The 57180-nt window shown below is 31.9% G+C and overlaps 6 protein-coding genes and 2 pseudogenes across 7 annotated transcripts; 1 reads left to right on the top strand and 7 right to left on the bottom strand.

Annotated features, from left to right (window-relative positions):
- Positions 1–1064: 1064 nt before the first annotated feature.
- LOC100803221 (endo-1,3;1,4-beta-D-glucanase) lies at positions 1065–7514 on the bottom strand. The gene is made up of 7 exons (XM_003550023.3): positions 7169–7514; positions 7017–7038; positions 6254–6380; positions 5802–5892; positions 5526–5615; positions 1951–2051; positions 1065–1440 (listed from the first exon to the last, which is right to left on the bottom strand). Exons 1-7 carry the CDS (start codon positions 7311–7313, stop codon positions 1297–1299), a joined length of 720 nt encoding a protein of 239 aa, XP_003550071.1. The 5' UTR covers positions 7314–7514; the 3' UTR covers positions 1065–1296.
- Positions 7515–9764: 2250 nt separating this feature from the next.
- LOC100801095 (abhydrolase superfamily-like) lies at positions 9765–13799 on the bottom strand. Its single transcript, NM_001255235.2, has 7 exons — positions 13477–13799; positions 12503–12524; positions 11685–11811; positions 11177–11267; positions 10930–11019; positions 10362–10462; positions 9765–10132 (listed from the first exon to the last, which is right to left on the bottom strand). The coding sequence occupies exons 1-7, from the start codon at positions 13622–13624 to the stop codon at positions 9992–9994; spliced, it is 720 nt and encodes a 239-aa protein (NP_001242164.2). The 5' UTR covers positions 13625–13799; the 3' UTR covers positions 9765–9991.
- A 1220-nt stretch (positions 13800–15019) lies between these two features.
- Positions 15020–18825, bottom strand: LOC100799128 (endo-1,3;1,4-beta-D-glucanase). The gene is made up of 8 exons (XM_026126476.2): positions 18678–18825; positions 18181–18202; positions 17574–17695; positions 17229–17260; positions 17053–17143; positions 16804–16893; positions 15645–15751; positions 15020–15326 (listed from the first exon to the last, which is right to left on the bottom strand). Exons 1-8 carry the CDS (start codon positions 18823–18825, stop codon positions 15192–15194), a joined length of 747 nt encoding a protein of 248 aa, XP_025982261.1. The 3' UTR covers positions 15020–15191.
- A 1510-nt stretch (positions 18826–20335) lies between these two features.
- On the top strand, positions 20336–21325 carry LOC100780034 (uncharacterized; annotated as a pseudogene).
- Positions 21326–29090: 7765 nt separating this feature from the next.
- LOC100779491 (DUF21 domain-containing protein At4g14240) lies at positions 29091–34803 on the bottom strand. 2 transcript variants are annotated; one of them, XM_026126536.2, is made up of 13 exons: positions 34383–34803; positions 34179–34293; positions 33770–33882; positions 33534–33647; positions 33029–33112; positions 32841–32912; positions 32246–32313; positions 31787–31874; positions 31627–31700; positions 31159–31531; positions 31018–31064; positions 30845–30926; positions 29091–29373 (listed from the first exon to the last, which is right to left on the bottom strand). In XM_026126536.2, exons 1-13 carry the CDS (start codon positions 34515–34517, stop codon positions 29299–29301), a joined length of 1440 nt encoding a protein of 479 aa, XP_025982321.1. In that variant the 5' UTR covers positions 34518–34803; the 3' UTR covers positions 29091–29298. The 2 variants fall into 2 exon arrangements, with proteins under 2 accessions (XP_025982321.1, XP_003550510.1); XM_003550462.5 differs by having other exon boundaries at positions 33770–33853; positions 34217–34293; positions 34383–34802.
- Positions 34804–44825: 10022 nt separating this feature from the next.
- Positions 44826–46283, bottom strand: LOC100796474 (F-box/kelch-repeat protein At3g23880). The gene has a single exon (XM_003550011.5). The coding sequence runs from the start codon at positions 46154–46156 to the stop codon at positions 44972–44974; it is 1185 nt and encodes a 394-aa protein (XP_003550059.1). The 5' UTR covers positions 46157–46283; the 3' UTR covers positions 44826–44971.
- Positions 46284–48483: 2200 nt separating this feature from the next.
- On the bottom strand, positions 48484–51363 carry LOC100791917 (RNA recognition motif-containing protein). The gene is made up of 4 exons (NM_001370779.1): positions 51049–51363; positions 49634–49702; positions 49347–49453; positions 48484–49261 (listed from the first exon to the last, which is right to left on the bottom strand). The coding sequence occupies exons 1-4, from the start codon at positions 51266–51268 to the stop codon at positions 49175–49177; spliced, it is 483 nt and encodes a 160-aa protein (NP_001357708.1). The 5' UTR covers positions 51269–51363; the 3' UTR covers positions 48484–49174.
- LOC112999963 (uncharacterized) lies at positions 48507–49170 on the bottom strand (annotated as a pseudogene).
- Positions 51364–57180: the final 5817 nt, after the last annotated feature.

Raw genomic sequence — 57180 nt, 5'->3', positions numbered from 1 at the left:
GGGTGAACCGTTTTGAATTATAAAGGTATTTTAGAAAAATTATTGAAAAAATAGCAAAATGTGTATATTTATTAATTAGGCGGGGTATGTTATTTAACAATTACCCTAAATTTAATTGAGTTAGATTGAAAATTAGACGAGATTTAACCAATAACTATTTACGCTCCTAGTAAATACTAGTAATATAGTGCGGTTCACCTTTACTTAAAGAGAAGAAAATTTAAATTAAATCGTCTAAAATTGAGAGTGAATAGAGTCAAGATTTCAAGAGTTAGTTACTCTAATCTATAGATATAGATGATAGAGGAATAAATTTTAATAATATTTCAAAATAAATTTTCAATAACTTTATATCATAATATAAATTCAAAGTATGATTTATATATTTAAAATATTTACTATAAATTTTAATTACAATATAATTTATATATTTAAAATTAATTAGTATAAATTTTAGTTATATAAACATAAACACTTATCCTATATATTACACAAGCTAAATTACTAGTTATATACTACTCAAATAGAGTGATTTCCACTCATAAATCTAAGAATTCCCTGTAATTAAATAATTTATAATCTCACAACAATTTCTATATGAAATTAGTTTATTTGTCTATATTTTGAAATAGAGAAGTTATACGTAAACTTTTAAAATTCAGTTCATTGCTAACCCTAAGTGGTCCGTCATTAGTAAACATTTTTAATATTTCAGTAAACTGTCAATTAATATTGTTGAAATTGGAGGTTCGTCGATATAATAATAGCTTCTATCCACCCTAAATTTTCAATGCAATTATAAATCAATATGAGCAATAATATATAATTATTAATAATTTAGCATATAAAAGCTAATTTGCAAGTGGGGTGGAAATGGCTTGGCATACGTAAGGCTAAGTTAGATTAGACTTTTTTTCAAAAATAAATTAACGTAAAGCTTTTACTAAAACCTATATAATAATAATAATAATAATAATAATAATAATAATAGCTGTTCATGTAAAAATAAAATTAATAAGTGATTCTCTTAAATAAGCCTTGGAGTTAGAATATTGAGAATAAAAGAAAAGAAATAATATTATATTGTTCAATAATGCCCTTTCTGCAATATAAACGGAGGTATAGCAGTACAATAAAACTTTCAGTAATGTGATGTATTCCCAATAAGCAAAAATACAGCACTTATTTTCTTGTAAACTACAACTACACTGAATGATTAGATGTTTTACATCCTCCACCGCAGAAAATGACAATAATCCACGTAGAAGTCCTATGTTCTTAGCATAACAAAATTTCTCACTTAAGATGTTTAGCAAACCAGTTTAGCATGTCCTGATGGGCTTCCTCTGCTGCAGCCTTCACAGTTTCTGCGTCTTTAGGGTTGAATCTCACAGTCCAACCGTGTGAAACTTTAGGAAATATTTTAACAAAACAATCAACCTGCCACACATAAATATCCACCCATTAGTGTTACATTAAACACATCCAACTTTCAATTTCGAGTGCATGAATGTTAAGCAAGCTCATTACAAAGTACACAAAACTTTCTCCTCAATTCAAAAACCATATTCATTATTCCAAACATGAATGAATGGTTGGTTGTGGGTCAAGTGTACACCTCTCAGGAAATAAAATACAAACTAGTTGAAAATGGGATGCTAAAAAAGAAATTTGAACCACCTACAAAATACAAACGAGTTAAAAATGGAATGCCAAAATGAAATTTGAACAAAGCTAAACTACAGGTAGATGAATCAATTCCAACTTGTCCGCACCTATCAAAAGCAAAAAAAAAAAAAAAAAAGAAAAAGGAAAAAGAAAGAAGACAACATCCTGTAAATGTAAAAGAAGAATGAATCAACATAGTCACCACAAAATAATATCATCAGCAAAACATAAAGGTAATATAAAATGATGGTAGTAGTAACCACAAAAGAAAGAAAATACAACCCCAGGTTTAGCAGTTAGGACTTGTTCAAACTGTTTCACAAGCTCTGGAGGAGACATTTTGTCAATCTCAGCTCCAAGCACGGCAGTTGGAGTATCAACACCTGAAGCAAGACCAATAATTAAAAGTTAGATTAGAATATGGAAATCCTTTTCACTATGTTTAGACGAGTGGAAAGAAAATGAGGAAGGAGAGAAAAAATTTAAATTTGAATTGGGGGAGACATTTAACTTTTTTGTTTCTTCAAGTCAACTTCTCTCACATATTTCTCTTCATTTTCTCTTCCACTAAACATGAGAAATTTTCAAATTTCAAAGGTTTCTTTCCTCCCAATTTTGTTTCTCTTCATCTAAACATAGGATAAGGACCTATTTACAACAACAACAACAACAACAACGCCTTATCCCACTAGGTGGGGTCGGCTACATGGATCAACTTCCGCCATAATGTTCTATCAAGTACCATACTTCTATCCAAACCATTAATTTCGAGATCCTTTTTTATAACCTCTCTTATAGTCTTTTTGGGTCTTCCTCTGCCTCGAATTGTTTGTCTTCTCTCCATCTGGTCTACTCTCCTCACTACAGAGTCTACCGGTCTTCTCTCTACATGCCCAAACCACCTAAGTCTATTTTCCACCATCTTCTCTACAATAGGCGCTACTCCAACCCTCTCTCTAATAGCTTCGTTTCTAATTTTATCCTGTCGAGTCTTACCACACATCCACCGCAACATCCTCATCTCCGCTACACCGACTTTATTCTCATGTTGGCTCTTGACCGCCCAACATTTTGTTCCGTACAAAATCGCCGGTCTTACCGCAGTCCGATAAAACTTTCCCTTTAGCTTGATCGGTACCTTTGCATCACATAACACCCCCGATGCTTTTCTCCATTTCATCCATCCTGCTTGAGTGCGATGATTCACATCCCCTTCAATTTCCCCATCATCCTGTATTACAGACCCAAGATATTTAAACCGTGTGACTTGAGGGATAATATGGTCTCCTATTTTCACCTCTGAGTTAGAAACCCTCCTTCTTTTGTTGAACTTACATTCCATATACTCCGATTTGCTTCTGCTTAGGCGAAAGCCATGTGTTTCTAGAGTTCGTCTCCAAGTTTCCAACCTCTCATTCAACTCCTCCCTCGACTCTCCAAGGAGGACTATGTCATCTGCAAAAAGCATGCATCTCAGCGCTATCTCTTGGATTTGTTCCGTGAGGACATCTAGAATTAAGGTAAAAAGGTAGGGGCTAAGGGTTGACCCTTGATGTAAACCAATTGTGATGGGAAAATCGTCTGACTCTCCACCCTGTGTCCTAACACTAGTCGATACCCTATCATACATATCTTGGATAGCTCGAATATATGCAACCCTAACCCCTTTCTTCTCTAGAGCTTTCCACAAAATCTCTCTAGGCACTCTATCATACGCTTTCTCCAAGTCAATAAAAATCAAGTGCAAGTCTTGTTGGGCCATGCGATATTGCTCCATCACCCGCCGTAATAAATAAATCGCTTCCATGGTCGACCTTCCCGGCATGAAACCAAATTGATTCTCAGTAACTTGAGTCTCCTTTCTTAATCTCCGTTCGATCACTCTTTCCCATAATTTCATGGTATGACTCATGAGCTTGATTCCCCTATAATTTGCACAATTTTGTATATCCCCCTTGTTCTTATAGATTGGCACTAACGTGCTTCTCCTCCATTCCTCCGGCATGCGTTTTGACCTCATAATTTCGTTAAAGAGTTCGGTGAGCCACTCAAGACCTCTATCTCCAAGAGTTTTCCACACTTCAATAGGTATGTTGTCTGGCCCCACTGCCTTACCATTACTCATTCTTTTCAACGCTTCCTTTACTTCCTGTTTCTGAATCCGACGATAGTACTTATAGTTCCGGTCCTCTTCTCTTGTGTCTAGACTGCTAGAGTCATATCCATATCCATCATTAAATAAGTTGTGGAAATACGCCTTCCACCTTTCCTTGATATCTTTTTCATGCACTAAGACTTTGCCTTCTTCATCCTTAACACACTTTACTTGATCCAAATCTCTAATCTTCCTCTCTCTACCCTTAGCAAGCCTATATATAGATCTTTCTCCGTCCCTGGTTCCTAGAGCTTGGTATAGTCCGTCAAAAGCTTGGGCTCTTGCCTCACTCACCGCCTTCTTGGTTTCATTTCTAGCTATCTTATACTTATCCCAAGTTTCAGAATTTCTACACCTAGACCACTCCTTGAAACACTCCTTTTTTACTCTAACTTTGCTCTGGACATTTTCATTCCACCACCACGATTCTTTACCCCTAGGTCCAAAACCTCTAGATTCACCCAACGTCTCTTTAGCCACTTTAATAATCTCTTGGGACATCTTGTTCCACATATCATTTGCACTTCCTTGTGATTGTCCACACCAACCCTCCCATATCTTTTGTTGGAAGATTCCTTGTTTCTCACCCTTCAAGTGCCACCATTTGATCCTTGGTGCTACCAGAGGACTTCTTCTCTTTGCCCTATCTCTAATTCTTACATCCATAACCAAAACTCTATGTTGGGTAGTCAAGCTCTCTCCCGGGATAACTTTACAGTTCAAGCAATACTTCCTATCAGACTTCCTGATAAGGAAGAAATCTATTTGAGAACATGTCCCTCCACTTTTGTAAGTGATAAGATGTTCCTCTCTTTTCTTAAACCATGTATTGGCTATAGAAAGATCCAAAGCCTCCGAAAACTCCAAGATGGATTTACCCTCCCCATTCATCTCCCCTAGGCCAAAACCCCCATGCACCCCCTCAAAACCTCTAGCCACGCTACCTACATGTCCATTGAGATCCCCTCCTAGGAAAACTTTCTCTCCTTGGGGTATATCCTGAAGTACCCCTTCTAGATCCTCCCAAAATTTTACCTTAAAGTGTTCTGCTAACCCAACCTGAGGTGCGTACCCACTAATAACATTAAAGGTGTCCTGTCCCACTACCAATTTTAAGACTATGATACGATCTCCTACTCTTCTTACATCCACGACATCCTTCTTCCACTCCTTGTCCACAATAATCCCTACCCCATTTCTTGATCTGATAAGGACCTATTTAAAATGTCCAAAATAATTCAGGGACAAACGAATTGATTTAACCTATAAAATATTCACCAATCCATTTCTATCCTAAAATTAAATATTAAATGTAATGATTATGATGCTTTCATAAAAGTAGATGCAAATATAATGGTACCAAAAAAGAAAAAGAATGAGAAAGAAAGCCAACTAGTCCTATAACAGTTGATGCACAGTTTCACTAATCAAGAATATATTACTCATAACTTTGTCTTGAAAATATTTTTTTATCACATCAGCAATATGCAAAATGCACTGCAAGTCAACGTGAAGACAAATATGATTATTCTGAAAGTGAGGCAAGACTACAGTCACACAAACATGCTTAAATTAATGGTATGACAAGATTCTGCAACAGAATTTTGATTTTCATTCTTCCTTATAAGTTATAAGATGCAAAGTAATATTCTGTGAACAAATATGAAAATTAGGAAATAACCTAAATATTGAAAATTCATACCCTTGATATCATCCACAGAGACAAACGATGGATGTAATAGCACGGCAGCTTGGATTAGTCTGGATTTTGCAAGTTCAACCACGACTTTAGCTGTGGGAATGAAGAAAAGGGCACATTCTATGAGTTTGATTAATAACTTAATAATGTTTAAAACTTTAAATCAAACCGATAAATATGCCTAAGAGGAGCTGAAGTGCTATATAGTATATTATAGTATATACACAAAAGGTGAGTGAAACAATAAGCACTCCAAATTAGTGGAACAGAAGTACTTACCCCCCCAACAAAATCCAGCAGCCCCAATAGCCATCACACCTTTACTTTTCAAAGCTTCAATTATGGATTTTGCAGCTTCAGATCCTTTGTCCTATTAATATAATATGAAAGCATCAGAGAATGAATATGATGAATTACAATTTAGCAATGTCACAAATTTCGATACATTTGATCTGAGATAATATATAACAATTGATCTACAAATCCAAACATATACAGGTTGCAGACTAACATTCAATACATAGGACTGGTCAAGTACTACAGTGTTAAAAATATCACAACAAATGACATCTGAATCCAGCTGTAATCTTCTACAATCAGAAATATGGTTTTATCAAAGTTTCAATACTGCTGAAAATTGAGGTTCAATAAAAACAAAAAACAAATATACTTTAAGATAATTAAAAATATATATATATATAAGAACCAGTTATCATAAAATGAGAACTAACCGTGCCATGATCTTTTAACCAAACAGGGATAGACCTGCTAGCATTCTCAGGATTATATGGATCACCATGGAAGAAGTCAGGAACAACCACATAATAACCAGCAGCTGCAACCTTGTCTGCAATATTCCTTAACATCACATAGAACAAACAGTATTACTTCCCAGTGGTATACTACATTTGGCATCACAGAAATGGAGAAAAGAGAGAAATGGCAAAGAGCAAAGAGAGCAGAAAGAAACGTCCAAATTCTACTGGCGGCATAATTTATCAAAATCTTAAAAATAATAAATTAAAAAGGTAGACATCACAATAAAAAAAAAAAAAAATAATCAGGTACATCACTTATGAAGATAGCATTGCTTTCATGAATCAATCATAACTCTTTAATTTACAGTAACATGTTGAAATAGATATTCTTTGATTATTTCTCTACCAAAATAAAAAACCTATCAACATTCAATACAACCCAAAGGTTGTGAGCTAGTGGCTAAAAGGGCAAAATATAAAATATATTTTTCAAAATCTCTGTAAATTTTAATTAATCTATATAGTAATTGCATCCAAGGAAACACAGATTTGGTCCCAAGAAATACACATTGATCTTATCATCAGAAGGCACAAGGCCTGAATCATCCAAAAATAAAGAGGAGTTAGAATCAAATATCATGAGAGGCAAACTACTATGTATCCATTACTTGTAACTTAGAAGACTACTAAAATATAAACTAAAAAACAGACATGAGATTTGAGAATTAGCCCATACCTCAAATTTGGTGCTTCATAGCCTGCAAAACACATTGAGCATGTTAAGTTAACCAGTTTTTGTTTTTTTCTTGGGAAAATGAAACAGGACCTATAGTCCCTTAATCACAAGAATAAAAGAAAAGATGGGATTTGTGAGGATAGATAGCGTACCATAAATGTCGGAGATGAGAAGAATGGCAATGGAATTAGGGGAACCGGAGAGATAGGAATTGAGACCAGCGAGTTTTTCAACATGGCCAGCTCCTGCATTGGGGTTCAGAACTGGTGGGTTTGAGCAACACTCAGGTCCTGACATTGTTGCTTTCCGCAGACGTTTAATTTCTCAACAACACTACTCTCCTTCACTCACAAGACCTTTAAAGAAAGAAAGAAAGGGAAGATACCATCCAACAACGATGCTTGTGTTGCCACTCAGCATAAATATCTGGCTATTATTGTTGACACGCTACACTACACTCACCAAGGTTTTCCTTTCCATTTTATTTTTTATTTTTAATTCTTTACATTGTTTTTACATCTTCTTCCTTTTTTTGTTTGTCACGCACCCTTTTTAAATTAGATTATTTATTATTTTTAGTTTTTTTACATCATCAAGTGATATCATTCCTGTGATGTCACCCTTGTACTTAAACTTAATGCTTTATTATTGTCACTTTAACCCTTAAAAATATGTGAATATTATTATTTTTTAATTTTAGACTAAAATCAGTAAAAAGTATATTTTTAAATATTTTTTAGATAGACTTATATGTTGGGTAAAACTAGTTAAAAACGTAATTGGAAGTTGAAAAATTACTTAATAATTGAAAACTACAAAATTAGTTTATTAAATTAAAAATATTTGATAGAACTAACGGTTAAATTAACTGAAAAAATAAAAAAATAAATATATTTATATTCTATTATTTTATTTATATTTTTTCATGCTAAGTATTTTACTGTTAATCTTATATTATTTTTTAAAATAATTTTAGTCAAATTTAAAATAATATAAGAAAATAACTTAAGTAAACATTATATTTTTATTCTGTTAATCAATGTAATAATTAAAAAAAATAATCTAATATAAAATTATTCAAAAATAATAGACAAAATACAGTACTAAAATAATATATTAAATATTATAAGTGATACAATGATTAAAGTAATATTGCAACATAAGAATATAAAATATAATAATAAAAAAAAATCTATCATCTATTATTATCAATGTCTTGATTTATAATGTGGAGATAAAATGTTAGTGTGCATGTTGTGAAACAAATGAGGGGTCCGTGCATTAAAAGAAATAAGGAGATGATAAATATATGAATGAGTAAAAATAAAAAAAATAAACCCCTAATTTATTAAAAAATGGTAAGCAAAATATTTGATAAATACATTAAAGATAAAAAAAGAAAAAAAATATAAAAAGTTAAAAGCTAACATTTTAAAAGATATTATTTTAAATAGTATTTTAAATAACACTAAAAATTACTGAAAAATTATTTAAAAAATTATTTATCAAATAACTAAATGAACTTTTAAGTTAATAATAAAATTAAAAATTAATTAAAATATCTCGTGAGAATCAATTTTTTTTTAAGGGGAGTCAATTTTATGTACCGGAAAAAATATCTTTAAAAACATGTTGATATCATTAAAAGTATGCTAATACCAAATTAACTATACGAGTTGTTTTAAGCTTAGCAGTGTTGTTTAACAAAATTTATGTGATATTATAAGAGTTACAAAATTAAATAAGCAACAACCATGTACTGTCGATGCTATAACGTTGTGGTTTGAATAATCATAGAATGAAACAATTTCATCCCCTTAACTATTATAATTAATAATAAAATAAAATACACGCACCAATCACGTTGTTATGGTTACTCACGGGAAAAAAAAATGATGAATATGTATATAAAAACAGCGTGAATCAGGCATAATCTCCCGCAATTTTTTATTTATTTTAATTAGTAAATAGATTATTAAATAATATTTGCCTAATAAATTGTTTATGCTTTTCCTCATTGATGGCTTAATACTTCAACGCTTGATAAACGCCAAAAGAGACTGATAAAAAAAGGTAAACGCCAAAAGATAGCAGCTAGATCATCCCTAACCGTTCAACAATCTCTCCTTCATTTGAAACTGTACATCTAGTTGCATTTTCTATAAAAATCTGAACTAATTAAACAATTATATGTTGTCAATTTACTTTACTCTGCTAACCATAAGCAGCAATACAGGTACCAATCAAAGTGTAGGATATATTTCAAAGGAAGATTTACATTTAAATCATGTTTTTCACTTAAATTCTTAGCAAACCAATCCAGCAAGTATTAATCGACCACCTCAGCAGCCTTCACAGCTATTCTATCGTATGGGTTTAGGAAATACCCTCACATAAGTGACATAACAATCAACTTGAAGAGAACAAAGTTACTTATCAGCCATACCTCAGGTGCAGAAAGTAAAAAACAGAATGTGAAAAGTTAATCAAGGTTTTAAGGGGCAGTGTCATGATTATGAAATCTGCTTCAAACTATTTTTTGGAAGAATGGTGTTATATTGGAGGATTTTACTAACATATCATCATCAGGGGATTATTATAAAAAACATACACAAATTATTCAATTTGATGGAGTTAGTCTCAACAACAATTCTTAACAAAATCCTCCTCTGTATGGAAAGGGATAAAATTCCTTTGGCAAATTATTCAGCGTAAAATAGACAAAGAACATGCACAAGACATTTTACATAAAGGTCTTAAGATATGATTTATTAAGATTTTAGATCTCAAATGACAACTGTCCAACAAACTCAAATCACCGAAAGCAACATTATTACCATGATTTAGCAATAAGATTCATGTCCAATAATAATGCAACATTTATTTTCTTGCAAACTACAGCTACGTGGATTGAGTAGCATTTTATATTATCCACTCTAGCACTCCATTGTACAATCTTAACAGAGCAAGATTTCTCACTTGTGATGTTTAGCAAGCCAGTCCAACATGTCCCGGTGAGCCTCCTCTGCAACCTTCACAGCTTCTGCATCTTCAGCGTTGTATCTCACAGCCCAACCGTGTGAAATTTTGGGAAATATTTTAACAAAACTAGCAACCTGCACAAAAAAAAGGTTTATGAGTGATATTAAATATATCACAGATTTTTGTATATGTGCAAATTAAATAATATGCACGCACTGCTTTGAGTAACACTGCTTAACGTGAATAGGTTGCTTATCTTAATGTTGTGTATTAGAGAGTGTTCTTAGTATTTCTCCTCAAGGTAAACATAGAAGGATGGCACATAACCACAAAAGAAAGAAAGAAAGAAAGAAATCATCTGACCCCAGCTTTAGCAGCTAGGACTTGTTCAAATTGTTTCACAAGCTCGGGAGGAGAATATTGGTCAATCTCAGCTCCGAGTATAGCAATTGGAATATCAACAGCTGAATGTCAGACCAATAGTTAATTGTTAGAATATGAACATCTCAGTAGATGCTTTAAGAACTATCTTTTTTAAAAAAGCAAAAGAAAACAAGATAAAAGAAAGAAAGAAAAGAGAAAGAGAACAATAAAACTTGTCCCTTAATAGTTGATAATTGCAGTAACTGGAAAAGAATATATTAATAATATAAAAATATATTTGTTCAAATTAGGAGTGTATATATGTACCTCTCATTATCATGAAGACAAATAGGATCCTTTATCTAGATACATTAAATCTCTTACTCAAAAAACATGTTTAAATTCATGGTAATAACAATCTACATGCTTTTGTTTTCTTTTTTTTTGAACAAGAATCTGCAACATAAATTTAGTAGCCTTATTCCTTAGAAGATGCAAAGAGACAAACTCTAAACAAAGAGTATGCAAATTAAGGGGAAAAAATAATTTAAATATTGAAAATCCATACCCTTGATGTCGTCCAGAGAGACAAACGATGGATGCATTAGCACAGCAGTTTGTATAAGTTTGGACTTTACAAGTTCAACCACAACCTTTGCTGAGAGAAAGAAAGAACATATAGCATATTCTGAGTTCAGTTATTAACTTAGTTGCATTTAAAACTTTAAATCCAACCGATAAATACACCTAAGAGGATCTAAATCTGTTTTCAACCTAAAAGGAAGAGGGGAATGCACAGATAAGTGGGAACTCACCACCCCAACAAAAACCAACAGCGGCAATAACAGAAACACCTTTACTTTTCAAGGCCTCAATTATGGGTTTTGTAGCTTCAGAACCTTTGTCCTATCAATACAATAGTTAAGTATCAGAGAATGTCACCATCTTTTACATCTGATTTGGGACAACACGCAATGATCAATCTTCAAATCAAAACTGCCTACAGAGGTTGTGGCTAAAGTGATAATAACATTACATAAACTAGACATCTAAATTCAGCCATACATTTTCCAAAATCAGATTGCTCAAAGTTTCAATAAGGATACAAGAATTAGATTTCGGTGAAAACACAAAACTTTGTTTTTTATTTATAAAAGAGAAAAAAAAATAAAAAAACCAAATATCATTATGAACCTATTTTATTTTAGATTCTCAAGAACTTCAAATGGATATTTGCAAGCAGGAGAAAATTTCTTCATTCTCATTTCCTGCCTTGGGCCTTGTGAAAAATTTAATCTGAAGAGACTCAATGTAAGAACTAACCGGTCCATGATCTTTTAGCCACACAGGTAAGGGTCTGTTAGAATTCTGATAATTAAAGGGTTCACCATCCAAGAGGTCGGGAACAACCACATAATACCCAGCAGCTGCAACTTTGTCAGCAAGCTTCCTTCACAACAGAGAACAGTATTATTTGTTGGAGAAACACATTGCACTGAGAATGGGAGAGATGGAGATGGGGAATGGGAGCAAAATGAACCAGCCATTTGTATTGGTAGTAAAAACTTTAGGAAATTTTTAAGTGAAAAGATATCATAAAGAACCAAATAATTATATCACAAAGGCATCGTCTATGCAGATTAGAACTCTTGTTAATCTAACACATTATATACAGCATACATAATTATATTCTCACAAATCACTACTCTCTAAATTGCACTCACATTTCCCAGATAGTTTTTAATATTATAAAAGAATAGATGACCAATTGATCATACCCCACCCCACAGAAGTTGAAATCTATCACTATCCCCGGAAGAACATGAGGAAGTAGTTTAGAAGAGGACAAGTAGGTTCAATTAGAGTATGATGTAGAATATCTTTTTCACAAACTTTCTAATTCTCATTAATCTATATATGAGCAATTGGATAAAAGAAAACATGAATTTGCACTCCCCCTGGACAGGATATGCATACCAGTGTCCAGTGTTCACGTAAGCTGTCACTGGATTTCACTCACTCAAAAAGTAAAGGAGAAAGAATCAAATGTGATGAAAGCTACACTACATAGAGTTCGGACAGAATGAAGCAAAAATAATATGTTCCTATAAAAATTAGACAGAAATGAAAATTGGCCATACCTTAAATTTGGTGCTTCATAACCTGAAAAAAAAAAAAAAAAGAGCATAAGAAGTTAAAAGAAGATTTTCGTTAAAGACAATAATAACTGTTAGAAGCTTGTCTGAATAAAATGAGTTCACTACATAAACCACATCCCATCAAAATACTGATTTTTTTTAGTTTCCAGATGAATTATATGCATATAAATGGATCTGCATGTTAATTAGCGGATAGCACTTATGTGAATACTTACAATTTAAAATTACTTAAATATTTAATACTTAATTATATATAAAGTAAGTTGTTTTAATTAATTTATTTTTAATATAAATATACTAGTATTTATTTGAAAATTATTTTTCGGTATAAATATGTTTTAAAATTATTTATTTTAGTATAAACATATATTCAAAAACTATTTTTTAAAAAAAATACCTTTTATTTAAAATTTATATTTTAATAAATATCTACAGACCGCGGATTTGGAGTTACTTAAATTTTATATTCATCAAATTTGTCAATTCAAGAGTGAACTCATTTTTCACACTCTCTAATAATCATTTTTAACATAATCTTTCTTTTCGTCTTTAGTGTATTTCACATACTATTCTTATAATTAATTTAAAAAAATATTATTTCTCTACAATCTTAAACTGTTCTTCTTTTATCTTTATTCTAATACTTATTTTCTTAATTAATTATTACTTTCAATTTTTTATCTTTATCTTTAAATTTAATATGTTCACAAAACTCGAAACTTATTTAAGAAATCCAAATCTAGTTCTGCTTCATCAATGATATGTTGGTAAATTATAATTATAATATAATTTTATATTTAAAAATAATTATTTATTATCAATTATAACTATATTATATGAAAGAAAAAAAAAACATGTACGTTTTAGAAAGAAAAAGAATTTAAAAAGAATGAAGGCAAAGAGAAAGTGAGAAAGAAATGGCAAAGAAGAAGAAGAAGAAGAAGGAGAAGAAATACCAAAGACATCGGAGAGCATAAGAAGGGCGAGTTTAGAGTGAGAAGAGCCACTGAAATAGGAATCGACACCACCCACTTTATTGACATGCCCACCTCCTCCACTGGGGTTCAGGCTGGGTGGATTTGAACAGCACTGAGGCCCTGACATCTTTTTTTGATTTGTTTTCTTAACACCTCTTTGAAGTTTGAGCTGCTACTCTATGCTATTTATAAGAGAGAAGAAGTGAAGAACCATAACAATAAACTATTTTTTTGCTACGTATATCTTTGATCAAGATTAATCTCTTTCTATAGGTCAAACCTTTGATTACTTTCTTAAAAAACCCGAACATAAAAACTTTTGGACCAACCATTTATTCGTAAAAATAAACTATTTTACTTAATATTTTTAGATTTGATCTCATTGGTCTAAATTCTTTATCATTTAACAAAATATTTCTTTATAAAAAACATTAGGTAGCGTTGTCTTGTCACATAAGCAAAGCATTAGACTCTAGAGGAAGAAAAGGTTTAAAATAAATTCCGACATGCGTTAGCCCAGCCCTGACGTTTAAACTGATTGCCGCGCAAGGAAAGCGGAAGCCAAAGAAAAATTGATTAATCTGAAAATACTATGATGTTATATTTATCATGTAAGCAATTAAGATAGTTCATCATAATATATAAGCAACGAATGACACAATCTTCTTGATAGTATAAATTAAGTGTTTAATCACCATTGTATTTATAGTGTAAAATAATTAAGTATAAGCCCAGTTTTTTTTTAATTTTTTTTTAAAAATATGTGTTATGAATTAATTTAAAATTAATGTTTCGAGAAGAAATTGAATCTGAAATTTTTATATTATTAACACAAGTAAATAAGACAATTATGTCTTAAAATAAATAATGTTATTATATATAATACTAAAATTTTTAATGTATATTTAATACGCATGTAAATTTAAATAATAAATTTTGTGATAATTAATTTTGATATAACTTATACAAATTATTTAATTTATATATTTTTTATAAATAAAAAATATTTATTATTAAAAAATTAACTTATTAATAAATTAAAAAAACATATTTTTAAAATTAAAAAAAAAACTTATCCTGCCCGAGTGTTTTTGGGATGCCCCCAATAAGCAACAAACATATAATGGATTGGATTTGTTTCTGTTTTTTGGTTGAATCTTCTTCATAGCTAGATAGATAATATAAGCCAATGATTTTTTTTCGTACTTCAGAAGACTATTAACCAACATGTTAACTAATTGATTACAGTAAATTGAATCAGATTTTACAATTTTTTCTTCTGTAGTATTTCGTTGTGACATGAGCATGAATGGAGGAATTAATTTTTTTATAACTTTTATAAAGGCTAAAATTATTTATTTTGGCTTTTTGGCCCATGTTGTAGGATGGTCCGTATGGCAGATCGTAGTGAAACAAGATCACCTTGTGAAGGGAAAAAAATTCCCTTCGCAAATTACTCAGCGTAAAATAACACAAAGATACACAGTAACACCAAGACATTATTAAGATCTCAAATCACAACTGTCCACCAAACTCAAATCAACATTATTAGGATCATCCAGAAATAAGATTCACTTCCAACAGGTAATAATACAACATTTATTTTCTTGCAAACTACAGGCACGTTGATTGAGTAGCATTTTACATCCTTCCCTCAAGTACTCCATTGTACAGTTTTGACAGAACAATAGGTCTCACTTGTGATGTTTAGCAAGCCAGTCCAGCAAGTCCTGGTGGGCCTCTTCTGCCACCTTCACAGCTTCTGCATCCTCAGTGTTATATCTCACAGCCCAACCGTGTGAAACTTTCGGAAATATTTTAACAAAACTGGCAACCAACACAAAAAAAATGCTCATGAATGATATCTAAATACATGATAGATTTTTGTATATGTCCAAATTAAAGAACTGAATAAAAATGGACAATTTCTTTGACAAATACTGCTGTCCTGTGCAACTTGTACCCCATTGTGTAATTTTTTATTCCAAAACACATATTGCGTAAAATGTGAAAAAGCTAATCAAGCTTATTTGACTGCATACAGAATCTTGTAATTGACAAGAGAGAGAGAGAGAACACAAGAAATAACATTGTGAAATTATCTAGTTAAAAATAAAATGATGGCACACAAAAGAAAGAACAAATCATCTGACCCCAGATTTAGCAGCTAGGACTTGTTCAAATTGTTTCACAAGCTCTGGAGGAGAAACTTGGTCAATCTCGGCTCCAAGTATAGCAATTGGAGTATCAACACCTGAATGTTAGACAAATAGTTAATTGTTAGAATAGGAACATCAAAGTCACTGCTTTAAGAAATCCACTTCTGATTTTTCTTTTTCTTCGTCTTTATTCAGTCATTGAAATATGAGTAATATGACAAGTAAATGAGTTTGTGTGGAAAAGGCCCTGAATCATTATACTGTTGCAAAAGAAGAATACACGACAGGAAAAGCAGAAAAAACATATATCAGTGTAAATTACCCCTATGGCCTCTAGAGCATGGATTGAATGCATAGTCCAGAAAAAAAACGTGTCTTATATCTTATATTCTTATATATAGTCTACAAGCAATTGAATTCCTAATTTTTTGTACCAATTTATAATCATTTGTATATAATACAAGTGCATATTACATAAATATAATTAGTCGTGAGCTTGTTGAGTCTAAATATAAAGCAGGCGTTTAAAACACACTCCATTTACGTTGCAAGTGTTGCTCATCTTCCAGACAAGATTTTTAATGATCCAATTACAACTACAATTAAATAAACACATTTTTGTATTACTAAAATTTTATACAGAAATATCTTTCGGCCAAATTTTCTTTCTGCAGATTTTTAACAAGTTTTCATGAAAACAATCCCAAACATGCACTGAATGTAATAATTATCATTATGATTATGATAATTATATCAGTATATGCAATATAATTTTAGTATTTTTAAAAAATTAAAGAAAACAAAATAATGGAAAGAAAAGAGAAATAGAATAACAAAGGCAACTCTTGCCTTAATAGTTAATTATACAATTACAGTTATTACTAGAAAGAATATATACAAAAGCATATCTCTCATCTGCATGAAGATAAATAAGATCCTTTAGCAAGTGACATTAGACCTTTTACTCAAAAACACGCATAAATTGATGATATTTGTTTTGTTTTGTTTTGTTTTGTTTTTCTTTTGAGCAAGAAGCTGCAACATAATTTTAGTAGCCTTTTTCCCTTAGTAGATGCCAAGAGACATTCCCTAAACAAAGATTGTGCAAATTAAGGGGCAAAAAGAATTTAAAATTGAAAATCCATACCCTTGATGTCATCCAGGGAGATAAATGATGGATGCAATAGCACAGCAGTTTGAATAAGTTTGGATTTCGCAAGTTCAATAACAACCTTAGCTGAGAGAAAGAAGAAAATATAGTACATTCTGTGAGTTCTGTTATTAACTTAGTTGTCCTTAAAACTTCAAATCCAACCAATAAGTACACCTAAGTATCTGAATCTGCTTTCAACATAAAAGAAAGGGGGGGATGCACAGAAAATAAGTAGGCACTCACCACCCCAACAAAAACCAACAGCTGCAATAGCTGAAACACCTTTACTTTTTAAGGCTTCAATTATGGGTTTTGTAGGTTCAGCACCTTTCTCCTATCAACATAATAGGTAAGCATCAGAGAATGTCACCATTTTGTATAATCTGATTTGAGACCATTCATAATGTTCAATCACAAACAGAAACTGCCAACAAATGTGGCAGGCCAGTGGCTAAAGTGATAATAACATTACATAAACTAGACATCTAAATCCGGTCAGAGTGTTCAAAGTTTCAATAAGGATACACAAATTGGATTTCGGTAAAAATACAGAATTGTATTTTATTTATAAAAGAAAAAAAATAACATAAACAACCAAGCATCATTATGAATCTATATATATGTTTTTTTTAGATTCTCAGTGCATTCAAATGGATATTTGCAGGAGAAAGTTTTGTGAATTGGGCCTTGTACTAGGCAGTAGGCAAAGTCACAGACTCACAGTGAAACATTTTAATCCAAACAGGCTCAATATAAGAACTAACCACAATCTTTTATCCAAGCAGGAAAGGGCCTGTCCGAATTCTGAGGATTAAAGGGTTCACCATCCAAGAGGTCAGGAACAACTACATAATACCCAGCAGCTCCAACTTTGTCAGCAAGCTTCCTTCATAACAGAAAACAGTATTATTTACTGGAGAAACGCATTACATTCATCATCTCTTAGAATGTGAGTTTAGGCCTAGCTCAACCCTAAAAACTAACTCAAGGAATGAAGGTTGCTCATCATTTATATATTCTAACTTGACTTTATCTTGGATTTGGGTTTTTCCCAATATCATCATGAAACTGAGAGAGATGGAGACTGGGAAAAGATAGAAAACAAAACAGCCAGATTCTCATTAATCTATATATGAGCAATTGGATCAAAGAAAACATAACTTTGCATTCCTAGATATACATACAAGTTTTCACATACAGATATTGGAATATCAATCACCCAAAAAATAAAGAGAAAGAATCAAATGCGATGAAACGTATACTACTTTGAACTCGGGCAGAATGAGGCCAAAATAACTTGCTTGAACAGATAACCAGACTATAAAACATAGCAAATTAGACATAGAAAACTGACATGAAAATTAACCATACCTTAAATTTGGCGCTTCATATCCTGCCAAAAAAGAAAAAGACATTTAAAGTTAAAAGAAGATTTTGGTTAAAGGTGATAACTGTAAAAAGATTATCTGACATCTGTATATAAATTCAGTATATAAACCACAGGCTGCCAAAATGCTGACATTTGTAGTTTTTACTTGGGCAAGAAAACATATGCATTAATTTCAATTAAAATAATTTTTTTCCTACTTATTTTTTATGGGGATTTGATATAAGAATAAGATAGAGTTATTGAAACTAACACCTCCATTAAATAAAATTAGTTGGAATTTTCTTATATTTGAGACCAAAAAATTCTTTTTTGTTATATTTGAGACAAGATTTAGTAAATATATTTAACAAGTCATGCAAGAAATTCATAGCCACACAAATCATAAGAAATCCAGAATATCAAAACAGTATGATACACTGTCAAGTATCAAAAAAGAGTTCAATTAAAAAGAAAGAAGGCAAAGAGATGAAATGAATACCAAAAACATCGGAGAGCATAAGAACGGCGAGTTTAGAGTGAGGAGATCCAGTGAAATAGGAATCAATACCACCTACTTTGTCAACATGGCCACCTCCTCCAGTGGGGTTCAAGCTTGGTGGATTTGAACAGCATTGAGGTCCTGACATATTTGAAACTAAATTCTTTATCATTTAACAAAATAAAATTAATTAGAATGTATTTACAATATAATTAATTTACAATATTAAAAAATTATAAATAATTGTGTATACTAATATTATTAATTTTTATTAGGATTATTTTAAAAAATTATCTATAGAATATTTTTTAATTAAATAATAGATTGTGTATTTTTATATTAATAATGCATAAAAAAACTAAAAGAGTATATAAATGGTTTAAACTCGAAATTCATATTTCATTTAGTAGAATTTAGGTGCAATTCATCCCAGTATAATGTTTTCGTTGTATTGCTTTTTCTTCTTGAAACTTTTTCCTTTCATTGCTCATTTGCTCTTTTTCTCTATTTACCAGAAGTACAGACCGAGACAAAAAAAATACCTTAAAAAAAAAAACGAGACAAAAACGAAAACGACGTGACTTTTGGAATCTTTCTACCGAATGCGAGAAAGTTCAGAAAAAAATAGCAGATTCGGTCCGACACTCCTACTCCAAGGAAAGATAATATTACTTCTTGAAGTTTAAAATAACTCATAGAAAACAAGTGTATTTTGATCAAATTAACTTATAAACTAGACAAACCAACTTATATTCCACTAGAGTAACTTGTTATTTTCGAATGAGCATCGACAAAAATAATTTTGAATTAAATTAGTTCTGTAAAAATAATTTTGATTTTCATTAAAATTAATTTCAAAATAATGAGTATGTTTGAATATTTTTATTATAAAAACAAACCGATAATAAAGTTTAATGTAAAATTTTTAATCCAACACAAAAAAGTCTAAAAAATTATTTTAACTCATAATCAATTCTTAATTCAGAATTAATTCCTAGCCATGAAATTAAATATGTAAAAAATTACTTAAAAATAACAGATATTTTAACATGACTAGTCCAACGAAAAATCAGATACACACTCAGAAACATCACATTCTGATCTCTCAATTTCTCACACGGTTTGTTAACTTACTTAATTAAACTCCAAGGTTATCTACATCATGATCAAGGAGTAAGATAATAAAAAAAGGATTGACATTTGATTTTACCTTCGAGACACATCGAGATTTAGATAACAACGCAATGCACGGGTGATGTTATATATTACGTAGCTGATGATGGATATGTTACTCAAAAACAAATTGGTCAGCCAAATCGGGGCACTCTGTTAAATCATTCTGCATATATTTGTGTGTGTTCAACGTAGGAATTCAAATTGCATATAGTTATAAGAAAATTAAGCAAATACACAAACAAAAAGTCAGAATATAACATAAGTAACCTTCGAATGAAAAGACTAAATTAGAAGAAAGAAGAAATTAATATATACAAAGGAAACCAAAAGTACCTCGAATTTTCTTCGCAGTTTCTAATTGTTAAGTAGACAGCACTCCTTCGGAAATCAGCATCTCGCAGTTTCGTGAAAAAATCCAAACAAAATATTCAGTTTTTATTTCTTCGATCGTCAACTACGCCACAATCTTTTAATGTCATTAACATGGGCACTCTAGTGGGACATGTAGCTCCAGGTTTTGGGTTCTTGTCAACCCCAAGTCCTACAAGGGCCCATCATGGTTCCCAAGTGCCAAGTTCAGATACATAGAGCTTGTGCTCGTCATGGTTGGCTCCACAGCCTCCGTAGCCGTGGAACTCTTCATATATAGGCCCCAAGCTCACCAACCTCTGGACCCAGATGGAACCATTCCCTCCACTCTTTAATCTCCATCACCTTCTTCCTCTACGCAGCATGTGCCATAATCTTGGACCGGGCCCAAGTCCAGGCCCAATTTGCCCAACAACTGCTTCTCTTGCATCTTCATTCCGCGGACCACATGGGCCCAGAAGGCCGATACCACCTTTTGCTACAGATTTTGGTCTTTGTTTCACTCTTCACCACTCTCATTGGAATTGGGCACCCCCATAGCTTGTTGGTCAACTTTGTTCGCTCCGTCAGCATATTCTTCCAGGGTTTGTGGCTTATTGTGATGGGCTTCATGCTTTGGACACCTTCACTCATACCCAAAGGTTGTTACATGGTTGTTAGATGCTCTTCTCCCGAGGCACCTAACCGTGCTGTTTCACTTGTCAAGATCGAATTCAATTGGTTCGTTATCGGTGTGACCGTTTTTGCCGTTTCTTTGTACTTGGTTTTGGTCAAACTTTATGGGGAGAAGAAGGTGCAGTATTTTTCGTTGGGGAGTGAGGATAAGGAAAGGAGTAAGTACGAGTTAATTTGTGATTATATAGTGGTTGAGTGTGTAGATGTATAGGTGTCTTGTAATTATGAATTAAATTAATTAAGTAAGAAACAATGGGGTTGGCTAATGGAATATTGTGAATGTGGGTAGTTTTCATAGGGATATATTAATTGGATTTGATTTAATTTGTTTGTGTTTGCTATTAGGGAGCAAGAGTACGTGTTTGCTGTTCTTGAACCCAAGGGAGCAAAACAGGCTCCCATCCGACAATTATTCTGATTTGGGATGAGAAAAATGTAATTATTTTTATAAATATTTTTGTTGTTGTTCTGATTTGGTGACAGATGTAACAATCCTTAATTATATGCCATCCGCATCTACTTCTACGTTCCATGCAAATCTCCATTAATTTGTTCTCTATGAACGACCACGTGAAATTGTATATACGATATTTTTTTTTATCCGTAGAATTGAATATATTAGAGTATAAAATTCATCTTTTATGTTAAATATATACACGCAAGGTTATTATGTTTGTCATGTACTAGACACCAAGATAAATATTATTTCTTTGTTTGATTGCACTAGATTTTTTAGAGATTTCATTTGTATATAATAATTAAATTAAACTCATATTTAATTAACTTATATCAAGATTTATTTTAAGAAATGACTTATTATATGTATAATTAAGTTAAATACATAACAATTAATTATTAAGAATACAAAAAACACACGTATCTATAGATGCCATTCGAGGAAACAACAAAGTCAATTAGCGATGATCCTCTCTTCCATTAAGAGTAGTATTGCGTAAGGACCTACTAATATCATTTTAAAATTTTGTTAATCCAGTACAAAACATTATTTTGCTGGACTATGCATGCGGAGTTTTGGGCTATGTTTGGCCAAAGGTAGGGGCATTATCGCGTTGTGTTGTGGTGGGATCAAATTTTCTGATTGCTATCGCGTTCATCACCGAAGGGCTCTTTATCCTTGTGGAGGAGGCTTGCAGCTTTATGACCCGAGAAGGGATGCCATTTATCTTCAGAGAAGGAAAAGCAGTGGCGTATTTGGTCTTTGCTTAGAGTTGGGAGTAGGATTTGTTGACTATCCCAAGAATGGACTACATTGGAACTAGATCTTTGAATAGTTATTGGGCATTAATTGGGCCAAAATCCCAATTGTTAACTCGTTGACATAAGTAGTAAAGTTTAAAACGAAAATTTGAGTGTCGAATTCATAAGGACTTTGTCTCTACTTGCGTTAATGAATATTCAATTTGTAAGCAAGAGATAAAGAATTACAATAAATTATAAGAAATAAAAAATTTGAAATTAAGAAGGCAAGAACAATAAAATAAACAAGATTTAATGCAAAAGATAACTTTGGAATTTAAATATGTTGGGGTTTAGCATGCATGACTATCCTTAATGCAATATTAATATTTTCCAAATTTCCACCCGCATCTACTAAGACATTCAACCTTAATCCCTCCCGATGAAGAGTCTAATTTATTTATTCTCTCTCTCAAATTCATTTGCAAAGATTGAATAGTAAATCACATTAAGCATAAAGATGTACGCAGAGACAAAACAAAGTAATTCTATCTCTAACAATGAATTGTTTAGATGTCATTTCCAGTTCGTTAGAAATTATCATTTTCTAATGTATAATTCCTAAAATTAATGCATGGATGATCAGATCATACAATAAAGATGAAGAGTAGAAAAGAAGTAATAGAAATAGAATTTACATTCAATAGATAATAAAAACAGTTACATTACAATGGTGTTGGCCTATCGGGCTCCCAATAATTGGGTTTAGCCTATAAAGCTTTACACTTCAGGAGCTAATGTGGATGAAAGAAGGGGTTGGATGACTAAAAAGAAAGGGAGGAATGACTAAAGAAGGAGGGTTTTCCCCTAAGGGATATGCTCAGACTTTGGATAGTTCTGAGACTCGATGTGTCTTTTTCTTTCTACTCCTTTTTTAGGGCTAAAGTAGTTTACTTTTCATACTGACTTCACACTGAGTGTGCTTTTGAGCTTCATCGTGGGTCTTCTTTACGCTAAATTTGAGGTTGTTCGCTAAGCATAAGTGCGTGCTAAGCCTAGATTGCGTGCTAAGCGAGCTATCCAATTCTTCCAACTTTTCTTCAAGACTTTTTCTTTCTGTTTTCATCAATTTTTCTCTAAAGCACTTGAAATCTTCTTCTTTTGACTTCTGTTTATAAAAAATTGTAAAGATGTTAAATTTTTTTTTTATTTCATTAAAAACAATAGTAACGTGAAGAAATTGCAATCATTATTAATCAAAATTGATTATTAAATTAACTCAGATTTCACAGTTATCACCAATCTAAAAGAAATAAAAAAAATATAGACATGATCATGTGTGTGTGATATATATATATATATATATATATATATATATATATATATATATATATATATATATATATATATATATATATATATATGAATGAATGATTAGGTGTTAATGAGATTTTTTGTGTTTGTAGGAGAGGAAAATAAATAAGAGAAACATAGATATAATAAGATGTGTATAAATAATCAATACTTAGTGAGAGAGGAAAAATAAGAAGAATATAAATATGATAAGGTGTCAATAACTGTCTGTGTGTGTGCATGTGTAGGAGAAGAAAAAATATAAATATGATAAGATGTTAATTCAAAGTTTGTGTATGTAAGAGAAAAAAATTAAATAATAAATATAAAATGATCCTAAAATTTATAAATATTCAATTAATACTTTTTATTTTTTTTTATCTTTCTCCTTGTCTTATCATATCATTAATCTTATAAATAATATTTTTTCTTCTCTTTTTTTTTCTCTCTCTTAAGGTGTCTACACCCTTGAAGTGTCCAAATAGATTTTTCCAAATATAAATCTAGATATGATAATTGATACCGGGTGTAGGAGATGAAAAAAATAAGAAATAAAAAATATAGATATTATGATAAGGGCCAAGGGGTGTGTGTGTGAGCGAGACTAGTGACAGAGTGGGAAAAAACGAAAAAATATAGATATGATAAAATGTTAATAAAGTGTTTAAAAAATAAGGTGTCTACAAACCAATACTCTGTGTGCGCTAATGTGATTACAAAATCATTTTTAAATAGTAGCCGATTTTTGAAATTGTCTAAACAAGAATTTCGTTTTGATTTATTTCACTTGCCATTCAGGGCTCTTAGAAAAAATCTTTGGATCCTGTACAAGATTTTTCAACAAAACACATATTATAAAAAGAGAAAGTAACTAGTCATAATTTAGCACACCTACACTGCAACTGCTGTGAGACACAAGAAGCTTCCCTTCAATTGCTTTTACACTTCAATTATTATTAAAAAAAATCATTAAAAAAGAATGTGTGCATGTGGCTACATGGATGGAAAGTAATCAAATACTAAAGTTTCAAACTTGTGTCCCCCAAAATTTCTAACCTTCAAAAAGTTGTGTTGAAAATTAAATCATTCCAAGCTCATCGCGTTAGCCTTAATGGCAATAAATCTGGCCTCTCTCACAAAATACATTGCATGATTTTCATGTGCTGGCCTGACTCCCTAATTCATGCATTGCCCCCCTTACATACACACATGATGAGATGGCAGAGCTGTCTAATTTGGCCCACTAAGCCCGTTTTTACAGTTTGTGGAATTTCTCAAATTTCAATGATATAATATAATTCCTGATTTTTTTTCCAATTTGATTGGGAGAAAAATAAAAGAAAAAACAAGAAAATCTCAAAATCCAGTTGCTTAATCACATGAGCTACATACAATACAAATACAATTAATATCCAATTTTTTCCCCTCTTTAGCAATATTCCCAGAGAAATAGGAATTGTTCACCCTTAGGGTGGAGTTTAAAAGCTATTGTTGCTTTGTCTCGAGCCCTAACCAATACAACACAAGTTATAGATAGGTCTCCTATTTATTCATGCTGAATTATTCAGTTCTGATTTGTCATCTTCTAGTTGTTCCAATTTCAAATGGACGTCATATTTCTTAGTAGCAATCAGCAAAGTAATATATCTTCCACTCACATAATTTGAACACAAATTCATAAGTGTTTCCCTAAAGGGAATGTTGCCACACTGGTCCTGTGTAGTCTCAGTTAGTCACATCCTGAACTACACAGATCACCTAACTTTTTCCACCACTGTTCTTTAAAAGACACAACAGATAGTAAGTCAAAGTAGGTCTCCCCACCAGCCTGGAACTTTCTTTCCTCACATTTCTGACCAAAAACAGAACAAAACCCCAACACTTGAAATAACATGTCCCAAGTTTGATCACAAGTGGCCTCCATCTCATTGGTGTAGCTATAAGCCTCTTTGTGACTCAAATTTCATCTTGCCAATTTTACTAGGACCCATTATAGCTGGACATCTTTAGGACTTATCCCAAAGGTCCACAAAGATCAGTTATACATGCTAAGGATCTTATCTTTGACACTTTTATGCTTAAAAGATAAGATGTAAGACTGTGGAAGCGTTTGAGTGCCAATCATTTTTTTATAAACAGTGAGACATTATTTGACAAGCTTGTAAGTCACATGCTGAACCCATTTTTAAGTAGTAGAACAAATCAAGGTCTTGGAAGTAGGAGTGGACCAAAGAGAGGGAGTGATGTTGAAGTTCGGGTTTATCTTTGTTGGGTTCATCTTCAAGGCTCAAGTGAAAATCATTATTTCATGCCTTTCATTTGAACTGCTTGATGATCAAGAAAGTTAAAGAGGATAAGGTGTTAGCTTTAGTTTAGCCACACTACTATTGAAGATAAGGCTGGTGTTTTTGTACTTGCTAATCGCTTTCAGGGGAAGCGACATTCACTAATGGCCGGCATGATTTAACTAAAAAACTTAGCGTTTCAGTTGAATTTGGAAAGAGAAGGCACGTGACTCTGATGTGAAATTCAAGTACAAGTGGAGCCTTAACATGAGCGCGTGCAAATCCAACACGTGGATCCAATCACTACATTGCAGTCTCCTGCCATGCCACGTCGGATTTTATATCTTCAATAAATTGTGCCCAAATTGGAGCTACATGCAGCACAACTTCAAAATGGGAAACATGGGTAGGAGATTTTCCAAGTTGAGGAGAATGGTGAGGCAACAAAGGGGGAAGTTTTACATTATGAGGGTGTGTATCTCTATGCTTCTAAATTGGCATAAGCACTCTTAGCCCACAAACACATTTTTTTTTTGTGTTTTCACCTGCTTTGAGGTGTCATCATCTACCTCAATGGCTTTGACCGTTATACATTAGCATTTAATAAAATTGTTTAGTTAACATTCTATGAAGTGTAACTTGGGGCTGAAATTTTTTGGAGCTATGTAAAATCTCTCTCCCCCAAGACAAACTTTGTTTTTTATGTCTGTTGCTAATTACTTTAGAAAGTATATACATATTGTATCGTCGAAAGCACCTGGTTAATTAGTGTAATTCTTTTTTCATGCGTTTGAAGACAAACTCATTCCAGTAGAAGTTAATGTTATGATCCTAACTGGATTGGATTGTTGGCAGTAAATAAATAGAAATCAATGTCCTTCTTAAAGCTTATACATTTGTGCGATTGGAATCTCGTACATGAATTACTTAATTTGGTTATGTTGTACGTAAATACAAAAAAAAATTATCTTCAATTTTCACCCGTACACGCTATGTTACGTGATCTGTTAAAAAGCTGATAATCAATCACAACATTCTGTTGAGTGAAAGGCATCATGTTACTTTCCACCAGTTACGTGCAACATATGAGGTGCTAAATTAAAACAAGCTAAAGATCTCTTGTCAATCACAAGGTGAAAATCCTAGCTGGACTACGTGATTGGGTTAACTTTAAGATAAAGTAAAATATTTCGGTTCATTATTTTTTATAGTATCAAGGAGAATCCATACAACACAACCTAAACTTCAGGCACAAATGCGGTTGCTTTGGGGATATAGTATGTGTACAGATAGAAAGGTATATAGGGTTGTAGAGACAGGGTTGGCCACTACTATTAGGATGAGACGATGAGTTGTATTAGGGAGACAGTGTGATGGAGACTGCTTTGTCATCTTCAATTCTTTTCAGGGACCACCCATGTCACCTGCTACGCGCTCTCACACATTCTACACAACCTTCTATCATTCACACAGATATATAAATAACAACAAGGAGTTCTAGTTTTATAAGGGCTACGAAATTAAAGTACTACATTTACTTCCAAAAGAAGTGAACCTCTTTCTTCTCTGTGTGTGTGTGTTCTCTAGGCCTTTTGCTTTGTAACATGGCAAGACAATCGTTATCGATGGGAATTCCAAAGTCCGGGTTAATGCAACGGTGTTCAAGGCACTTCCGGGAGCAGAAAACTAGATTTTACATCATATGGAGGTGCACGGTGTTTCTTATGCGGTGTGAGGATAATAGAATTTGATCGGTGTCTTGAAATTAGGGGTAAAAACATAGTTTTGAGAACATAGTGAGTTTTTTTTTATTACGCTTTGAGTACACGCAGAGTGGCTGCAAGGCTCCAATTACACAGTCTCTGCCACAATATCTGCTCCACAAAGTGGTTCTGGAGTGTTACTTACTTTGCCTGTAACTGTAAAAGCCATGTGTCAGCTCAGCAGCGGAGGTACCAAAGTGCTTCAGTTGTTGATAAACATGTGTAGTTAGTTACTGGATTTTGTTTGTCTTCTTTCACTCTCTTGGCCTACTATTCTTAGTTTTCTTTTCGTTTGGAGAAAAACTTATGCAAGATCAGTAATAGATCATTGTCAACAAAACTTGTGTAACAAAATCTCTTGGATGATTTCATTACCTCGTAATTAGTTTCAAAATCCAAGTGAAGAAAGGACAACTTCTTACCAGATCAATATGAAATTCAGATATAAAATGCCAAATTTTAGAGGGAAAATTGGAGGCTTGTTGAAAGGAATTAACAGTGGGCACACTAGTTTTACTGCTCTCCCAAGGAGCGCAAAATTTAACACAGATGTTGACATCAACACAAGACACAACACGAACAGGAAGACAAAATATAAGATGTTCCATTGAGATATAAATTATCATGTCTTGTATCATATCTATCACAGATAGGCACCCTTCATAACTACTCTTCCCAAGTTCTCTTAGAAACAAAGAAAAAGATACGCTAGGATGTGTTTCTTTTACCTATTTTGAAAGTTAGTTATTTAACGGTCTAAACTAAAAATAAGTAGTTATGTAAGTTTTTGCTCTTTGTGAAATCTTAAATTTCGAATTTTAGCCCTTTAAACCTTCTTGCCTATTTTTAATCTCGTCTATTTTTATTATTGCTCATAATTGTTTCACATTGTTTCTCATATTTTGTGATAATTTTTTTCTTTCACTAAACAAAAACAATCTAATAACAATGTTTAGCTGAAATAAAATAAAATAATAAAGAAAAAAATGACAAATTTATTTTTTAATTTGATTAGAGAATAATTTAAAGGAAACGTAAGAGAAATGTTTTAAAAAAATTCAAAATTTTCCTTTATTAAAAAACTTTCTTTTCAATTTAAATTTCAATTTTCCCCTCTCATATTTTCTTTCCACCATATCAAACGCACCTTAGATATTTTTGTATTCGTCATCCTAAGACAAATTTTCCCAGCCAAATATTTTGTCCTGCATTCAACCAGAATTTCTAATGCGTCTTCTACCCAAACAATGCATTTATCCAATTCAAAATGTATTTGACGGTGAAAATGTTCTAATGAGATCATTAATTCATAGGGGGTATTGAATAGTTAAGGAGGATAACCGATGTACGTGAGATAAGGTAATCATGAAACTTTGACCAATGTACCTTGCAGCTCAGACTTTGTTAACTATAATTTATAAATCCAGTTGTCATAAGAAACATACCGTGAATATCTCCAAATGTTTTTTCTTTCTTTCTCTTGCTTGAAACACGTTATTAATATATACCGTTCACATTTTTTTGTTACAGTAAAAACAATTGAGATGAAGTTGTTAATAATAGATGATGGAAATAAATGGGTAAAAGAAACTAACAAACACTTATCTAACATAAAATTGCAGCATGCATGAAGCACCGGCTTCATGACCTATATAAATAGCAATACATCCGTTTATGCCCTTCCAAAAAGGAAAGTTATTAATTTGATACATCATAAGATCAAATTACTAAAGAACTCTCCTTGGCTTCTTTTTCATCACATTGCTTAAAGGTTCATTATCCTGCAGGCTAACACGAATTTCCTCATTGCTTTGTAGAATTCAATCCATTTTCCTCTGCAGATTTCTTCTGAGCTTGCCCTGGCTTACTTTGGATTCCCTGGATGGTTAAAATACATAGACCAGAAAGCAAAAAAGGATGAACACCCATTCTGGATATACAGTAAAAGGCTAACAGCCTTTAAGCAACAAAAGTAAAATGATTCTTTAACCCAAAAACCCTTCTAGTTATGAAAATTTGAAACTTGCCGTGAGATATCCATAACTCTCCCATATCCTTTGATGAAAAAGAAACTAACATTAAACTCTGAAATTACAAAGGGGTTGGGAGGTAGATCTGCAACTTAATGCTACTCACATAGCTATAACCAAGTGACACAAAATACGACACACACCTCTACAAGAGCCATTAGATCTCTCTAAGAGGCAAACCAATTACTTGTTCATGTCATTCAATGGCCTAAATGTTGATTTGGATAAAATATATTTTTAGTCCTTGTGTGACTAAATATAGTTTTAGTCCTCCAGAAATTTATTTTTTGGCCTTCATAATTTTTTTTCTAAAAAAATAGCTTCTATCATCATTTTCTGATGTCATGTCATACATTTAAACATGTCATGTCACCTCAAAATAGTTAATAAAATTGTATGCAAGCATATTTATAGGGACTAAAAATATATTTAAACCTCTTCATTTTTAAACACTTTTTGTGTCTGCATACTCTTTCAACTAAGTTATCAAAAAAGAAAACGTATTGTATTACTCAACTTCAGACTTGTATAAACACTGAAAATGGGTATGATACTATGATGCAGACAAGACTTGATGGAATCTAGTTTCATGACAAGGACCATTTCCTTTTTCATACTCCCATTATTAGAGTACAATTTTTCACTTACTTCAATAGTGCTTGTTTCAATTTTCAATAGTATATATAAATAATAAAAAAATGTTCATTTTCATAACCAGGAGGCACTCATCAACCAAACAAGAATGGAACTATGGCATAAATATCCAATTAACCTTACTCTTTAGAGAGGAGGAGGAACCATACTAGGAGTTACATTGAATAAAGGTGGTTAATAATTAAATTCAAAGTGAAAAAAAAACTTTAGAAACAATAAGAAATACAAAAACAGAATATTACCTAATTCAAAGTGATAAAGGAATAAAACTTATGATTAATGTCTTTCTGGAATATAATGTTGGACTCATACCAACAGTTTTGAATTCCTATCATCTCATCCTTGAATCACATATAGTTACAAATTCTCAAAATATGTTATGTCCTAATTTAAACTTGATGCTTTAGGTGGATGGAGAGATATTACTTAGACTAAGATATATCCCTTCAGTCCACGTCCTTAAAGTCATACAATACCATGCAAATAATCTAGTATTGCAGGATAATAACCATACAGAGAAACATGAAAATTCAGGACCAAACCCCTAAAAGGAACCATTTTCTAGTTTCAAGTGGTAAGAAAAATATTGATTTCATTTAGCAACTGTGGCAGACAAGAAAAAAAATATCAAAAGCACGAAAAATGTGTATTAATAAATCACTTACTGCTCCCTTCTGGTTAGTCAACCTTCGTGATGATGGAGCTCGGGCCACTGAGGAAGCAGCTGCAGCTGCAGCAACACGTATTCTGCAAAATAAAATTTTTGTACCATCACAATTCAGATTTGCAGTTCCATGCTTCTCTGCTACCTAATTTTTGAAAGCATGTACGCTATTACCTCTTATGAACATCCACATATTCATCTGTCTCATCAACAATTTCTTCCTGTATTGAAGAAGTGCGATAATCAGTTTTAAGGGTTAGAAAAAGATAAACATGGGACAGACAAGGGGTAATGTCTCAGAAGACAGAAACTTACTTGCAGAAGTTCTTCAAATACATCTTCCAAAGTGATAATGCCAATCACTTCACCATCTTCAATATTTTCTGAAGAGGGACCATTTGTTGTGCCATCACTACGTTGCAAACCAGACAGCTTATTAATGCTGGAAGGCTTTGAAGGCTTGGCTATGTCAACAACAACACTTCCTGATTTTGCATCCTGCTTCTGTAGCAATGGAGTGGTCAACTGTGAATCCCCACCAATGCTTTCGTTTTCTTCATTTTTCTCTTCATCAATGATTTGTGGAGTTTCTTTGCCTTTTCCCCTAGCCTTAACAACAGCAGCCATATGACTACTTCCCTTTTGGAACTCATTTAGTATATCATAGAGAGGCATATCTGATGGAACCCTGTACATATAAACCCCGTACACAAACTTTGGATACTTGACAATTAGTTTGAAAAAAAAAAAAACATGAGAATAAATTAATAAAGACAAGCACACCGTGGAATTCTCCGGATGGATACAGCACTGACAGGTGTCTCTGTTTCTGGTCGTACAGTAAGAAGACTTTTGACCTAATTTAAATAGAAATAATGAGAACAAAAAACCTAAAAATAATAAAATGGGAAAATATAAAGTCAAATGTGGAAAACACACACACCAGTAGAAGCCCAATAATATTCCTTGGATTTCCAGAATAGACAGGAACTCGGCTGTGCCCGCGAGCAAGAACTTTTCCCATTGCTTCCCTGTTTTAAGATTGGCAGCATTTAAAAAATATTAAGTAAAAATAAAAGAGGGGAAAAAACAAGAATATTCTACTCTTTACATATGCTTTATATCTTCTAATCAAGTATTCTACTCCCAACATGCAACCAAAGTTAGGTTCCACTAGTTTTGTGCGAAATAACTAGAGAAATGTTTTCTGCAGGTTCTAGCAATTGGTACAGTGGTAAAGAAATATTCAGCAATAAAAAGTGAAACCACTTTCGAAACAAAAAGGTCAAAAAGTGAAAACAAATGAATTCATTATAAACAAGAGAAGTCGTTTTCAAAACAAATTCAATCACCTATTTCTGACCTGCTAAAGAATAATGACCAAGAAATTAAGAAAACTTACCAATCCAACTTTGAATTAACATCCAAAGAAAATGTTGATTCAATAGGAGTCATAGCCTCCTCTGCAGTCTGTTCAAAGAGACAAATTAAAACACATTAACAAACAGAAAAGCAATTTGTAAAGCAAGCAGGAAAACAATGTGTTCAATGTGCCTCATATAAGTGAACAGCATAAAGAATGATAGTTAAGTTAATAACGAATTAAAACACAAAGAAAACTCAAGTATGCAGATAATGCATTATTTATAGAACAAGATTACTGGAAGTGGATGACCAAATTGGCATCAACATAGAGTGGTATGGTGATAATATTTAATCAAACACAGTTTCCCATTCCAGGTCTAACACCATTGAGTATTGACATTTCCGGGCATCCCTAAGTAGAGGACAAGTCACCAGGTACATGAAGTAAACTTCTCATGTCTCAACTTTCTACCATCATCAACATCAACATCAGCATATATTAGAACTCAAGAATAGGTAAGAAACTTCATATTATTGAAGATCATAAACTGAAAATTGTATTTGATTGGCATGAAATGGAACACTAACAAATAGGCTGACATTCAATGTGGCAGGTGAATTGCAGCACCTACCTTCTCAGTTAAATCGAGTGCTCCACTGATAATTGTTGTTTCATCATGTGTAAGCTCACCACCTTTCCCAGCCTATAAACAAGCAAATTCGACTTATATGAATCAAACACCAAGACAGGACAATGAGTAGCTTCACCAATGTTGACCTGACTTATTCTGTTTATTGAAAAATAATGACTAATTTATACCTCCTGGCTGTGAATGGAGACAAGGGCTTTTAACTGAGCTCGCCTAAATAAAGCCTCATTATGCCCCAATAGGTGATCCAGAACCTGGAACAAAAATTAGTGAGAAAAAGAAACACTTAAGGGCATCATGATTAAAATAAAATCCATCATCAATAAACAAGAAAAACTGGTGCTCTATGTTTTCTGGTGTGAAGAGCTAGTGAGATTGACCAGAGTTGCATCCCTAAACACATGCCAGTAAATAGTAATATTTCTCACTTTCTGTTGCTATCATGCTATAGCATTTTTTAAAACTAGGAAAGACAGATGTAACTATCTCCATGAACAACTTTAAAAGGACCTTAATTTGTACACACATCATAATCAACATAACATTTGCATACTAATGACTCGTGGAAAACCTTGAAATGATTCGCTATAATTTCCATTTCTTCATTCTCTTCTCAATTATATTATATAGCTTATCAAAAGAATGCTAAGGAACAACAACTGCAGAAAAATATACCTTTCCAACTGGATAAGAAACTGGGTAACAGATAATCATTAAAATCCGCACTAGCCATGCAAAGTTGGCACCTACAGCAAGACCATATCTACTACAAATTGCTTGTGGAATAACCTGAAATCAAAGAGGTGTATTTCAAAAAAATATATATATATATAAAAAGTACTTCATAATATTCATTAGGTATAAATATTGAGGCTAAACTACAGAATCAGAAAGACAGAAAAATTACATACCTCCCCGAAAAATAGAACGAAAGTTACAGAGAGAATGATAGCAACAAACTGATTGAATAGTTTATCTAGGTATAACGGCAAAGCCTGCAGATTGCAAGTTTCAAAGCCAATGGCTGTAAAAAGTTAGGCAGGATCTTGGAATCAGTATGAAGTGTACAAATAACCCATATGAAGCATAAATAAGCATACAACCAGTCACTAGCTAGTGCCTGCCCATGGCATAGAAAAGCATATTCAGCAACAAAAGTGTGGCCATTTGAAAGAAATTATTTTAGTAATTAAAAAATTTGACCATGGGACTAAAACTAGTCTACATATCCTGACTTCAGCAACAAACAATAAGTGTTAAAGCAGTAAAGTCACTCATCTCAGGAGCTCCTATCATAAAAAGTTTGAATGAGAAATTAACTATAGGCAAAGGGGGGCAATGCAATTGAATTGAATGACCTCCATGGCAACAGCATTACATAGAAGCAGAGTGACAAGAAGCTGGTGTTGTTTTTTAACCACAGGAAGTATGACCGCTGCATATACACACACGACAGAAAAAGATTAAAGTACGATAATTTGGGAGTGAAAGAAGAAAGAAATGAGTACGAGTATTCGGAAGTACCAGCTTGCATTTTCTCAACAGGAGAACCACTCCGCTCGAGAATCTCGAGGTCGACGAGACCCAGAGACATGAGTCCGAGGGTGAGACCGGACATGATGCCGGCGAAGAGGACGAGGAAACATGAGATGCCGGCATAGACGAACCACCAGACCGATCGGAAGGGTATGCTTTCGCTGCAAAGGACAGGGAGAGAGTGGTCCCGCGTCAACATCCGAGCCACCATTAACGCACTCACTGCCCTCATCGTTTCTCTCAGTCTCTCTGAATCCGATTCACGATATATAGTTTATAGGGCTGGCCGGGTCACGCGAACGGGATTGGACAGTGATTCACACCACATCGCAACCAAACCACAGATCCATTTCATCATTCTTCCGTTTCTTGATTTTCAATTCAACTCTGTTTATTTTCATTTAATTTTAAGTTAATACTTACTAGTTACTAGTACTCTACGAAAATTAAATTAATGCATGTGCATGTATTAACAACTCGTCAACCACACCCAGCTGTCCTATATTGAGTGTCTACGTCTACGTCAGATGTAAACAAAACAATTCACTTAACTTTTTTATCTTTTTCTTCTTCTAATTACTTATTATATTGCTTCTCTCTGTCTCTCTCACTCACTAGGTATATATAACAATTATTTGTTTTTATTAAAAATTGACAAGGATCAAACGCCCAATTCCCTCTCGTATTAAAAATTTCAAATATTGTTTCAACTCAAATCTTACAAGTAATAATAATCATTTTTTTACCAAAAAAGAAATATATAACAAAGCAAATTAAATTAAACTGGCTAATGTAGTTTTGATTGGAATGAATTGGTCAAGCGCAACCCAAAAATAAAATTTAAAAACTCAGGCTGTATATCTATTTTGAATAAAGATGTAGAGATAAGTCATTGCAAATTAAATAATTTAACACACCGCGACTTTCAAGTGAGTCGGTTCTAAAAAATGGTTGACAAATACAAACACCTTGCCTGCTTATATATTTTTAAATTTGGCTCACCTTCAGTCAAAAAAATAAAAAAAATAGCTCACCTTTGCATTTGCAAAGTTAGACTAATCTGCGATGAAATAGGTCAATTTATGAGCTTGTTTATTTTTTTTATTTTATTACTAGGTAATAATGGTAAATTTTTTTACATGTTCTTTTTTATGTTTTTGGATTTTTCTTTTTTTACACTTTTTGAGATTTATTTTTTGTTCTTCATTTTCTTTATTTAATAAGTCAACACACCAGATTAAAAAGGGTTATGCTAAATTAACTTTTTTCCAATTCACTATAAAAGTAGGCCAAATTTAACTAGTTTATCTTTGAACCCAACTTATGGTGTGAGTGGACCAGTACTGCTCTAGTTTATCTTTGAGTAAGCCAAATTTTCTTTGCGAGAATTCTTGATGCCATCAAAAACTGCACCACAAAACCAGCACCTAGGTCAATAACATTTTAGAATGGATAGGATATCTCTTGTTTGGAAACTCTCAAAAAGTCATTCACACCTTTCCATTCATCTCTTGAACCAGTTGTTTAGACTCTTCCTTGACAAACCATATATACGCAAATCCTAAATTATCTATTGGAAGCTAGACTGCCATAAGATAAAAACAATTAAAATTACATCCCTTTTTCCCATTCATATCATTAGTGTTCTCATCTGTCAACTGATTGTTCCAATTTAAAATTTTGCTACATATAACAATGCTATAAATTCAATATTAAGGCTAAGCTAAAACCCCGTGAAAGATTAAAGGAAATGAATTACAAACAATAACACTAACAAAATCATGATGAAATCATCATAAAACAGAAAGTAATAACATCAGACGCAATAATAAAAATCAGCACATAACGATGAAATAGCAATTTCATCATTCTACCTATTACTTTTTCTGTTTTTCATCCTTTAATATACCAGAGGAATTTATAAATCATAATGTGTATCCAAAAAAAGGTAAAGGTATCACAACCTATTATTTGTCAACTTCTTCAGCTCACGTGCACTGTCACAAGGGAGTGAAACTAAGACTCGTATATACAGTCACTCGGGGTCGATCTGGACCGTTACAATAGGATCGAACGATGCTCTCGGCGGTTGTACCTTGTCATTACATTTTGCCAATCCAGTTTCTGTTATCTGTCCCAACAAAATCACCACTTTTGTATAGCAAATTAAGCACAAGACCGAGACTGAAACCGAGTAGGAAAATCATCAAGAAACACAATAATAGTCTTGAGTATGGTCTAACGTAGAATCAACTTGTTGTGACAGTGGTATCTCCGATAAACTCCTTTCAGTTGAATCAAAGGCAACAATAACATTCGTTGATATGCCATAAGTTCATAACTAAAAATAAGCCAACCAATTAATGACACCGTTTAAAGACACACATACCACACCTCTCTTATTTCTTGCCTGCTTGCTGCAATAACTTCATGTATTTGAATTCATATTATCTATTTATTTATTAATTAGGTACGCTTTTTGAATTCACATTATCTGTTGTTTATAACAATCTTGTCATCTCATTTATTTTATATTTTAATGGTATGTATTTTGATTTCTCATAAAATATAATAATAACATAAATTATATCAACATAATTAATATTAAAAAAGATATTATAATAAATTTTATATTATTATAATTGAGTAGTACATTATTAATCAAACAATCCACATAATAAAAAAAATTAACCTGATAAGTATTTGTCCTGTGTGTTGTTCTCTTCTTATACCGTATTGCTTGATAAAAGCAACTAAGAAGACAAGTCTTTCTCTGTGCATGCGACAGATATGTCAAAATCTGAAATTGCAAAGTGCGGAACAGATATAATAAGAGAAAACCATGACTTACACACGCTTTTGAAATGCTGAAGAAACTTCACCGACAACCTCAACAGGATTTCAATGGTCAACTCCTGCGGAAGAAACACCCTCATCATCTCATTCTCGCTTGCTTCTCCTGCTACTACTGTCTCTCTTCATTTTAAGGCACATAATTGTTATTTCATAATGAAGGTTAAATTTTTGCCATTGTTGGAGCTATTTGTTGCTTTTATTTTAAGTTTTTAACACTAGTAAAGGGAATTAAACAGGTTTTTTTTTTGAACATACTCTCTCCTGTTTTTTCTCAATATACACCACTTTATAATTTAATTTACAATCTACGTTATTTTGGACTTTTGTGTTTTGATTCACATTGCAAACTCAAATGAATTTAAATACACTCTCTCTCCTTTTTGTTTTTTTTTTTAATTTAAAATATTATAAAATATAAATATTATATTATATAATTTTTTTAATTAGTTTTAAAATTACTTATTTGTGAAATTAAATTTTATAATTTTGTTTTTTATTTTTTTAAAAGAAAATGATATTATTAAATATAATTATTTTTTTATTATTTAATTTACTTAACATATTTTTTAGGTGAATATTTTTATTTAATATTTGAATTTTCTAATATAATTATATTACTAAATATAATTAGTTTGTTTATGTCATTATATTTAATTAAAAATTATAAGACTTTTTGTTTAACAATTTATTTACAGAAGAATGTGCATTATGAATAAAATACTTAAATCATTACACTTTGGCTAAGAAAAAAACTTAAGATAGAAATATGTTAGGATAATTGTTTTATGACCATGTTACCGCCAAATTCCACATTTTTTTCTACTTTACCGTTTATTTTCTTCTTCGTCCATCTCAGTGGGAATGCAAACGGGACGACCCTTTGCAATCCTCTTTCTCCTTGAATCAGGACCCATTGATCTCGTTTATATTCTTGTTATCAGATTGATTCGTGTGACAGTAAACCAAAGAAGTTCTCATAGACGTACGTGCAAAATATGTTCTAAGGTGAATAGCATCGACACATAGTTCATGGGATCAAAATTGACAGATTTACCGTTAGTCATGACATGAGGACACAGTAAGTGTTTACCCTGATATTCACCACAATCACACTTTTGGGATTGTAACATTACTTTAAACCTTCCAGGGTGGTTTGGGTGTTTGAAGTGGGGATTGAGTCTATGTTATAATAAAAGTATGATTATGTCTATCAAATTCATTTACAATGTGTGTATTAGATTCTTGTTGACCGTTTCATTGCATCAGAGACGACTTCAGAATACTGTGAGCCAGAGTTGATCATTGCCTGAGTTTGTCGACCTCTAATAGCAAAGAGTTGTGCGGCCTTGAAATACGTCTCCTCAACCAACGATGACATCGACAAATGTCTTGTGTTTTTTAACATTAAATTAACAAACTCAGACAAATTGGTAGTCATATGTCCTCAACGTGTTTCTCCTTATCAAAGCATTGTACCCAATTTTGTTTGGATAATTGATCAAGCCATTCAGCTGCACTTGCTTATTCGCACGAATATCCCCAAGATGTCGTCAGTGCATCTTCTCAGTGTATGCATAACTTGTAAATATTCAATCAATCTATTACGTTATAAAATTTGATTGAAGGTAAAATTTAATGAATAAATAAAATAGATTCTCACCGGCCAGCATGAGTTGTTTCTTTAAATGTTTGCAGTTTAAGTTACCGCAAAGAAAGTTTTGTGCAATGGATCAATCACTCACAACCAAACTGGTATTTATTTTCAAAGTCTCACTCCGACACCAATGCGAGTTCCTCATGACTCTTCTTTTAATACACTCGAGCGTAGAATGCACAACACCCTTCAACTAACCAATGATCAATTAGTGGATGAAATTTACTACTGACAACCATTCATAGATACAGGTCAACAATATTTTTGTCAATATCTACAATTGAAAAATGATGATGATGTTTAAAAAATGTTAATATGCAATGAGCAATAGTCGTGTGTTGACCCTATAGAATTATTATGTACCACCATTAGAATACCAGATGTGTTATACTCAACCTACTTTAATCAACTATGACTTCTACTCATGATGTGCAATTATGTATTACAACGGGAAGTGAAACATATCACGTCAAGGTGGGTTTTTGGGTTACTCCTTCAGTGGAACAAATCTAATAAGATTTGACATTCCTTCCAGATGTAGCATGGACAAACTCAAGCATTTAATCAAGCAAGTTGCACCTATAGGAATTTCCCCTTATGAAATTCACGAATCACAATTGGTTAGACGATTGTTCCTTCGACAATCAGGTCATGTTAAGTATTCAAAAAATTTAATTGAATATGAAATAATAGAATTGAAAAATGAAAAAGACGTGCTAAAGGTGTTAGTACAATTCAACTATTGGAAACGATTCTGCATGATAGAAATTTTGGTTACTTTTAACAAACCATTAATCAAAATAGAAGAAGACATGTATCCTCCTGCACAACATATTTCAGATCATCATTAATTTTATCACATTTGCGTTGTAATTGTATTTTTTTAATATGTTTCATTATTTTTTATTATCATCTCAGTTACTATACATTAAAATTTTATGTCTATTGTATAAGATAGATGTATCAATTATTTTTTCACTGTGTTTTTTAATTTGTTTTAATACTACTAACTAATTTTCTTATTTTTTAATTAACGAACATAACAAAAAAAATATCAACAACACATAAATTTAACTACAAAATTACATACAACGTAACTAAAAAAATGTACTCTAGTTTTATCCAATTTTTTTATTTTTCTTTATCTGTATATTTTTTTTAAAAAAATAAAAATTTAATTTATAAAATTTAATTTAATAAATAATTAATTTTAAAACCAATTAAAAAATAATATAATACAATATTTATATTTTATAATATTTTAAATAAAAAAAAACAAAAAGGAGAGAGAATGTATTCAAGTTCATTTGAGTTTGCAATTATCGGATTTCTTTGACCACGTTCGTTTGCAAGGTGGTGGGAATGAAAACATAAAGTCCAAAATAGTGTAGATAGAAAATTAAATTATAAAGTGTTGTATATTAGAAAAAAGCATGAGAGAGAGTGTATTCACAAAAAAAAAAAAACCAAATAAACATATAGTAACAAAAAGAGGAAGTAAAAAAAATATCCTAAAAACATTCAACCAATTAAAGAGAGAGAAATACTGATTTAATTTTATATAAAAATTCGAAAAACATGTGTCATAATAATAAAAAAAAGGTCATGTAAATACATGAGAAAAAAAATACAAATAAAAATCATTCCATTTTAAAATATGAGCATTCAATTTTATTGTTTAAGGAAAATGGTAAGAGTAAGAGGGGAGTCAGATACCGTTTTTGCTACGAAAATCTACCTAAGGAGAAGACTTAGTATGTTTGGATTAGATACAATCTATTTAACTATGCTTATGAATTAACTTATTTAGAGTCTAAGAAAGTGAGGGACATTTGGACTTTGCTCCTAACAGGGAACATCGCTTGGATGGATTTATTTCAATTTGGCGGGTAACTTCTGACAACATTGAAGTATTGGACGTTGACCTTTGCCACAGCTTTTAATTGCATATGGGAGAGTCATGTTGTGACGGTAGCCACATTTTGATGAATCCATTCCTTGACAAAGGAGACGAGGCTATGTGCAATTTATGCATGCATGTCTTCAGGGAAGCGTGCTGCATGCTTTATCAAGCTGTTCTCTTTGTTGTTGTTGGCTGATGCCTTTGGTGTAATGCTTTATCGTGGTTTTTAGTTTGGGGCTTTGCACCTTTTTGCCCAAATAAAAAGAAGCTAAAGTTTTATAAATTTGTATAAATAAATATTAAAATAAGTATATATATATATATATATATATATATATATATATATATATATATATATATATTAAGAATGAAAATTCTATTACATGATTTACAAATAAATAAAATTGCATAAATACTAAACACAAGATAAAATTGACTGTCGTGTTTACAGAGACTTCATTCATACAAAAATAGCTTATGCAAGTCAAATTCTAAGCAATGAAGATGAATGTTTGATTTTTTAAAACTAAAGTACACAAATTGAAAGTATCATAAAAGTAATAAGCGTAACAAGAAAAAATTCAGCACAACTATTAAACCAAAAACACTTACAAGACAGAAAAAGAAAAGGAGAGAGTGCAAGATTTGTGAAGTTGTTGAGTGCTTAACTTTACTAAACCACTCTTGATACAATATTAAAGATGTTTCACTTTTTCATGCTCATTCAAGTATTACTCTCATCAACAAAAATACCCTAATCAAAATTCCCCTAGTAAAAGTGTCTAAATCACTTGACTCCTAATTCCTTAACAAGTTAAATAAAGTGACTTGGATCACAACAAGGATAAAAAAAACATAATTAACAAACATCATTCTATCCCTAGACATGAGTATTAGAAGCTACTTTCAGTTCTTAGTGATGATAGCATTTTTCAATGACTATCACACTATATAAACATGCATATGAGTGATCAAACTATAAACAAGATAATAATAGAAGAAAGTAAGCTATAACATTGAATGGATAGAAGAGATAATTACATCTACACCACCAAGCCTCCAGCAAAAGATGAACTATCCTCTCATTGTTATGAGATAACTTACAAGAGGAGGAAATACAAGGTGAAAGAGGAAGAAAATGATGAAGAATAATGGAAACTAGCCTAAGCTTTGGTCATTTTTGTTTCATTAGGTCCAAGGTCTTTGTCTTATCACTTTAGAACGCGCTCTACTTGTTGGGTGAGTTCTTCGTGAATTCCAAAAGTTACTTCCAAGTCGACCTTGCTCGTTGGGCAAGATGCACTCGCTTAGCAAGTTCTTCAAAAATTTCATATTCAATTTAAAAAATTTCACATCAGTGGCCTTTACTCGCCAAGTGAATCAACTTGGACTTGCTGGGTGAATTCGTCAGCAATTGAGATTTTGAATTTCATTTCTTTCACTTGGTGACCTTACCTCATTGGACGACCTTTTCAGATTACTTGGTCCTTCTTTTCCACTCTTTAGCTGCCATGTGCACTTGTCTGCATCAGTTCTCCGGTTGGGGGAGTCATCTTAACTAATAGTTTCACTTGGTGATCCAAAAACCCCGACAAAAGTGTAAACACTAAAAGGAAAAGATTAAAGGTTCTATTTAACTTTAATTCCTAACTAATTGAAGTTAAACTAAGAAAAAAAAATCATGGAAAAAACGGATAATTATTGTCTCAAATGTAATTATCCACAATTATCAAACTCAAATTTATTATACTACTGCAGTTATTATTTTAACTTCCTTTTGGCAATAACTTCTTTTAAGGTGACACTTTTTTTAGGACCAAATAGATTATCTATCTTTCGCTCTTTCTTTTTACAAGTGACAATTATTTTTTTATCTTACAATCTTGTGTAAATTATTCAAATACCTACCATTAGATCGACTTTAGTAGGTTAGACTATCACTCATTAAAGAACACATCGAATTCAACATGTTTAATTAATCCCTTCACGTGCTCTTGCAACTAGACGGCAAAATATGATAGTATGCTGAATTAATGAAACCATCAAATCTTTCTCCAATCATATATATCTAAACACTAAAAGGTAGTTAGCGTGACAAAGATTCACTAATCCCACAATTCAATCTGATAAACGTTCTAAAAGGAATGCCATAATGTGCATGTGTCTAGTTTTGAAGGCTTAAAAAGATTCTTAACTTGTCTTGAGTAGATACAGATGATCACGTTTCAATTATCAATTATATATATAGACGCATACAAATCTAAGGTAACTCTGTTTGGAGATACAATGACTGTGACAGACCCCAGAAGATTTGCAAAGAAATCCAATCTCTAATCTAAATGACCAGAGTAAGAATCCAAGTGAAAGATACACATAACAATAGAATTAGATCTACCTAAGATAACAAACAGATTTTCATAGAGGATAAAAGTTGAAATTTCAAGTCCCGGAATCTGACAATGAAATGATACACTCGGTAGTTATACATGACAAATTCTCTAGTACTGCATCAGCATCCTATAACTTTTTCATTCTTTCCGAACTTCGTTGTCTTCAATATTCATTAGGCTTCTTATCACCATTCGCACACCAGCCTTTTAAGCTAATAGTTATCCTATCTACTACAAGATTTTTACCACTTAGTCCCAACCCCCATAGCTAGCTCATTGCGTTGATCTTAAGAGAGTCTCTCCTATGAATTTAATTGACGTGAATGTACAGACAATAAGACGCTTTAAAGGAACAAAAAGTCACAGTAGCATGTCACTTGTAAATGATTGGGTCAACTTCAAATCAAGCAAACATTATATTTTACCCACTAGTGAAATACAAAATCAAAAACTACACAAAACTCCCAAGACCAACACTGCCAAAGTGCCTGAAATTCATATTCAGGCTGCTTCTCACATTTATGGTTACTATACATATTGACCAAACGGAGCTCATTAAGAAGCAAGTGAGGTGGCAAAGCATTGATCATCTTTCATGTGTTACCACCTAGTATGAAATTAGATGTTTGCCCCAGGACTAATCACATATGATCAGTTGTGCAGCATGAAATGTTATCAATGGCTAAAGGCCAAAATCCTGCCACATAGACAGGCAATTGCGACCTATGGCGCCACCATAACGGGCCTCCCTTCACAAAATTGCCTATGGTGGTAGGCAAAAAATCTGCCACGCCATTCGGCAAGAGTGACCATGGTGCTGCCATTTAACAACACCGGCAGCATCATCCTTAAGATTTTATCATTTTCTAAACTGAATGTACATGAGTAGTAGTCTCGAAACAAAAAAAGATTGGTCAAACTTTCTTTCTGACAAATCCCCAGCTTCTGAGTTCGCAGGTTTAACATTTGAACGAATGAATTATAATGATTAGAAGTAAATGGTGCATATTCACAGGTAAACACACACAGTGTCAAGCTTATAGTACAAACAAACTTCTTCAAATGCACATAACAACACAAACATCTAAGCCATAAACAAGACATAATGCTGAACCAAAAATCTATCAAGAAGACAAGAATGCTGCTAAAATAGGTAGAGTAATTCAAGCCTCTCTGGTTCACTGCTTGTCTATTTCATATTAATGCCCATATGGAAGTAAAAGAGTAACTTGATATTTGATTAAATATGTCTATCAAAGTAATAGTAATTTATTTGATAATCAAGACACGGATATAAAAATAAACCTCTCTAATTTGGCATGGAAGACAAGATTGATAACATTGACTTCATAACATGTCATGTAGCGTAGACAAAACAAGACAGCACAATTGCCAACATTATATCCTGTTCATATCAATAGTGTTGTCACCCATCAACTTAATGATCCAATTTAAGATTTGGCTAGTATCTTGCTAGCAATGCAATAAACTCCCTATTAAGGATAAGCTAAAAAAACATGTAAGAGGGGAAGGAAATAAATTGCAAACAATAACTCGATAATAACATGGTGATGAAATAATCATAAAAGAAGGTAATAACATCAATGGAATACAAAAAACATAGAACATGACCATGAAATATCAATTTCATTAATCTACCTGTCACTTCTTCATGCTTTAATATACCATAAGAATTGATAATATAAGATGAGTATCCAACAAATAGTAAAAGTATCAGAAAATATTTCACAACCTAATTCCTCTTATTCGCTTATTAAACATTTTCTGCTGGCTCCCTGTCACAAGGGAGTGAAAGTAGAGATTCTGTGTACACAGCTGATCGATATGGACCATTAGAATAGATTTGGTACTCTTGCAGCTGTCCCTCGTCATTACATTTTATCAATACATTACAGCCATCTGTCCCAACAATATCTCCATCTTCGGTAGAACATATTGGAAATAAGGAGAGACTAGAAAAATAATCAAGAGACACAACAGTGGTCTTTGTCCAAGATGACCTTACTTTGTATTCTCCCATCGCCCATATTTCTACCGAATGTCTGATCTCCTCCACAGCACATAGATTGAGCAATTCTCCCAGTACCGCCAAAACACAGAGTTGAAAATTGTCCAAATCAAAATCAATTGGTAGAAGTATCTCTGAAAAACTCCTTTCAGTTAAATCAAAAGCAACAATAACATCCATTGATACCTCAAGACTAAAAGCCAACCAATGAATAGCAGTGTTCAAGAACGACCCGACTTCATTATAAGCTATTTCTGCAAAAGACAAATGGCTAGCCTCAATTTCTTTCCAAGTATTAGCTCTGAGTGAGAAATACTCCATGTGGATTATAACAAGCTCGTCGTTGCACGATGCCAGAACTGCCAAGTAATCATCTGTTGAAGGGTCATACCCAAAACCACGAATAGATAAGGAAAACTCATCACCCACATCGAGACCCATGATATTAGATGACACAAAAGGTGACCATTTCACAAATTGGTGGACACCTGTGGATGGATTCCACACGCAGAGAGTATAGCGGAAATCCAAGAGTAAAAACCCTCTACATGAACCAATGATTTCAAGGTAATCAAAATGTTCCACAAAGTCACAATTCAATGCGGCAGAAGCAGAATCATCATTAAGGGATTCATTGAAGTCTATGGATAGGAATTCACGAGCAATAGGCGATAAGAACAAAAGTCTCTCAGTGGGTGCTGCCCCTAGTTTAAAATGTGAAGCAGTAAAGTGTGGATCAGAGATGTGAGAAAGCCATGACTTACAGACAGTTTTGAATCGAATAAGAGACTTGACGGGCAAGCGCAAAAGGATTTCATGTATCAATTCCTGTGGCAGATCCACCATCTTCTCATTCTCATTCTGGGCTCTCCTCCTTACTCCTCTGCGGCTCCTCCGTCTCTCTTCGTAATTACTATTACTATGATGCATACGTGAAAGGAAAGGAGACAGAGACCCGTAACGAGCGGGGCTCAGCCTTGGGGAGGAAGAGACACTCAAGACATTCAGTCAACCCCTTTTTTGATACGAGGAGACTCACAATCTGTATTTGTATTACCACAATATACTTTAGGTTAATTTGCTGGGTAAGATACATAGAATACAATAAAATAATTATTTCTTGTTCTTATCCACTACAGTATTTCTTACCTTATATACACATTAAAAATATATATTTATTGCATTTATTATAGCATTTAATATATTACATATATTTATTATATCCCCTAAAAAAAGCATAATATTTATGTCTCGGATTCTTATAATACGTTAGAGGTTCTCATAATATGTCAGTATTTAATTTCACTTTAAAAAGTGATCTGACATGTACCTTTATTATTTTTACATTCATTCTATTGATTATGAGAAGAATTTTCTCTATCAGTTAAAGTTATTCCAAAAAAATCAAATACAATTATTAACATTAAACAAATTCATAAAAGATATTAAAAAATATGATATTCTTCTATAAAATTTTCTACAAAACTTTTTATTTTTCTTGTAGGTTGAGATGTCAATACCAAATATATTTAATAGAGAAAAGATAATAGTACTCATAACATGTTAAATATAATATAATTTGTGAAAAAAATATAAAAAAAAAAGTAAAGAAGAAGAAAATTTAGAAGTAGAGCCGTCAAAATGGGGTTTCGGCCTGTGGGCCAGCCTGGCCCACTGTGGGCTAGAGGTGGGCCGAGCTCAATTAAAAAAAAATCGATATTGGCAACTTTTCAGCCCGGTTCACTTAGTCCGTGGATTAAGTGGGTTCAACCCGTGGGTTGGTGGGCTAGCCCATCAACCCATCAAATTTAAATAATATATTATTTTATTTTATTATTATTATAAATTTATAATTGTTAAGAAATTAAATTTTTATTTTGTAACTAGTAACCCAAATGACAATTCACATAGAACAAGCCCAAACAGCCCAATTGAATTAGCAATTGTTAATTTTATTAATGGTCGACAACGCAACTATGCAAAGCTTGCACCTTTCTTAATTTTTAAAAAATATAATTTCTTAATATTTAATATTATTTAATATATATATATATATATATATATATATATATATATATATATAAATCAATAAATTTATCTTTTTCTAAATATTTAGTATCATATTAAATATAATTGCATTAAAATTGAGTAAAAAAATTAATTATATTTTTAATTAAGCAGGTATTATCTTTAAGCATATTTAAGCCTATTGAAAATTTTCATGATTTGCTCCTTATGTGTATAAATTAAAAAGAAAATAGTAAATATAAATTTATAATTATTTAAATTTAAATCCATTAAACTTTTGCATTATAAAATATTTATAAAATAAATTTTTATTATTTTGTAATTTATTATAAATAAAATTTGTAAGTATTATGAATATCTTTTAAAATTAAACATATTGATGATCAATCTTCTCATGGGGTTATCATCATAAAATACAATATATCAAATATTATGATTTATTAAAGTAACTTATCATACATTTTCTTATGACCTGTATATTTCATATTTATTAATATTTAAATAAGTAAGAAGAGTAAAATATAAAATAATTAACTTAACTTTGAAATCATCAAAGATATGAGCATAGTTTTATAGCATATAATCGTAATAATTGTTCTTAAAATAATCATAACAATAATGTGAGTAAATTTCACATTTATATAATTTCTCACTCACATAATCAATATAAAGTAATGGGTAAAAGCATAACAATAATTGTTTTTAAAATAATCATAACAATAATGTGTGTTGTTTTATTTATTTGACTTATTAATGATATTGTTTTTTTTTCCTTGTAGATGAAATTAATGGTGATGTTGAGAAAGAAGAGGAAGTTGTTCTGGATTTCAGAGTCCATGACTCTAATATTTAATTTCAATAGTTTAGAAGTTTATTTTTGATGATATTTAAATTTCAATTATCTTAATGTTGAATGTTTATTTTGAAGACTTCAATTACTTTAATATTGAATATTTGGATTTGATTTAGTTTGGTTTTTATATTGGATTTTATTTTAAGTTGTTTGGAATAATTTTATTTTTTTTTACAAAAAAGGCAGAAAAGTGGGTCAGCCCGCATAACCCACCAATCCGTGATGGGCCGAGCCAGGCTGACATTTTGTTGGCTCACACAAAAGTGGGCCAAGCTGGGCTAGCCCACTTTTAGCTCAACTCGTTGCGGGCCAACCCACATGGGCTAGGCTGACCCGTTTTGATAGCTCTATTTAGAAGGAAGGATAATTATGTATATTTATTCAAAGAAAAATAACTTATTTATCAATACAAAAGATACAACTAAAGATAAATACAAAAAAATAAATAATGACATCCATTCTTAACAAAATTAGCTAACTAATGACAAACAAACTCGAGAAATCAGTTTAGACTTAAGAGCCAATTGAAATTCAGCAGAATCTGGTCTCCTTCTCTTAGGAACTAAGATAGAACCTCTCTGATGATCCCAGAAGACTCCCTCCGATCCTGGTGGCTAATATACTGCTGCTTAACCATCGTTAAGAAATGACACCCTCTATCATAAATCCAAATATAAGGGTAAAGGGTGGCAAGTTTCATCATAGCAACACAATAAGCTCTTCAAGCTCCAACCAACTCTATGACTCCTTCCAGGCATATATGCTTTTATATTTCAGTCTTTGAGAAGACCCTTGCTTCAACGTGTGAATCTTCTATTCTTCTTGAGTGTTGGTCCCACCCTTACTTGCAGCTCCACTGGCCGATCACTGAGGTACCATATCCGGAGCCTTGAGTGTAGTCACAACAGCTATCAAAGCAGCCACCGAGATTCAACAAGAAGACAGTGGAAAAGTTTATGGGCACTGACAATTATAAAAAAATTGCTAGAATAGCTTTTCCTTTTTTCTTTTTTTTTTGGGGGGGAGGAAAGGGACGAATAAAATGTGATTGCCGATTTTTCATATGATTAAAATTTGTAGGCCGTTGCCCTCTTGGAACTTTTTGATGATCCAGGCTTTGCAATGGTAACATAAATAAACCTGCCATAAAAAAACTGCATCACAAAACCAGCACCCAGGTCAATAACATTTTAGTTGGATAGGATATCTCTTATGGAGACTCTCAAAAGTCATGCACACCTTTCCATTCATCTCTAGGACAGCCAATTGTGCAGACTCTTCCTTGACAAACCAAATGTATGCAAATCCTAAAGACTGCCCTGATTCTTTATCTATTGGAAGCTGGACTGCCATATGATAAAATCAATCAAAATTAAAGGTCCTTAAATAGATTCAAGACTTTCATAAAATGATATTCCTTTCATGGAAAACATATTTTCTACCAAGTATCCCCTGAAATGAAGGTTAAATCCAAAAATAGCATGGCTGAACAGAATGCCAAAAACCCAAAAAGAATTTATTATTACTTAGAGTAACTTCACCAAACTCTGAAAACACCTTCATCAAATGTCCTTCGGAGGTTGAGAGAGGAAGCCCTGCATTGGCCCACCATGAAAACTTCAGTATAATGATTAATCACAAATAATGGAAATGGAGAACTTATTATTCAGACTAACATTGCAGGTAGTGGATCAATCAATATCAACTCAGCATGTTACCATAGTCCACATGCAATACAACATACTTTTGTCATGATGATACAAGAGTCGAAGGGATCCAATGATTTCTATTCAGTTGTGAAGATGATTGGTGACATCTACAAAACATCTTTAGCAACACTGAAATAATACTTAGTATTGAACTAAAGGACACACTGCCCAGGATAGTCTCTACTCTCTAGAAAACTTGTGAAATTCCAGCATGTAGCTTTGCATTCCTAATAAAGCTGCAAAACTGGGTCAGGCTCAAATAACCCAATAAAATGTGTGGGCTAAGCTAACATATTCAAGCCTGAAATTTGGTTAACTTCTTCGGGCTCAGCTCGAAGTTGGGGGTGGCCAGCCTTTGGTGCTAGCATATCACCATTTTTTTATTTGAAGAATTGAAGTCTAATTGCAAATAAGCTAGCTCCCTAATTTGTTATCAGTTATAAAGCACGGACACCTCAACAGAGCGACATTATAAGCTAGCTCCCTCCACCGTGTCACACTTTATAAAAAAAATATCAGTCCGGACACCTCTCCAAGACTCCAACACGACTTGGACACTAGCCTAAAGAGTGAGCCAACACCTACTTTGCCTTAAACACTTCTCATGCACTCATATCACAATTTTTTTAAGGTCAACTCATTATAAATATTGTGAGGCTCATAGTATTTTTTTTTTTTTTGTGAGGCTCATTATTAAAGGACTTAACTAGTTGTTTTAACTTTTATGAGATATATGATGCATCTTCTTATCTTAGGAATTTTATTGGAAAAGATTGCATTGTGAAATGATCCCTCTTACTATTTCTTTTAGGGTCATTATCATTATCATATGAAAATTGTAAAGCGTACCAACTTTATTTTTAGAAGGTGAATATATATAAATCTTAATTCTCAAGTTAGATTTTTGTCCAGAGACAGAAGCAGCAGATAGCAACTCAATTATTATCCAGATAAAAAAACTTCGTACCCCATTGCCCAGAGGCTCTTCGCTATGCGAAGGTATGGGGAGGGGTATTGTACGCAGCCTTACCCTTGCATATGCAAAGAGGTTGTTTCCGGATTCGAACCCATGACCAACAAGTCACCAAGGCACAACTTTACCGCTGCACCAGGGCTCGCCCTCTTTATTATCCAGATATATACATGAAATTAATTTCATTAAGCAATTGAGATTAGCTATTCAACAAACGAAAACGACATAAAATGAAAGGCGATGGAGGGAGAAACGTTACCTTTGACGAAGATTTTGGGTGAAGAAGGCAAATTGCATGGGACAGAAGAGGTGCAGCAAAACGACGCGTTGCGAAGAACAGAAGAGGCGGAAACTGAGAGTGAAGGAATAGTAGCACACTTTAATTGGTTCAAAATTCCGATTCGGCGAAGGGATACATATTGAGGTGGTGGACAATAATAACATGTACTGAATACTTGAACTTGAACTTGTTGTGCCATCGGAAGGATTTTCGAAACAAACTCACAACTTCCCTTCTTGTGAAGGTGATGACATAATTGATGTAGGTGTCTGAGACTATTCTTTGGGCCTATCTAGAGTAAAATAGCCCAAAAGTGTTGTCCATAGATGTGTGTGATGGGCCGGTACAGAGAGATCTTAAGAAGAAAACGGGAAATGCTGAAGCCAGCCTGTTCTATAATAAGATAGACAATAGAGTTTAAATTTAGGAATGAGGAAATAATCTCTTGTAATTGTTTCACTATACAGCCCTGTGTTGTTTGGGCTATTTGTTATTTTTATGTTATATGTTTTCATTAATATTGACAAAATTGTTACATTCTTTTATTTTATGTTTTTAACGTTTTGTGAAATAAATTAAAAGCGAAGTAAAAAAAAAAAACTAGTCTCCTAAAAACAAATAACTAATTAATGAGGAAAAATATGAATTTAATGTTCTAAAAGTTCAAAAGACTTATCATGATAAAAATAACATATAAAAGTATTACTTTTTAAAATATGAGGATTCAATGTTCTTAATTATGTAAGGATTTGAAATGCAAAGAAATAATCTATAACTTTAAGTTTTACTAGTATCTTTATACCTTGTAAATATAAGAAAAAGTGAAAAAAAAAATTAAGAGGAAATTAATTTAATCAATAAATATTATTTTACAACTAATGAAAATTTTTAATACATTTAAAACTTTTAATTTTAAAAATTACAGAAACTGATTTGATACAATAAAAATATGTGCCACAAAAAAAAAGTAACTTTGATAACAAGAGAAGTTACATCATTTTTTAAGAAAAAGAACTCAAATATATTATACCAGCTAGCCAGGGTTATTATTTTAATTAATTTCTTTCAAGGTGTAACTTTCTTTCTTGGCTACTAAGAAGAATACGATCGATCGAATGGTACATGTTTAACTAATCTGTTCATCTATAAAAGAAAATAAAAAATAATCTGTTCACATGCGCATGCAACTTAGACGGCAGAACATGATAGCATGCTGAATTAATGAACACATCAAATCTTTCTCGAATCATATACTCTAAAAGGTAGTTAGCATGACAAAGATTCACTAATCCCGCAATCCATCAATCTGATAAAAGTTCTAAAAGGAATGTCATAATGCGCATGTGTCTAGTTTTGCAGGCTTTCAAAGATTCTTATCTTGTCTTGATCGAGTAGATACAGATAATTGATTTGTTTAGAGTACGAAAAACACACAGCAGGCTAATAAGTGAAAGACTTGAACAATATATAGTTTGCAACTTCATTGTTATCACGTTTCAATTATCAATTAATTATATACATAGAAAGCTCGCATGCAAATCAAAGATAACTTCATTTGGAGATACGATGAGACACCGGAAGATTTGCAAAGAAATCCAATCGATCTCCAATCCAAAATGATCCGAGAAAAAATCTAAGTGGAAGATATACATAGGAATAGCATTAGATATACCGAAGATAGCGTAACAAAGATTTTTATAGTGAAAATTGACCTAACAAAATATACTATAAAATCTAACTCCCAAGCTTATAAAAAATAGTCGTTGTGCCCCCAACCTCCAAAACCGTGTATATAGCTAGCTTGCTACGCGTTTCTTAGTTGTAAAGCAGCTAATTAACGTGGACCATGTAGGACATATTTATTAGATCACCCACTCCTGCTAAGGACGCATGCTAGCTACGTAGAAGACCCAACAATTACATACTATATGGTATGGTAGTAATTAACTTGGCCAGAAAACAAAGTAGGAGCTGGGAACAGACAAAGTGAAGGGGCCAAAGCAAAATGAATAATTTCCACGAAGGTACAAATTGGGTAGAGTGACGTATCAAAGTGGAGACGAGAGAGCTAGGAAGGGAACAAAAAATTCAATAGGTATTATAATTAATTAAAGAGGCGACCATGCCAAGACCCCAAAATTGGCAGCTCCTACCACACTTTTTAATTTGTTTGTCTTGGCCAGCATGCACACGTGCACATTGCCTTGTAGTTATTAGATAATATTGAAAGGAGAAGATATGTACGTAAAGTATTTATTGTCCCCAAGGCCCAAGCTACAAAATGCCGGCACCGTCGGGTTTTCAATTTTCATCACATAGATACAGCCTCCCTAGCTATTAAGAATCTGCTAAGAAACACATCCTGGGTATCGATCTAGAGCTCTCTGATTTCATTATACATGATACTAAAATGGGATAGAAAATACTCAACATATACTAGCTTCTTTTCACCTATATGATCTGAAAGTTGAATATATAAATTTATCATTGATCAAACATAGCTGATAGCACGAATGTTGTTTTTTAGTATATAAGTGGGATATTTGAATTTTACTAAAAACATATAAATGAAAAGAAAAGAGTAAAAAAGCTTTATTGTTTATTTTTATCGCCAAATATCTCTTTTTTCAGCTGCATCATGCGCTGTGGCTCTAGCGCGATAGCATCCTCTAAGTTGCAATTGCAAGAGCAGCGGCTTAATTGTAAGTTTGTAACAATTCAATTCACCGACAAGAACCTTTCACCTATATCTTTTATGTTTCAATAATGATTCCAGGACTGCCAAATGAGTATTTGTAGCGTTGAAGTGCTCATTATTTATGTTTCTTTCAGTATCCGGTTATTGCCTTTTCTTGGTACATATTGTCCTTGCTTGTTGCCTTTTCAGTTGGTTTTATGGAAAACATTTATTTTAGAGTTTTCGGGCTGATAATAATAATAATAATAAAAAAAAAATTAAATAAAAACTAAAAACAAATTTTAGTCTTTAAATTTTCTTAATTAATATATTTAAAATTAAAAATTATGTAAGATTAATTAACTAAAAAGGTACGTATGTTCTTTTAGATATTATATGGATATCTTCCACCACATGCAATCATTCATGTGGCTAGCTGTATATGAAGGTTTCAAACTCAAAATTACTAATTATTTTGGATTTTTTTATCAGTTAATCCACATATTTACTAACATACTCGTATTATTTATTAAAAATCACCTAAGATTTAATTAATATATAATAAACATTTTGTCTTTTAAAAACGTAAAAGGTAACTTATTTAAAAACAATATAATAGAATTGTGTACGTCAATTTAAAATTCATATATTATAACCTTCCACCACTCTTCCTTTCAATATCTTCCTTCCTTGTAGCTTCTACTCTTAAAAATCAATTTTACACCAGTCATCTTCCTTCACAATAAGATGGAATTATTTACGTATAATACCTAACGGTATATTGTCACTTAGAATTCCCAATTTTGACCACATGTATGATAAGATTGATAGGACACTTAAATTTCATCTGTATGTCATTATTTTAGCAAAAGACACTTTGCACACACTTGATGTTTTCCTTTTTGATAAGATGAATATAGTTACGTACAATGGCTCAAAGGAACACTATATTGTCACTTAGTACACCTATAGCACAATATGTTGACCACATAGATACGATTGATGGGATACTTTCATTTCTAAACTATCATTAGCAAAAGACCCTTTGATTCTTTTTTCGTCGTCTATCATAAGAGTATTTGTTGTATTGGTCACTAATACGACTATCAATTTAGGTACAAAGGGGAGTTTTAGATGTATCTCCATCAAGCTGTATAGCTATCTTACTATATATAACCAAGTAGTAAGAAAAGCAGAGCACAACAAAAGTTGGTCACTAATACGTCATAATCCGTATTTATTTTTTAAATATTATATTTTATAAAATTGTTTTAAATTTATTCTTTAAATGTTAGTCTATTTTTGTATTCTTTATCAGTTTAAATAAAAAACACACACAGACCGAAGCTTGTAAGTATTTCAATAAAATATAATATAATTAAATATAACTTTATATTTTTATATCTAAACTTACTCGATAGGGTAAATTACATTAATGGCCCTTGTATTTTTTTAAATTTCACATATGATATCTTAGCTTTTTTAATGTAAAAATATATTTAATTATTTTAAATATATTACTCTATATTTTTAGTAACAAAAAATACAGTAGATTGTATATCCCTATTAAAAAAGATATTGGAAACATCTAAAAAGAAGAAATATCATTAAATTTTCAAGCAATACATAAATTAAAATGTGATTGTAATACTGTAATATATTCTGTTTCATAAATTTGTTAAAACAAGATAAAGAAGAGTAATTAAGTTTTGTCCACTATGTGGCCAGCCTTTTGTACCATTTCGTATTCATTGATCATGACCGACACTTTGGATAAGAAAGTGTAAAAATTGGTATTATAACTAACCGTATGCATAAAAATAAATAGAAAGAGGATTTTTATTTTTAATTAAAGAAAGTTTTTACAGCAAAGAAAAAAGTATAAGGTAAAATTGAAATTGTATAAACGGTTAATTTATGTTTTTTTTATTTTCTTACTTATTAAATTATTTTAATTCAAATTGGAGATAGCGTTTTTTATGAGAAAAAACATAAAAAAAAAATGGTTATAAGTTTCAAATTTTCAAATACATGAAAAAATCTTATTATTTTAAAAAATGGTAAATTTTAGCAATTATTCCAAGCACACTTGTTATTTTTCAAACGGGATTTAAAAAAAATGAAATTGAGAAAATTCAGTTATCCTAAACGTGCGTTTGATAGTAGTTTGACTAGTCATCTAGCTTGATGGAGAAAGAAAGACTAGCAATGTGAGAGTTAGCACTAATGATGACATTGACATCATCACGAGACGAAAGGATGAAAGTTTTGGGGCAGAGATGTGATGTGAGTGTATACTGACGTGCAGTCAACAATTTGACTCATTTGCATTCTTTTTACAAATTTAACAAAACAGAAATTTGTTCTTTATTCATTCGTAGGGAATTAAATCTGTTTACATTTTTTAAATTAATTTCTGTCTTCAACGAATAATAGTAACTTATTAAAAAAATTAAATTATTGTTTAATAAAAAATATTAATATATTGTTAGTATTTAATTAAAGATATAAATAATTAAAGAAAACGTAACAAAGTCAAAATCATGTTCAACTCTTTTTTGTATAACCAAATTAAATTATAGCTTATCAAATTTATTTAACGAGTAAAACTACTGATATGAGGTATATCAAAATTATTATGAGTTTTTTTCATGATTTATATATGATATATTTAAACTTAGAATAAGGCAACATTAATTAATTTAACTTTTTTATATAAATAAATAATTCAAAATACAGTAAAGATGAGGTTCTGCTCACGTTTCAAGCGTGGACACCTAAACACAATAGGATTTTATTTTGGTACATAAAAAAATTAAATTTCAGGCTTTTCAAATTTCCTGAAAAAACTTTTTAAATTAAATAGAAAAATAAACAAGACTTTTTTAAGTTTTTTTTTTACTTCTAACTAACTTTTATTAATTTTGAATTTTTGTTTATCCATATAATTTATGATTCAAATTTATATTTTTGTTTTCTTATAATAAGAAAAGTTCTTAGACGAATAAGAATATTACAAATGAGAAAATAAATGTTAACCATAGAACAAATTTATAAAGAATTAAGATTAGGGTAATGCTATATTGCACCAAAACAAAATCTTTGATGAAAACACATGAATTACGTATCAACCAATAAGAATACACATAACCACTAAAAGGAGAGAGAAAATAAACATCATTCTCTAATAAAACAACAACACTTAACTATTTGGAACTTTTGTAAATCAAGTTTCCTCCTATTTATCAATTTTCTTAATATTAAATAAAATAGTAACATTTTTATAATATGTGATTATTAAATAATATTTATTATTAACCATCTATATAGGTAAATAAAACTATATTTACTCATCTCACTTAATTAATTAATATATATATATATATATATATATATATATAAATATATATATATATATATATGTAAATCATATT

This window comes from Glycine max, chromosome 17 (genome assembly GCF_000004515.6).
Source record: "Glycine max cultivar Williams 82 chromosome 17, Glycine_max_v4.0, whole genome shotgun sequence".
Lineage (NCBI taxonomy): Eukaryota > Viridiplantae > Streptophyta > Magnoliopsida > Fabales > Fabaceae > Glycine > Glycine max.
The sequence above is the reverse complement of the archived record's forward strand: the minus strand, read 5'-3'. Positions and strand labels throughout refer to the sequence as shown.

Bases quoted from the DNA above. Each gene is read 5' to 3' on its own strand.
- LOC100803221 (XM_003550023.3), bottom strand. From the start codon at position 7,313: ATGTCAGGACCTGAGTGTTGCTCAAACCCACCAGTTCTGAACCCCAAT. The intron at 5,893-6,253 runs GTTAGTTCTCAT...TTATATTAATAG, and splicing joins GGTTAAAAGATCATGGCACG to GACAAAGGATCTGAAGCTGC. The intron at 2,052-5,525 runs GTATGAATTTTC...GTCTTGCTTCAG, and splicing joins CTCTGTGGATGATATCAAGG to GTGTTGATACTCCAACTGCC.
- LOC100801095 (NM_001255235.2), bottom strand. From the start codon at position 13,624: ATGTCAGGGCCTCAGTGCTGTTCAAATCCACCCAGCCTGAACCCCAGT. The intron at 11,812-12,502 runs GTATGGCCAATT...TCTGTTGTGAAG, and splicing joins TATGAAGCACCAAATTTAAG to GAAGCTTGCTGACAAAGTTG. The intron at 10,463-10,929 runs GTATGGATTTTC...TCTGACATTCAG, and splicing joins CTCTCTGGACGACATCAAGG to CTGTTGATATTCCAATTGCT.
- LOC100799128 (XM_026126476.2), bottom strand. From the start codon at position 18,825: ATGTCAGGACCTCAATGCTGTTCAAATCCACCAAGCTTGAACCCCACT. The intron at 18,203-18,677 runs GTATTCATTTCA...CTTTTTTGGCAG, and splicing joins TATGCTCTCCGATGTTTTTG to GATATGAAGCGCCAAATTTA. The intron at 15,752-16,803 runs GTATGGATTTTC...TCTAACATTCAG, and splicing joins CTCCCTGGATGACATCAAGG to GTGTTGATACTCCAATTGCT.
- LOC100779491 (XM_003550462.5), bottom strand. From the start codon at position 34,626: ATGAGGGCAGTGAGTGCGTTAATGGTGGCTCGGATGTTGACGCGGGAC. The intron at 34,294-34,382 runs GTACTTCCGAAT...GTGTATATGCAG, and splicing joins TGTTGAGAAAATGCAAGCTG to CGGTCATACTTCCTGTGGTT. The intron at 30,927-31,017 runs GTAATAGCGTAC...TTTATTTTGCAG, and splicing joins TATGTGGATGTTCATAAGAG to AATACGTGTTGCTGCAGCTG.
- LOC100796474 (XM_003550011.5), bottom strand. From the start codon at position 46,156: ATGCATCATAGTAATAGTAATTACGAAGAGAGACGGAGGAGCCGCAGA.
- LOC100791917 (NM_001370779.1), bottom strand. From the start codon at position 51,268: ATGGCACAACAAGTTCAAGTTCAAGTATTCAGTACATGTTATTATTGT. The intron at 49,454-49,633 runs GTAATAATAAAT...ATCATATGGCAG, and splicing joins GTTTGGTGAAGTTACTCTAA to TCCAGCTTCCAATAGATAAA. The intron at 49,262-49,346 runs GTGTGCATGACT...TTTGTGATGCAG, and splicing joins TCCTAGAGATGAATGGAAAG to TTTTTTTATGGCAGGTTTAT.